This window comes from Phyllobates terribilis, unplaced genomic scaffold, assembly GCF_046119375.1.
Source record: "Phyllobates terribilis strain yellow unplaced genomic scaffold, ASM4611937v1 Scaffold_7__3_contigs__length_470593459, whole genome shotgun sequence".
Taxonomy (NCBI): domain Eukaryota; kingdom Metazoa; phylum Chordata; class Amphibia; order Anura; family Dendrobatidae; genus Phyllobates; species Phyllobates terribilis.
This window is the reverse complement of record NW_027362767.1, coordinates 155,653,517-155,725,605: the sequence shown is the minus strand read 5'-3', so window position 1 is coordinate 155,725,605 and position 72,089 is coordinate 155,653,517. Positions and strand designations below refer to the sequence as shown.

The 72,089-nt window shown below is 46.6% G+C and overlaps 3 protein-coding genes across 3 annotated transcripts; 2 read left to right on the top strand and 1 right to left on the bottom strand.

Moving 5' to 3' along the window:
* Positions 1–22,622: 22,622 nt before the first annotated feature.
* Positions 22,623–35,984, bottom strand: UBQLN4 (ubiquilin 4). The gene is made up of 11 exons (XM_073639489.1): positions 35,745–35,984; positions 30,460–30,611; positions 30,175–30,386; positions 29,833–30,095; positions 29,598–29,756; positions 29,194–29,419; positions 28,380–28,519; positions 25,049–25,132; positions 24,831–24,946; positions 24,582–24,744; positions 22,623–23,231 (listed from the first exon to the last, which is right to left on the bottom strand). The coding sequence occupies exons 1-11, from the start codon at positions 35,880–35,882 to the stop codon at positions 23,079–23,081; spliced, it is 1,806 nt and encodes a 601-aa protein (XP_073495590.1). The 5' UTR covers positions 35,883–35,984; the 3' UTR covers positions 22,623–23,078.
* A 358-nt stretch (positions 35,985–36,342) lies between these two features.
* Positions 36,343–40,166, top strand: LAMTOR2 (late endosomal/lysosomal adaptor, MAPK and MTOR activator 2). The gene is made up of 4 exons (XM_073639488.1): positions 36,343–36,506; positions 37,165–37,327; positions 38,633–38,722; positions 38,953–40,166. Exons 1-4 carry the CDS (start codon positions 36,439–36,441, stop codon positions 39,007–39,009), a joined length of 378 nt encoding a protein of 125 aa, XP_073495589.1. The 5' UTR covers positions 36,343–36,438; the 3' UTR covers positions 39,010–40,166.
* A 2,420-nt stretch (positions 40,167–42,586) lies between these two features.
* RAB25 (RAB25, member RAS oncogene family) lies at positions 42,587–59,410 on the top strand. Its single transcript, XM_073639487.1, has 5 exons — positions 42,587–42,835; positions 55,436–55,631; positions 55,772–55,968; positions 58,395–58,475; positions 58,582–59,410. Exons 1-5 carry the CDS (start codon positions 42,796–42,798, stop codon positions 58,710–58,712), a joined length of 645 nt encoding a protein of 214 aa, XP_073495588.1. The 5' UTR covers positions 42,587–42,795; the 3' UTR covers positions 58,713–59,410.
* The last annotated feature ends 12,679 nt before the right edge of the window (positions 59,411–72,089 follow it).

Genomic DNA, 72,089 nt, shown 5'->3' with positions numbered 1-72,089 from the left:
CACAGTGCCCCTCCGCACACAATGAAGTCCCCACAGTGCCCCTCCACCCACAATGAAGTCCCCACAGTGCCCCTCCACCCACAATGAAGTCCCCACAGTGCCCCTCCACACACAATGAAGTCCCCACAGTGCCCTTACACACACACACATACTCATACACACACACAATGAAATCTCCACAGTGCCCCTCCACACACACAATGAAGTCCCCACAGTGCCCCTTCATACACACAATGAAGTCCCCACAGTGCCCCTTCATACACACAATGAAGTCCCCACAGTGCCCCTTCATACACACAATGAAGTCCCCACAGTGCCCCTCCATACACACAATGAAGTCCCCACAGTGCCCCTCCATACACACAATGAAGTCCCCACAGTGCCCCTCCATACACACAATGAAGTCCCCACGGTGCCCCTCCATACACACAATGAAGTCCCCACGGTGCCCCTCCATACACACAATGAAGTCCCCACGGTGCCCCTCCATACACACAATGAAGTCCCCACGGTGCCCCTCCACACACACAATGAAGTCCCCACGGTGCCCCTCCACACACAATGAAGTCCCCACAGTGCCCTTACACACACACACATACTCATACACACACACAATGAAATCTCCACAGTGACCCTCCACACACAAAGAAGTCCCCACAGTGCCCCTCCACACACACTATGAAGTCCCCACAGTGCCCCTCCACACACAAAGAAGTCCCCACAGTGCCCCTCCACACACAAAGAATTCCCCACAGTGCCCCTCCACACACAATGAAGTCCCCACAGTGCCCCTCCACACACAATGAAGTCCCCACAGTGCCCCTCCACACACAATGAAGCCCCCACAGTGCCCCTCCGCACACAATGAAGCCCCCACAGTGCCCCTCCGCACACAATGAAGCCCCCACAGTGCCCCTCCGCACACAATGAAGCCCCCACAGTGCCCCTCCGCACACAATGAAGCCCCCACAGTGCCCCTCCGCACACAATGAAGCCCCCACAGTGCCCCTCCGCACACAATGAAGCCCCCACAGTGCCCCTCCGCACACAATGAAGTCCCCACAGTGCCCCTCCGCACACAATGAAGTCCCCACAGTGCCCCTCCGCACACAATGAAGTCCCCACAGTGCCCCTCCGCACACAATGAAGTCCCCACAGTGCCCCTCCGCACACAATGAAGTCCCCACAGTGCCCCTCCGCACACAATGAAGTCCCCACAGTGCCCCTCCACACGCGCACAATGAAGTCCCCACAGTGCCCCTCCACACGTGCACAATGAAGTCCCCACAGTGCCCCTTACACCGCATATAGGCACGTGAGTTCCCGTGATTATGTGGCCCAGGGTCCAGGGGCCACTGATGCCAGTGCTTCTTCGCTCTCCTTGGAAACGCATTCATTTGAAATGTATCGCAGCGCAGAGACCAGGTCTCTGTGCTGCAATATCAATAGCAGCCACTGGCCAATCAGAGGCCAGCAGCTGACATCGGCGTGCCGGCAGCGTAAGACGTTACTGCCATGTTTTGTCCCGGCTTTTGAATGAAGAAGAGGATGCAGTTCACTGAGGGGGTGGAGGACAGATGAGAAGGATTTCTTCAATGTATAATGTGAAGAGCGGCGCAAAGGGGATCATGATGGAGGACATTACTGCAACATGGAGACCAGGATGGGGGACGTTACTGCAACATGGAGACCAGGATGGGGGACGTTACTGCAACATGGAGACCAGGATGGGGGACGTTACTGCAACATGGAGACCAGGATGGGGGACGTTACTGCAACATGGAGACCAGGATGGGGGACGTTACTGCAACATGGAGACCAGGATGGGGGACGTTACTGCAACATGGAGACCAGGATGGGGGACGTTACTGCAACATGCGGACCAGGATGGGGGACGTTACTGCAACATGCGGACCAGGATGGGGGACGTTACTGCAACATGCGGACCAGGATGGGGGACGTTACTGCAACATGGGGACCAGGGTGGGGGACGTTACTGCAACATGGAGACCAGGGTGGGGGACGTTACTGCAACATGGGGACCAGGGTGGGGGACGTTACTGCAACATGGGGACCAGGGTGGGGGACGTTACTGCAACATGGGGACCAGGGTGGGGGGACGTTACTGCAACATGGGGACCAGGGTGGGGGACGTTACTGCAACATGGGGACCAGGGTGGGGGACGTTACTGCAACATGGGGACCAGGGTGGGGGGACGTTACTGCAACATGGGGACCAGGGTGGGGGGACGTTACTGCAACATGGGGACCAGGGTGGGGGACGTTACTGCAACATGGGGACCAGGGTGGGGGACGTTACTGCAACATGGGGACCAGGATGGGGGACGTTACTGCAACATGGGGACCAGGATGGGGGACGTTACTGCAACATGGGGACCAGGATGGGGGACGTTACTGCAACATGGGGACCAGGATGGGGGACGTTACTGCAACATGGGGACCAGGATGGGGGACGTTACTGCAACATGGGGACCAGGATGGGGGACGTTACTGCAACATGGGGACCAGGATGGGGGACGTTACTGCAACATGGGGACCAGGATGGGGGACGTTACTGCAACATGGGGACCAGGATGGGGGACGTTACTGCAATATGGAGACCAGGATGGGGGACGTTACTGCAATATGGAGACCAGGATGGGGGCATAACTACAAGATGTTGGCCAGAATTACTATAAGGTGCTAATTGTAAGAGAATATTTATTATATTTGCCTATTGGGTGGGCAAAATTTTTTTTTTAAATAAAGTATGAAAAAATATTTTACCACTAAAATGCTGTTTTATGTACAAAATAAACAAAAAAGTGCACATTTGATATCACTGCATCCGTATTGACCCAAGCTATAAAACTGTACCATAACCCATACAATTAATGCCATTTAAAATAACATGCCAAAAATGTTTTTTTAAAAAAAAATGCTCAAAAAGGTGGATAGAAAAAAAATGTTATCACTAAAAAGATCATCTCATCCTGCAAAGAAGGTGGCCCGTCAAATCAAAATGTTTTCTATGTGCGGCCCATATACCCAGACGAGTTTGAGATCTCTGTACTACCCTCTGATAGATGATAAAAAAATACTAACCTAGCCCCATGCCCATGATGAGCAGATCTCTGTGCTGAGTAGTCAGGTGAGTCAGGCACGAGTGGTGTCACCACCAAGTCTCCTGCGCCGAGGCCCAGACAGCACAGGTGCGTGGGGCGCCTGCTCCACCATTACAGATAGCCAGGGGTGGATTAAGAGTAGCCAGGGCACCCCCCACAGGTACCCGATGTATCACGTGACTTGTCACATGATCCCCTTTGCTAGATCATGTGATAGGCCATGTGACTAACACACAGATGCTTTGGTCACATCTGTAGATGGAAAATGATGGAATTTTTTTCCATCATGTACACAGCCCTATACATAACATAGCGCTATATATAGTAGAGCAGCGGTGGGAGATTAATTTCCTTGAGGGGTCACATGAGAAACCATGACTGTTGTGGAAGGTAAATCAATAGGCTGAAATTAATTCTGCTCAATATTAAGAATATTAACAAAATAATAAAAAAAAAATAATAATTGTATGACTTAATATTGAGCAGAATTAAGTATGCTGACATCCCCCTATATACAGTATCAGCCCCCTAGATACAGTATGAGCCCCCACATAGCTCCCTAGATACAGTATGAGCCCCCACATAGCTCCCTAGACACAGTATGAGCCCCCACATAGCTCCCTATACACAATATGAGCCCCCACATAGCTCCCTAGATACAGTATGAGCCCCACACATAGCTCCTTATGTACAGTATGAGCCCTCACATAGCTCCCTATATACAGTATGAGCCCTCACAGAGCCCCCTATATACAGTATGAGCCCTCACATAGCTCCCTAGATACAGTATGAGCCCTCACATAGCTCTCTATATACAATATGAGCCCGTACATAGCTCCCTATACACAGTATGCGCCCGTACATAGCTCCCTATATACAGTATGAGCCCGTACATAGCTCCCTATATACAATATGAGCACGCACATAGCTCCCTATATACAGTATGAGCACCCACATAGCTCCCTATATACAGTATGAGCACCCACATAGCTCTCTATATACAATATGAGCCCGTACATAGCTCCCTATATACGGTATGAGCCCGTACATAGCTCCCTATATACGGTATGAGCCCGTACATAGCTCCCTATATACAGTATGAGCCCGTACATAGCTCCCTATATACAATATGAGCCCGTACATAGCTCCCTATATACAATATGAGCCCGTACATAGCTCCCTATATACAGTATGAGCCCTCACATAGCCCCCTATATACAATATGAGCCCTCACATAGCTCCCTATACACAGTATGAGCCCTGACATAGCCCCTTTATACAGTATGAGCCCTCACATAGCTCCCTATATACAGTATGAGCCCGTACATAGCTCCCTATATACAGTATGAGCCCGTACATAGCTCCCTATATACAGTATGAGCCCTCACATAGCTCCCTATATACAGTATGAGCCCCGACATAGCTCCCTATATACAGTATGAGCCCTCACATAGCTCCCTATATACAGTATGAGCCCGCACATAGCTCCCTATATACAGTATGAGCCCGTACATAGCTCCCTATATACAGTATGAGCACGTACATAGCTCCCTATATACAATATGAACCCGTACATAGCTCCCTATATACAATATGAGCCCGTACATAGCTCCCTATATACAATATGAGCCCGTACATAGCTCCCTATATACAGTATGAACCCGTACATAGCTCCCTATATACAGTATGAGCCCGTACATAGCTCCCTATATACAGTATGAGCCCGTACATAGCTCCCTATATACAATATGAGCCCGCACATAGCTCCCTATATACAATATGAGCACGCACATAGCTCCCTATATACAATATGAGCCCGCACATAGCTCCCTATATACAATATGAGCCCGTACATAGCTCCCTATATACAGTATGAGCCCGTACATAGCTCCCTATATACAATATGAGCCCGTACATAGCTCCCTATATACAATATGAGCCCGTACATAGCTCCCTATATACAATATGAGCCCGTACATAGCTCCCTATATACAGTATGAACCCGTACATAGCTCCCTATATACAGTATGAGCCCGTACATAGCTCCCTATATACAGTATGAGCCCGTACATAGCTCCCTATATACAATATGAGCCCGCACATAGCTCCCTATATACAATATGAGCCCGCACATAGCTCCCTATATACAATATGAGCCCGTACATAGCTCCCTATATACAGTATGAGCCCTCACATAGCTCCCTATACACAGTATGAGCCCTGACATAGCCCCTTTATACAGTATGAGCCCTCACATAGCTCCCTATATACAGTATGAGCCCACACATAGCTCCCTTTATACAGTATGAGCACCCACATAGCTCCCTATATACAATATAACCCTGTACATAGCTCCCTATATACAATATGAGCTCGTACATAGCTCCCTATATACAATATGAGCCCGTACATAGCTCCCTATATACAGTATGAACCCGTACATAGCTCCCTATATACAGTATGAACCCGCACATAGCTCCCTATATACAATATGAGCCCGTACATAGCTCCCTATATACAGTATGAGCCCTCACATAGCTCCCTATACACAGTATGAGCCCTGACATAGCCCCTTTATACAGTATGAGCCCTCACATAGCTCCCTATATACAGTATGAGCCCACACATAGCTCCCTTTATACAGTATGAGCACCCACATAGCTCCCTATATACAATATAACCCTGTACATAGCTCCCTATATACAATATGAGCTCGTACATAGCTCCCTATATACAATATGAGCCCGTACATAGCTCCCTATATACAGTATGAACCCGTACATAGCTCCCTATATACAGTATGAACCCGCACATAGCTCCCTATATACAATATGAGCCCGTACATAGCTCCCTATATACAGTATGAGCCCTCACATAGCTCCCTATACACAGTATGAGCCCTGACATAGCCCCTTTATACAGTATGAGCCCTCACATAGCTCCCTATATACAGTATGAGCCCACACATAGCTCCCTTTATACAGTATGAGCACCCACATAGCTCCCTATATACAATATAACCCTGTACATAGCTCCCTATATACAATATGAGCTCGTACATAGCTCCCTATATACAATATGAGCCCGTACATAGCTCCCTATATACAGTATGAGCCCGTACATAGCTCCCTATATACAGTATGAGCCCGTACATAGCTCCCTATATACAGTATGAGCCCTCACATAGCCCCCTATATACAATATGAGCTCGTACATAGCTCCCTATATACAATATGAGCCCGTACATAGCTCCCTATATACAATATGAGCCCGTACATAGCTCCCTATACAGTATGAGCCCGTACATAGCTCCCTATATACAGTATGAGCCCTCACATAGCCCCCTATATACAATATGAGCCCTGACATAGCCCCTTTATACAGTATGAGCCCTCACATAGCTCCCTATATACAGTATGAGCCCTCACATAGCTCCCTATATACAGTATGAGCCCTCACATAGCTCCCTATATACAGTATGAGCCCGTACATAGCTCCCTATATACAGTATGAGCCCTCACATAGCTCCCTATATACAGTATGAGCCCTCACATAGCTCCCTATATACAGTATGAGCCCTCACATAGCTCCCTATATACAGTATGAACCCGTACATAGCTCCCTATATACAATATGAGCCCGTACATAGCTCCCTATATACAATATGAGCCCGTACATAGCTCCCTATATACAGTATGAGCCCGTACATAGCTCCCTATATACAGTATGAGCACCCACATAGCTCCCTATATACAATATAACCCCGTACATAGCTCCCTATATACAATATGAGCTCGTACATAGCTCCCTATATACAGTATGAGCCCGTACATAGCTCCCTATATACAGTACGAGCCCATACATAGCTCCCTATATACAGTACGAGCCCATACATAGCCCCCTATATACAGTATGAGCCCGTACATAGCTCCCTATATACAGTATGAGCTCGTACATAGCTCCCTATATACAGTATGAGCCCTCACATAGCTCCCTATATACAATATGAGCCCGTACATAGCTCCCTATATACAGTATGAGCCCTGACATAGCCCCTATATACAGTATGAGCCATGACATAGCTCCCTATATACAGTATGAGCACCCACATAGCTCCCTATATACAGTATGAGCACCCACATAGCTCCCTATATACAATATAACCCCGTACATAGCTCCTTATATACAATATGAGCTCGTGCATAGCTCCCTATATACAGCATGAGCCCGTACATATCTCCCTATATACAGTATGAGCCCGTACATAGCTCCCTATATACAGTATGAGCCCTCACATAGCTCCCTATATACAGTATGAGCCCGTACATAGCTCCCTATATACAATATGAACCCGTACATAGCTCCCTATATACAATATGAGCCCGTACATAGCTCCCTATATACAATATGAGCCCGTACATATCTCCCTATATACAGTATGAGCCCGTACATAGCTCCCTATATACAGTATGAGCCCTCACATAGCTCCCTATATACAGTATGAGCCCGTACATAGCTCCCTATATACAGTATGAGCCCTCACATAGCTCCCTATATACAGTATGAGCCCTCACTTTGCTCCCTAGATACAGTATGAGCACCCACATAGCTCTCTATATACAATATGAGCCCGTACATATAGCTCCCTATATACAGTATGAGCCCGTGCATAGCTCCCTATATACAGTATGAACCCACACAGCTCCCTATATACAGTAGGAGCACCCACATAGCTCCCTATATACAATATGAGCCCGTACATAGCTCCCTATATACAGTATGAGCACCCACATGGCTCCCTATATACAGTATGAGCACCCACATAGCTCCCTATATACAATATGAGCTCGTACATAGCTCCCTATATACAGTATGAGCCCATACATAGCCCCCTATATACAGTATGAGCCCGTACATAGCCCCCTATATACAGTATGAGCCCGTACATAGCTCCCTATATACAGTATGAGCCCGTACATAGCTCCCTATATACAGTATGAGCCCGTACATAGCTCCCTATATACAATATGAGCCCGTACATATAGCTCCCTATATACAGTATGAGCCCGTGCATAGCTCCCTATATACAGTATGAGAACCCACACAGCTCCCTATATACAGTATGAGCACCCACATAGCTCCCTATATACAATATAACCCCGTACATAGCTCCCTATATACAATATGAGCTCGTACATAGCTCCCTATATACAGTATGAGCCCGTACATAGCTCCCTATATACAGTACGAGCCCATACATAGCTCCCTATATACAGTACGAGCCCATACATAGCCCCCTATATACAGTATGAGCCCGTACATAGCTCCCTATATACAGTATGAGCTCGTACATAGCTCCCTATATACAGTATGAGCCCTCACATAGCTCCCTATATACAATATGAGCACCCACATAGCTCCCTATATACAGTATGAGCACCCACATAGCTCCCTATATACAGTATGAGCACCCACATAGCTCCCTATATACAATATAACCCCGTACATAGCTCCCTATATACAGTATGAGCTCATACATAGCTCCCTATATACAGTATGAGCCCGTACATAGCTCCCTATATACAGTATGAGCCCGTACATAGCTCCCTATATACAGTACGAGCCCATACATAGCCCCCTATATACAGTATGAGCCCGTACATAGCTCCCTATATACAGTATGAGCTCGTACATAGCTCCCTATATACAGTATGAGCCCTCACATAGCTCCCTATATACAATATGAGCCCGTACATAGCTCCCTATATACAGTATGAGCCCTGACATAGCCCCTATATACAGTATGAGCCATGACATAGCTCCCTATATACAGTATGAGCACCCACATAGCTCCCTATATACAGTATGAGCACCCACATAGCTCCCTATATACAATATAACCCCGTACATAGCTCCTTATATACAATATGAGCTCGTGCATAGCTCCCTATATACAGCATGAGCCCGTACATATCTCCCTATATACAGTATGAGCCCGTACATAGCTCCCTATATACAGTATGAGCCCGTACATAGCTCCCTATATACAGTATGAGCCCTCACATAGCTCCCTATATACAGTATGAGCCCTCACTTTGCTCCCTAGATACAGTATGAGCACCCACATAGCTCTATATACAATATGAGCCCGTACATATAGCTCCCTATATACAGTATGAGCCCGTGCATAGCTCCCTATATACAGTATGAACCCACACAGCTCCCTATATACAGTAGGAGCACCCACATAGCTCCCTATATACAATATGAGCCCGTACATAGCTCCCTATATACAGTATGAGCACCCACATGGCTCCCTATATACAGTATGAGCACCCACATAGCTCCCTATATACAATATGAGCTCGTACATAGCTCCCTATATACAGTATGAGCTCGTACATAGCTCCCTATATACAGTATGAGCCCATACATAGCCCCCTATATACAGTATGAGCCCGTACATAGCCCCCTATATACAGTATGAGCCCGTACATAGCTCCCTATATACAGTATGAGCCCGTACATAGCTCCCTATATACAATATGAGCCCGTACATATAGCTCCCTATATACAGTATGAGCCCGTGCATAGCTCCCTATATACAATATGAGCCCGTACATAGCTCCCTATATACAATATGAGCCCGTACATAGCTCCCTATATACAATATGAGCCCGTACATAGCTCCCTATATACAGTATGAGCCCGTACATAGCTCCCTATATACAGTATGAGCACCCACATACCTCCCTATATACAGTATGAGCACCCACATAGCTCCCTATATACAATATAACCCCGTACATAGCTCCCTATATACAATATGAGCTCGTACATAGCTCCCTATATACAGTATGAGCCCGTACATAGCTCCCTATATACAGTATGAGCCCGTACATAGCTCCCTATATACAGTATGAGCCCGTACATAGCTCCCTATATACAATATGAGCCCTCACATAGCTCCCTATATACAATATGAGCCCGTACATAGCTCCCTATATACAGTATGAGCCCGTACATAGCTCCCTATATATAGTATGAGCACCCACATAGCTCCCTATATACAGTATGAGCACCCACATAGCTCCCTATATACAGTATGAGCACCCACATAGCTCCCTATATACAATATAACCCCGTACATAGCTCCCTATATACAGTATGAGCTCATACATAGCTCCCTATATACAGTATGAGCCCGTACATAGCTCCCTATATACAGTATGAGCCCGTACATAGCTCCCTATATACAGTATGAGCCCGTACATAGCTCCCTATATACAATATGAGCCCGTACATAGCTCCCTATATACAGTATGAGCCCTGACATAGCCCCCTATATACAGTATGAGCCATGACATAGCTCCCTATATACAGTATGAGCACCCACATAGCTCCCTATATACAGTATGAGCACCCACATAGCTCCCTATATACAATATAACCCCGTACATAGCTCCCTATATACAATATGAGCTCGTGCATAGCTCCCTATATACAGCATGAGCCCGTACATATCTTCCTATATACAGTATGAGCCCGTACATAGCTCCCTATATACAGTATGAGCCCTCACATAGCTCCCTATATACAGTATGAGCCCTCACATAGCTCCCTATATACAGTATGAGCCCCGACATAGCCCCTTCATACAGTATGAGCCCTCACATAGCTCCCTATATACAGTATGAGCCCTCACTTTGCTCCCTAGATACAGTATGAGCACCCACATAGCTCTCTATATACAATATGAGCCCGTGCATAGCTCCCTATATACAGTATGAGAACCCACACAGCTCCCTATATACAGTAGGAGCACCCACATAGCTCCCTATATACAATATGAGCCCGTACATAGCTCCCTATATACAGTATGAGCACCCACATGGCTCCCTATATACAGTATGAGCACCCACATAGCTCCCTATATACAATATGAGCTTGTACATAGCTCCCTATATACAGTATGAGCCCGTACATAGCCCCCTATATACAGTATGAGCCCGTACATAGCTCCCTATATACAGTATGAGCCCGTACATAGCTCCCTATATACAATATGAGCCCGTACATAGCTCCCTATATACAATATGAGCCCGTACATAGCTCCCTATATACAATATGAGCCCGTACATAGCCCCCTATATACAGTATGAGCCCTGACATAGCCCCCTATATACAGTATGAGACCGTACATAGCTCCCTGTATACAATGAGCCCATACATAGCTCCCTATATACAGTATGAGCCCTCACTTTGCTCCCTAGATACAGTATGAACACCCACATAGCTCTCTATATACAGTATGAGCCCGTACATAGCTCCCTATATACAGTATGAGCCCGTACATAGCTCCCTATATACAGTATGAGCCCGTACATAGCTCCCTATATACAATATGAGCCCGTACATAGCCCCCTATATACAATATGAGCTCGTACATAGCTCCCTATATACAGTATGAGCCCGTACATAGCTCCCTATATACAGTATGAGCCCGTACATAGCTCCCTATATACAGTATGAGCCCTCACATAGCCCCCTATATACAGTATGAGCCCTCACATAGCTCCCTATATACAATATGAGCCCGTACATAGCTCCCTATATACAGTATGAGCACCCACATAGCTCCCTATATACAATATGAGCCCGTACATAGCTCCCTATATACAGTATGAGCCCGCACATAGCTCCCTATATACAGTATGAGCCCTCACATAGCCCCCTATATACAGTATGATCCCGTACATAGCTCCCTGTATACAATATGAGCCCATACATAGCTCCCTATATACAGTATGAGCCCGTACATAGCTCCCTATATACAGTATGAGCACCCACATAGCTCCCTATATACAGTATGAGGCCTCACATAGCTCCCTGTATACAGTATGAGCCCTCACATAGCTCCCTATATACAGTATGAGCCCGTACATAGCCCCCTATATACAGTATGAGCCCGTACATAGCTCCCTATATACAATATGAGCCCATACATAGCTCCCTATATACAGTATGAGCACCCACATGGCTCCCTATATACAGTATGAGCACCCACATAGCTCCCTATATACAATATGAGCTCATACATAGCTCCCTATATACAATATGAGCACCCACATAGCTCCCTATATACAATATGAGCTCGTACATAGCCCCCTATATACAGTATGAGCCCTCACATAGCTCCCTATATACAATATGAGCCCTGACATAGCTCCCTATATACAGTATGAGCCCTCACATAGCCCCCTATATACAGTATGAGCCCTCACATAGCTCCCTATATACAATATGAGCCCGTACATAGCTCCCTATATACAGTACGAGCCCGTACATAGCTCCCTATATACAGTATGAGCCCGTACATAGCTCCCTGTATACAATATGAGCCCATACATAGCTCCCTATATACAGTATGAGCACCCACATAGCTCCCTATATACAATATGAGCCCGTACATAGCTCCCTATATACAGTACGAGCCCGTACATAGCTCCCTATATACAGTATGAGCCCGTACATAGCTCCCTGTATACAATATGAGCCCATACATAGCTCCCTATATACAGTATGAGCACCCACATAGCTCCCTATATACAATATGAGCTCGTACATAGCCCCCTATATACAGTATGAGCTCTCACATAGCTCCCTATATACAATATGAGCCCTGACATAGCTCCCTATATACAGTATGAGCCCTCACATAGCCCCCTATATACAGTATGAGCCCTCACATAGCTCCCTATATACAATATGAGCCCGTACATAGCTCCCTATATACAGTATGAACCCGTACATAGCTCCCTGTATACAATGAGCCCGTACATAGCTCCCTATATACAGTATGAGCACCCACATAGCTTCCTATATACAGTATGAGCACCCACATAGCTCCCTATACACAATATAAGCCCGTACATAGCTCCCTATATACAATATGAGCTCGTACATAGCTCCCTATATACAGTATGAGCACCCACATAGCTCCCTATACACAATATAAGCCCGTACATAGCTCCCTATATACAATATGAGCTCGTACATAGCTCCCTATATACAGTATGAACCCGTACATAGCTCCCTGTATACAATGAGCCCGTACATAGCTCCCTATATACAGTATGAGCACCCACATAGCTTCCTATATACAGTATGAGCACCCACATAGCTCCCTATACACAATATAAGCCCGTACATAGCTCCCTATATACAGTATGAGCACCCACATAGCTCCCTATATACAATATGAGCCTGTACATAGCTCCCTATATACAATATGAGCTCGTACATAGCTCCCTATATACAGTATGAGCCCGTACATAGCTCCCTATATACAGTATGAGCACCCACATAGCTCCCTATATACAATATGAGCTCGTACATAGCTCCCTATATACAATATGAGCCCGTACATAGCTCCCTATATACAGTATGAGCCCTCACATAGCTCCCTATATACAGTATGAGCCCTCACATAGCTCCCTATATACAGTACGAGCCCGTACATAGCTCCCTATATACAGTATGAGCCCGTACATAGCTCCCTGTATACAATATGAGCCCATACATAGCTCCCTATATACAGTATGAGCACCCACATAGCTCCCTATATACAATATGAGCTCATACATAGCTCCCTATATACAGTATGAGCACCCACATAGCTCCCTATATACAATATGAGCTCGTACATAGCCACCTATATACAGTATGAGCCCTCACATAGCCCCCTATATACAGTATGAGCCCTCACATAGCTCCCTATATACAATATGAGCCCGTACGTAGCTCCCTATATACAGTATGAACCCGTACATAGCTCCCTGTATACAATGAGCCCGTACATAGCTCCCTATATACAGTATGAGCCCGTACATAGCTCCCTATATACAGTATGAGCACCCACATAGCTCCCTATATACAATATGAGCTCGTACATAGCTCCCTATATACAGTATGAGCACCCACATAGCTCCATATATACAGTATGAGCCTGTACATAGCTCCCTATATACAATATGAGCTCGTACATAGCTCCCTATATACAGTATGAGCCCGTACATAGCTCCCTATATACAGTATGAGCCCGTACATAGCTCCCTATATACAATATGAGCACCCACATAGCTCCCTATATACAATATGAGCTCGTACATAGCTCCCTATATACAGTATGAGCACCCACATAGCTCCCTATATACAGTATGAGCCCGTACATAGCTCCCTATATACAGTATGAGCACCCACATAGCTCCATATATACAGTATGAGCCCGTACATAGCTCCTATATACAATATGAGCCCGTACAAAGCTCCCTATATACAATATGAGCCCTGACATAGCTCCCTATATACAGTATGAGCCCTGACATAGCCCCCTATATACAGTAGGAGCCCTCACATAGCTCCCTACATACAATATGAGCCCGTACATAGCTCCCTTCTCTGATCGATTGTCGGTTCCACAGCCAGCTCAGAGAATCGTCCAATGCAAAATGCAGCTGCCTGGGAGAGACCTCTGACCCCCGCATGAGGGGGCCCGAAGGCACCCCCCTGACGGCTGTACCCCGGTCACATGCCCCCCTGATTCCCCTACGTATGGCCCTGTACAGTCTATATGACAATATATGACTGGTACCTATAGTATAATCAGGGATGTGTCCTTCTGTCAGAAGCCTCTATAGACTGCGCAAGTGCAATACCTGCTCTGTCTGGCCACAGACAGAAAGACACATCCACATCCCAGACAGGGATGAGGAGTGTGGCGCCGGAGATCGCGATATGCAAAGGCACCATAATCACATACCTGTGCGGTCCTGTCATCTCTGGAGAGGCCAGGGGAGGAGTGTATACTGTGATTTCCGGCGCTATTTTAGTGAAGACAAATATGAACAGTGTCTTCAACAAAATGGAAAGAGTGTATGCGCATACTTTGGCGCCATTTTGTTGAATACAGTCTGCACATTTGTATTCATTCAAATGAAACCGGATATCGCGCTATGCGGACATGGGGAGCATGGACCAGGGTGAGGGGGGAGCATATACCAGGATAGGGGAACAGGATGGGGGAGCATATACCAGGATGGGGAAGCATGGACCAGGATGGGGGGAGCATGGACCAGGATGGGGGGAGCATGGACCAGGATGGGGGGAGCATGGACCAGGATGGGGGGAGCATGGACCAGGATGGGGGGGGGAGCATGGACCAGGATGGGGGGGAGCATATACCAGAATGGGGGGAGCATATACCAGGATGGGAGGAAGCATGGACCAGGATGGGGGAGCATACACCAGGATGGGGGACCAGGATGGGGAAGCATACACCAGGATGGGGGAGCATACACCAGGATGGGGGACAAGGATGGGGAAGAATACACCAGGATGGGGGAGCATACACAGGATGGGGAAGAATACACCAGGATGGGGAAGAATACACCAGGATGGGGAAGAATACACAAGGATGGGGGACAAGGATGGGGAAGCAAACACCAGGATGGGGCCGCTGACATGGCACTGACAGCTCGACCGGATTATCATTGGGGAACATTGCAGACCTTCTACCAAGCGTTTCTGCGGCGGAATTGCCGCTGCGGAAACGCTTAAAAAAACGCATAGTGGGCACACAGCCTCATGGTACAGTGCGGCCCCCCTGCCCCTACCTCTGCAGAAAACATTATAATGAGGGTGATCTGGCCATGGGTCCCCACCCCCCGCCCGGAGCCTCAGGCCCCGGGCGGTAGCCCAGATCGTCCTCATTATAATCCGCCTATGCATATAGCTAACTGTGCTCTGAGTGTGTGGACAACATCATGCAACCATTATGAAAGCTACTAAGCCAGTGTATCTAATCCTATCCTGTGTGATACTGTCTGCTGAGCTGTGTATCTAATCCTATCCTGTGTGATACTGTCTGCTGAGCCGTGTATCTAATCCTATCCTGTGTGATACTGTCTGCTGAGCCGTGTATCTAATCCTATCCTGTGTGATACTGTCTGCTGAGCAGTGTATCTAATCCTATCCTGTGCAATACCGTCTGCTGAGCCATGTACCTAACCCTATCCTGTGCGATACCGTCTGCTGAGCCGTGTATCTAACCCTATCCTGTGCGATACCGTCTGCTGAGCCGTGTACCTAACCCTATCCTGTGCGATACCGTCTGCTGAGCCGTGTACCTAACCCTATCCTGTGTGATACTGTCTGCTGAGCTGTGTATCTAATCCTATCCTGTGTGATACTGTCTGCTGAGCCGCGTATCTAACCCTATCCTGCGTGACACCGTCTGCTGAGCCGCGTATCTAACCCTATCCTGCGTGACACCGTCTGCTGAGCCGTGTATCTAACCCTATCTTATGTGATACTGTCTGCTGAGCCGTGTATCTAATCCTATCCTGTGTGATACCGTCTGCTGAGCCGCGTATCTAACCCTATCCTGTGATACCGTCTGCTGAGCCATGTATCTAACCCTATCTTATGTGATACCGCCTGTTGATTAGACACAGGACCCGTCATGGCTGACTTGCCCGTTAACCAGGATACCCGGGGCTGATGAGGTCGTCCTGTCGCGTGCGGACCCTGCATTTCCCCCCCAATAATCCCTATAACAGCTCCTCATTGTCAGTAGGGTGACAATGGCGGCAATTTTCCTGTCCTTGCCTCATCGCGAAAAATGAAAAGAAGTATAAAAAAAAAAAAAACACAAAATGTAGAGGTAAGGCCGAGGTCGTGAAATTGGGAAAACAACAAGATGATGATGCGTTCCCCGCGCCGCTTTTTTTTTTTTTTGTTGGAAACAAAAGACGTTGCCTAATTATCGCCATTTTCAGGCCGGCGAACGGGATTTTTTTTTTTGTAATAATGTCATTTATCGGCGCTCTCGCCTATTGTGAGACATAAGTGTCCCTGATCCATTATCTGAACAATAGGAGCTGTGTTTTTGGCTGATAGGAGAAGAATCGGCCATTTTAAGACTGAAGCGGTGCCTCCTAGCAACATAAAAGACCACGACCTCACACAGCGCCGCGTCCCCCCCAATTATGGAGCATAGGTAGATGACGGGAAGGAATCAAAAATTAAAAAAAAAAAAAAGCCATCGGCTTCTCTTTTCTCGTTATGAGACAATGCGAGTAATTATCTGACTGAAATCTCCACATTAGACCTGAGAAAATGGTTTCCATTTTTTTTTTCAATATTAATAAAGCTTTATTTAGAAAAATAGATTTTTTTTTTTTTTTATTTTTGGCACCGTAAGATTATTTTTTAGGATAATAAAAAGTTAAAATAAAATAAAAATATTTAAAAGATTTTCTTCACTATTAATCCCATGTGCTGATGGAGCCATGTGGTGTATATCGTTTTCATAATGAATTAAATCCCTAAACCGCCACCATACCAGGTATCATGGAAGTTAAAAGATTCCCAGTTATGTTCTGGCAGGTGGAGCCACGTGCTGAAAATTTAGGGGTTTGTTCATTCATTTTCTGTGGGGCTGAAAAATTAATAAGAGCGGTGGTCAAGCAGGGATAAAAGTGTCCCATTCTGCAAAACGCCGCAGGTCCCAGTTGTCGGACCCCCACGGTTCAACAAGTTATCACCTATCCTATGGAATTGTTGGATTGGAGCCTACTTGCGGATACCCTGATGCCCGGCCAACCAGGTACTTATTTCCTCTTGATGTGATTTCCAACTATTGCCTGTTTTTCTCTTCCCTCACCGAGACTGTAGATACTTTCTCTCCTCTCTACACTGTGGAAATCTGTATACAGATACCTCTAAAGTACCTTCCTTGCCTTCTTAGTTGATTTAATAGTGGTGTGAATTTTACATGGTTTAAAACCACCTCTAACAGGATCTGGAGCACCTCGTGAGGAGAATTCTCAAGCCGGTAAGCAGTCACAGGGGAGGAGCCATTTCCCGAGAAGTCAGGGTAACCAGTTCCTAAGGCTGGATTTATCATGACTGTTTACAACACTGAGTGCAACATGTGCTATAACACAACCACCGAGAAAGAAATGTTAGAAAAATATTAAAAATAAAGACTCACATTCCGGTGCAAAACATTAAAGGGACCATGCAGAATTTGACTACTTGTTATTAATATTATTTTAATCATCATCATAGAGCCTGGAGCAACATGAGAATGATCAGAGGCGTTGCCCGAGGATGACAGCCCCACAGCAGGGATATTCCTGCAGGCGTCAGATCAGCGGGCAGGAATACATCAGTCTATAAAGCCAAAAACCGAGCTTTCCTATTTTTCCGTCAGCCCCAACCAATTTTGAAAGTGCTTTAGTGCAAACAGTTATCCGCTGCTCCATACACTATCATTGTGTGAAGAGACAAGGAACCCAGGGCCCTCATTGTAGTCAGTGATCATAAAGTAATGGCATGCTCCTAACAATATGTCACCGCTTTAAGGCATGGGAGACCCCTTTAGAGAGGAGCTGGCACCAAGTCAATAGTGGCTCTCAATCAGAAATAAACTGTTTAGTTTTTTGTTCTTCATGAGGGGGCGCGGCTCAAGGGAATAATGCAGCCAAGATAACCCCCCCGAGGATCCCATGAGCACAGCCTCCCCGAGGATCCCATGAGCACTGCCCCCCCACCCCCTGAGGACCCAGAGCGCCCCACCCCCAAGGATCCAGAGAGCACTGCCCCCGGGGACCCCATGAGCACCGGCCCCCCTGAGGACCCAGAGAGCCCTGCCCCCACCCCCGAGATAACTGCCCAACCTCAGGACCCAGAGCGCCCCACCAAGGATCCAGAGAGCACTGCCCCCGGGGACCCCATGAGCACCGCCCCCCTGAGGACCCAGAGAGCCCTGCCCCCACCCCCGAGGACCCAGAGATAACTGCCCAACCTCAGGACCCAGAGCGCCCCACCAAGGATCCAGAGAGCACTGCCCCCCCGAGGACCCCATGAGCACAGCCCCTGAGGACCCAGAGCGCCCCGCCCCTTAGGTCCCATAAGCACAGCCCCCCCCCGAGGACCCCATGAGAACTGCCCCCCTCCCGGCGGATCCTGTGAGCCCCACCCTCACAGATCCCATCCCCTTGTAAAGACCATAAAATTTAGCCCTGATTTCCGGAACTTTATGAAATACTTAAAAAAAAAAAAATAAATAAATGGCATACTCAGGGGGACAGCGGGAATAAAATAGCAAACACTGGCCATTTTGGACCTGGTGACAGGCAAGAGCCCCACTCCTAACTTCAATGGCCAACTCAGGTCCTCCATAACACTTGGGAGGGTATGTTGACCAGGGGGTGGGGGGTCATAATATAGTCAGGACTAGATGGATGGAGGTCTATGCTTAATAACTATGTTCTGTACATTTTCAGGGAAGCGGCAGCCATTGGCTTCTTGGTCGGTGTGGAAGACTAGTGATTTTGTTGTTTCTAGTTTAAGAGAAAAAAACAGCAAATCTTAGTCTCCATACTGCCCCGGAAAAAAAAAATCTCTTCAGAGAACACAAGATGGCGGACAGACTACGCAAAACCTCCAGACTAAGCTACAGCGATGGTGGAAATTTTGTGTGAGCATGTGACATTGAGGATGAAAAGCTCTTTCCACTTGGATCCCCAACACCGGAGGTCTGTGCCCTCATGCTAAGGCAGCTGGCGGCCATTTTGAAGGCAACGCCAGTTTTTACTACGAGTTGCTGCCTCAGGTTTCTCACACAGTCTCCATTTACTAGGCCCTATAAACAGCGATGTGGCCATGTTGACCATACCAGCCAATCAAGAGCTCAGCTTTCATTTTGTACCCGGCCCTAGAAAGAAGAAGGATTGGATGCTATGTGCGACAAGGCCACATCTACTCTACAGCGGTCTCGCTACATCTGAGGCCTAGTGACCGGACTAGATTTACTGACACAGACTAATGGTATTAAAAATAAAATTGGTACGCCATGGAGAGGGGGCATGTTACGTGCCTCCATTATAGCCACAAAGCTCAAACCTTCATTTTTCCAGTCAGGAAAACGCCATTGTGTCCTTCATTGGTTGTATATATGTGCTCTATAGCAATAAATGTATATTATTATTGTTGGCTAATTTATGGAATGCATCAAAGGGCTGAAAAAACTAATAAAAAATATAAATCTGTAAATTTTGGCTCATGTCATTTTTGTGACTTTTTACTATTTTAGGTGGGTGTGATTATAAGGTCACAGCTAGATTAAGCAAAGAGAAAGGCCAAAGACCAAAAGAGATGAACCAGAGGCATACACACATTATAAACAATGACTTAATAATACAAGACACATGCACCAATATTGTGAAAAAAAAATGAAGTGCCTGGCAGGACTTAACACATTCATAGGCACCAAACAAGCTCTCTATAATGAGGGTGTAAGTAATAAGTTGAGCCACTAATGTATATCTATGTGCAAATGGTAACTAAGATATATCAAAGGGCAATCAGCAGGAAAAAAGACCTATGCAGATTCACCATATAGTCGTATATATACTACATGAGTGTATTACCTGATATGTACCAGCCACTGACACATTACCACCGTCTGCGCTTCAACCCCGACGCACGTTTCGGCAAAAAGTCTTTGTCGAGGGGCATGACAAAGGTTTTTTGCCGAAACGCGCGTCGGGGTTGAAGCGCAGACAGTGATAATGTGTTAGTGGCTGGTACATATCAAGTAATTCACCATATAGTACTATATATATATATTACATGAGTATCTGCATAGGTAGTTTTTCCTGCTGATTGCCCTTTGATATATCTTAGTTACCTTTTGCACATAGATATACATTAGTGGCTCAACTTATTACTTACACCCGCATTATAGAGAGCTTGTTTGGTGCCTATGAATGTGTTAAGTCCTGCCAGGCACTTCATTTTTTTCACAATTGTATTGGTGTAGGTGTCTTGTATCCCACACACCTGTTAATGATTTAATAATAAAACTTCTTATGTTTATAATATCTGCATGCCTCTGGTTCATCTCTTTTGGCCTTTCTCTTTGCTTATTGTGATATGATGATCCGGCTACCTTAGTCCTAGGTGGGCAGTATTAAATATGGGCTACATCAACGTGCATATATAGTTTATATACTGCTTTTTTTCTGGAAGTTACCCTCACAGCTAGATTAAGAAACTGTCACTGTTTAACCCCTTCCTATTGCAGACAATTATTATTTTTTTCTTTTCACTTTCGTCTTTTCTTTTTTTTTGGGTCAATACGGCCGTATGAGGGCTTGTGTTTTGCGGGACAAGTTTTGAAAGACATTCATTTTATCATACAATGTAATGGAAAAAATAAAATCCAAGTGGAGTGAAAAAACTTTTTATATATATATATATATATATATATATATATATATATATATATATATATATATATATATATATATATATATATTTTAGTGGTTAAAATTCAGACTTTTGTATATAAAAACAAAATAAATATTTTTAAAGTTGACTTCTGAATTTGAAAGCCTTTATGGATGTCATTTTGGGGCACATTTTAATTGCATTTTTGGGGGACACGCAACCACAAATTTTTTTTTTAGACATTTTGATTTTCTTATTTTGCGGCTTTTAGCATATGGAATAAATAATTTTATATCTTCATAGATCAGACTTTTGGGGAAGCTGCAAAACCATGCTTGTTTTTTCTTATGTGAAGAGGGACAATTCCAATATATAGTTTTTTTTTTTTTTTTACATTTTTTGTAGCCCGCTCAGGGGACTTGTCTGTCGTTATTACGTTATACTGCGTTACTTCATTGTATAGTGAATTTGACACTCTCTTATGAAGTCACAAAAATCCACTCTACATATCTCAAATTAATCCAAATTTTGGAACAAATTCTGGAAACGAAATTCATATTTTATACTGCATCTAATTAATACCAAAGCCGAGGCCTTCCCCTGGAGGACTGTCGTGCAAGCAATGAGTCGTGGAGTTAAATCCCCGTCCTCCTTTCTTTAGGTCTGTGACAGCTGAGGTTTTACTCCCCCCATGATCCCGACGACTATTAGGATGGCTGCAAGTAGCTGCTCACATTCTAAAACAGCGCTCCTCCTGTCCACTGGTTGGGTGCGGTATTACACCTCAGGGACAACAGGGAGGGGGCAGCCATAGTTTTATAAAGCTATATCTATATAAAATTATATTATAGCTAGACTAGATTTAAGTGTAGCTGTGAGAAGAGTTTTCAAAATCTGGATGTTTCCATTCACTGACCGGATGCACAGATGTTGAAAATTAAACTTGGAGACCTTGTTTGGACTCTGAAAGGCCCCCCCTGGAATGGGGCGGTGGGCTCCAAAATTCGCTAGCCCCCACAGGGAGCAGCACTGCCACAGCTTCCACTATAACGAGGCACATCAGAACCCCAATTTTTGGGAAACCGTGCGCCTGTAACCATTACCTATCCTCCATAGACACACATGCCCAAACCTCCCCTCCTTCCTCTTATGCCAGGGGTCCGAGCCCGACCACCATCACCAGTCTTGTGCGTAAGATCAGGAAAAATAAAACATTTGGTTTTATTGTTAAAATTAAATCTAATGAAAATAAGACTCCACATCGTTAGGGGTGATGGAGGGGTTAAACTTTAAAATATATCAGTGGGGTGGGGGCAAAAAAAAAAAAAAAAAAAATCCTAGGTGGTCAGAGAATTCATGATATCCGCTGAGCAAAGTCACGTGTAGATTAGCGAGTTAAATAATTATGAGCAGTCGGCTATGAGCGAGCTTTGCGGGTTATGGCTGTCCTGTATGGAAGATGTAGCCCTCGTGATGGGGGAGATGAGACATGTACAGCACCACAGAGCGCCTCCTATGGTCAGGAGACCGGAACTGTCCAGTGTCAATATAGCATGTAGGCCACTTCCAATGATGCTCGGCGGTCAGGACTAAGTACTAAAGGGCCCGGATGGTTCTGGCAGGGTTTGCGCATTTGTGGCTTTTCGCTCGTTATTAGGAGGGCTGAGACCCCAACAGTCTTTCGATGGCCGCGTTGATGTCCCCACCCGTCGCTATCAGCGCCTGTAGGTTGGCTTCGCGGTTAATAAAACCCATTGCATTTAACTGGTCCAGTTGGGACTGGAAGCGCACTTCTGGGGTCTGTCCCTGCAACAGAAATTACAAGTCAGCTCAAAGTATTTTCTTATCAAAAGACCCCTTTAAGGGGTTATTCCCATCTTTATACCTAGAGTTTGTAGAAACAAGCATTTTTGCAATTTAGTACTTTTTAAAATGTTCAGCTGTTCTTAAGCCATCAGCCCTTTTGTTTTTGTTTGCAGCTTGTTGCCTTGGAGACCAACCACCGCTGCTAAACCGAAAAACACGTGCAGTGCTTACAAGCTGTATTCTATTGAGCTTGTAAGCGCAGTTTTGAAGATGACCAGGATCGCGCTGTCATCTCCTAATCACACCCAGCTTCAGTGCAGTGCTCACAAGTCAGACAGCAGCGGTGGTCGGTCTCCTAGGCAATGAATTGTAAAGAAAAGTGTTAATATCTCAAAAATGCATGCAAATTTCATTAAGCAGTAAATTGCAAAAATGCTTGTTTCTCCAAGCACTACCCGACAATATCCATCTTTAAAGAATGGAAAAACCCCTTTAACTACTTCCTGCTCCGGTTTACACAGCACTAGCACCAAATGCAAGCAGATTATGCCTAAACGCAGGGGTGGTCTATTCAGAGGCACAGCGGTCCTCTTCATGCTAATGGTACCGTCATGGCAGCCCGAGGATTACTGCAGACACTCGCTGCAATCTTACCATGGAGGTGGGAAAAAAGGAACCTAGGATACATATTATATTGCGGTGTCCGAAAAAGCATAGTAAAAATGTATACCACATGAAAAATACATAGGCCAAACATGGGATAAAAATTTATTGAAATTCCTGATGTACGAAAAATAGTACCAACACCAAACTATGGCTTATCCACTGAAAAACAAGCCCTGGCACGGCTCTAGAAATGGGGAAAAAATAGGGATCTTGAAAAATGGTGACAAAAGATAAAAAAAAAAATAAATAAATAAATAATATATATATATATATATTTTAAACGCTGTAAACCATAACAATACAAGTTTGGGATCGCCATCACAATACTGACCTGAAGCATCATAGTAACAAATAGTAACAACAGGAAACAAACTTTTTACAATTCCACCTCATTTTGAATTATTTTCCCCAACTCTCAGAGCATTATGTGCAAATGTGAATGGTGGCATTCAAAACTTCAACTCGTCCAACAAAAAACGAGCCTTCATTTCGGAAACAAATACAAAAAATACACACTGGTAGGAAGGAGTTAATTCACAAACCAGGGGGGCCGCCATGACACTTACTAAATAGCCCACAGGAGTGCAAAACAGGCCTTGTGATTGCTAATAGTGGAGACTGTTAAAGGGGTCATGTTAAAAAGGGGCCTGTCCGCATTTCTGCCCACCCCTCCCGCTCTCATACCGGGGCGCTTCCTCCTGCTAGAAGCTGGATCATCTGCTGCATCATCTGTTGCTGAGCACTGCTGGTGCCCCCTGCTGGAGAGGCACTGGCCGGTGTGGGGGGGTTGGGATTGTCAGGGACTGTGCTTCCGCTGGATGTAGGGGGAATCCCGAAAGTACCGAGACTGGAAGAGAGAAAATGTGAAGTTCAGGGGGGAGGGGATAATTGAGAAGAAAGGTCCCGGCAGGGCACTAGATAGGAAAACCTTACCCGGAGATCAGGCTGGGGGCCTCAGTCTGGAGAGTTTGCAGCCCCTGCTGTATCTGGAGGAGGGCCTGCATGGCTCGGGGATTGGTCATTACAGAGAGAGAGTCCGGATTCTGCATCTATGGGCCACAACAAGGGTGTAAGGTTAGCCCCAGCTACTCGGGCTGGCCACCCTGGGCCGTTTACCATCTTGGACAGTGCTAATATTCCGCCAATCTCACCTGCTGTAGGAAGACAGGCAGCTGGAGCCGGAGCTGTTCCTGTAGCTGGGGGTTACCCGAAAATATTGGAATGTTTCCCATCATCTAGAAAGAAAACACAGAGAAGGTCACATCAGTCACTAAGGGGGCGTCCCCATCTCAAAGTGAGGGCTTATCGCCACCATAGAGGGGATCTGAGACCACCACTGATCCTAACAAAGCTTTCCCTGCCCCCATTCACTTCAATAGGGAATACCTGAAGTTTCCTGCTGAGGAGCCGCAGCTACATAGGAAAGGACAGAAAGGAGAAAAAAAAAAAACAAAACCAGAGAGCAAAACAGAAAAACACAAAACTAAAGAAAAAAAAAGAAAAACAGGAAACTAAAACCTGCGGCCCCATAATTTTCAGGATTGTTTACGGTCCTCCTCCAATCAGTGATGGCGTTTACTAGTGGTATTCCCCTTTAAATGTCTGAATGTCCAAGGACCACACACTGATGAAGGGCTGGTTTTAGACAAAGTAGGGCCCTGGGCAAAAGTTTAAAGTGGGGCCCCTAATGCTGCCATATTGCCCCAACAACAGAAACATTTACATGTGCTGAGTTCAGGCCATTAAACGAGCGGTCGACAATATTGAAATCGTTCGGCGATTGTTTCCCGGCCTCGTTACACCAACTGAGGAAGAATGATGGCGACAGAATGATCAATAATAGATCAATCTGTCCCCATACACATCATGTTATCAGCAGTAAATCTGCAGATTACACTGGGCGATGTGCTGCCGAGAACAATGGATTGTTTATGCCGCAACAAAAATCACCTGACAAATAGGCAACATTTTGCTCGTTCAATGGGCGATTGATATTTACACCTATGGACTCCCATCCCATAAATGTGGATGCTAAACATACGCACGCACAAGTATACAGAGCACATGAATACAGATGAATGCATACACAGAGCACATACATACCGACGTGCCTAGACGGAGCACATACAGAACAGACCAAAAGTTTGGACACACCTTCTCATTTAAAGATTTTTCTGTATTTTCATGACTATGAAAATTGTACATTCACACTGAAGGCATCAAAACTATGAATTAACACATGTGGAATTATATACTTAACAAAAAAGTGTGAAACAACTGAAAATATGTCTTATATTCTAGGTTCTTCAAAGTAGCCACCTTTTGCTTTGATGACTGCTTTGCACACTCTTGGCATTCTCTTGATGAGCTTCAAGAGGTAGTCACCAGAAATGGTGTTCACTTCACAGGTGTGACCTGTCAGGTTTAATAAGTGGGATTTCTTGCTTTATAAATGGGGTTGGGACCATCAGTTGTGTTGTGCAGAAGTCTGGTGGATACACAGCTGATAGTAAAGAAAAACGAGTGGCCATCATTACTTTAAGAAATGAAGGTCAGTCAGTCCGAAAAATTGGGAAAACTTTGAAAGTGTCCCCAAGTACAGTTGCAAAAACCATCAAGAGCTACAAAGAAACTGGCTCACATGAGGACCGCCGCAGGAAAGGAAGACGAAGAGTCACCTCTGCTTCTGAGGATAAGTTTATCCGAGTCACCAGCCTCAGAAATCGCAGGTTAACAGCAGCTCAGATTAGAGACCAGGTCAATGCCACACAGAGTTCTAGCAGCAGACACATCTCTACAACAACTGTTAAGAGGAGACTTTGTGCAGCAGGCCTTCATGGTAAAATAGCTGCTAGGAAACCACTGCTAAGGACAGGCAACAAGCAGAAGAGACTTGTTTGGGCTAAAGAACACAAGGAATGGACATTAGACCAGTGGAAATCTGTGCTTTGGTCTGATGAGTCCAAATTTGAGATCTTTGGTTCCAACCACCGTGTCTTTGTGCGACGCAGAAAAGGTGAACGGATGGACTCTACATGCCTGGTTCCCACCGTGAAGCATGGAGGAGGAGGTGTGATGGTGTGGGGGTGCTCTGCTGGTGACACTGTTGGGGATTTATTCAAAATTGAAGGCATTCTGAACCAGCATGGCTACCACAGCATCTTGCAGCGGCATGCTATTCCATCCGGTTTGAGTTTAGTTGGACCATCATTTATTTTTCAACAGGACAATGACCCCAAACACCTCCAGGCTGTGTAAGGGCTATTTGACCAAGAAGGAGACCTGGCCTCCACAGTCACCAGACCTGAACCCAATCGAGATGGTTTGGGTGAGCTGGACCGCAGAGTGAAGGCAAAAGGGCCAACAAGTGCTAAGCATCTCTGGGAACTCCTTCAAGATTGTTGGAAGACCATTTCCGGTGACTACCTCTTGAAGCTCATCAAGAGATTGCCAAGAGTGTGCAAAGCAGTCATCAAAGCAAAAGGTGGCTACTTTGAAGAACCTAGAATATAAGACATATTTTCAGTTGTTTCACACTTTTTTGTTAAGTATATAATTCCACATGTGGTAATTCATAGTTTTGATGCCTTCAGTGTGAATGTACAATTTTCATAGTCATGAAAATACAGAAAAATCTTTAAATGAGAAGGTGTGTCCAAACTTTATCTGTACTGTACATACCGGCACATGCATGGACAGCACATAGGACCCAACACATCCCTACAAACAGTATAATGGCCCCCACATAGTATGATGGACCCCACAGAAACATTCACATTGTTTAATTGCTTGCATACAGTATAATGGCTCCCACACAACTCTCCATATAGTATTATGACCTTCCGCATAGTCCAACGCACTCCCCATGGTCCTCCATACAGCATAATTCACGCCCCATAGTCCTCCATATAGTATAATGCACCCCCATACACCTCCGCATGGTATAATGCGCTCCTCATAGTCCTCCATACAGTATTATGGCCACCAGAATGTACTCACCTCTCCCCTGCTGCTCGGGTCTCCGCAGCTTCACTGCCCGGCACAGGTTGGCGAGATGAAGTGACTCTCGGGCCCTATAGCGGCTGCATGGTCTGCCGCTATTAGCAGCACATCACTGGTAGGGGCCCCTTGGGTGAGTGGGGGCCCTGGGCAATTGCCTAGGTTGGCTCTACCCCTACCCAACACCGGCCCAGCACTGATGGAATCGCTAATCAATGCTTATAAGACACATGTTTACCCCCATTCTTATGGTATTAAAGGTGTTCTTCAAGATAGTTAAAAAAAGCAGTTACTTTATCATAAGAACAGCGCCACTCCTGTCTACACGTTTTGTGTGGTACTGCAGCTCAGGCTTAGTGGAATAGAGCTGAAGGGCAATCTCTATGGATAGTGGTGACGTTGTTATTGGAAGAAAGCAGGCATGTTTTTTTTTTCTAATAATGGAAACCCCTTTAAAGAAGAGTGTGATAGAAGTAGACCAACCTGAGCTGCAAAGTCTGGATTTTGGGAGAGCGTCTGCATCATGGTGCGCATGTAGGGGGCAGATATCATGCTCTGTATTAGCTGGGGGTTCTCGGATATCTGCTGTAACAACCCTTGCATCTCGGGGCTGTTGTACATGCCTAAACCAAGAAAGGAAATACATAACAGCATTTACACAATAAAGTCACCTACAAGGGTTATGTGGTGCCTGCTACGGCTGCGTCGGGGGTGGGAGACGCAGTTTGTCAGCATTTTTGAAAACCAGTACCTTTTTTTCATTTTACCACTTAGGATGCAGCTGTCAGTTTGTCAGCGGCATCTAAACGGTACAAAGATGGCAACCCCAGCTGGAGCCTGCTACGTGGCCAGGAGATGAGCCCCACCATCAAAGCACACCACTTAGATGCCGCTGCCAGTCACTGATCGATGCATCCTATCAGTACAAAGATGGCAACCCCAGCGGGGGACTGCTACGTGGCCAGGAGAGGAGCCCCACCATCAAAGCACACCACTTAGGATGCATCGATCAGTGCTTGGCAGCGGCATCTAAGCGGTACAAAGATTGCGACCCCAGCGGGGGACTGCTACGTGGCCAGGAAGGGAGCCCCACCATCAAAGCACACCACTTAGGATGCATCGATCAGTGATTGGCAGCAGCATCTAGCGGTTAAGCAAGTGGAAACAGAGTTAGCTCCAATAATACAGCCGGCTCCAGACACCACGACGTGTCAAGTACATGTCAGGAAGGGGTTAACTTTAAGCCATCTATGAATAGTCAGCCATGGAGGGGAGCCAAATGTCTCGGAGCTCATACCTGTCCCCAGGCTGGCAGCGTTGATACCAAATGGGTTGGATACAGTCGGGGCGCTCTGGCTGGTGGTGGAGCCGCCGGTGGTGCCGCCGCCCTCGCCGGTGGGGGGTTGACTCTGAGGAGATGACGGGTTCCAGGGGTTTGGAAGAGGCTCGCGGTTCTCTGTGCGTAACGGCTGTGAGGCAGAACCATCCGAGACCCCCGCCGACGAGAAGGGGTTGTTGCCAAACTGGGGAAAGAAGAGGAGAAACAGACGCCATAAGCAAATATCATACAGACCCCGCACCCCTCCCCCCATTACCAGCAAATATACAGGGGACGAAGCATCATGGGAAATGATTACACCCCTTGATGGAAATGACTGGATGCCCTCTGCTGGCAGGCTGGTGAAGTGCGCCCTGCCTTACCTGCTCCCGGGCCGCGCTGAACATGGGCTCCTGGATATCGGTGTACATGCGCCGTAAGGCATTGTACCCCCCGGGGATGCTTTCCAGGTTACTGAGGGCACGGTCCTGGTTCCTCATCATTTCCTGCATCATGGCGGGGTTGCGTGCCAGCTCCATGGTCTGAAATACAGGAAGCAATCAATGGAGGCACACGGGCAAAAGTCCACGACGCAAGATGGTGCCCAGCGACACCCACCTGTCTCATCAGCTCCGGGTTGTTCAGCATGTGGCTTATTTCGGGGTTCCTCTCCATCAGCTGCTGCATCTGTGGGTTGGCCATGATCATTTGCCTCATGAGGTCGGGGTTGGACATCATGTTCTGCACCAGCGGGTTCTCCATGATCTGGGACAACATCTCCGGGTTGGACATAAGCTGGCGCTGCATCTGTTGCTGAAGCTCCATGAAGTTGGCAGAGCCCATGCCCAGGTTGCCCAAGCCGGACAGGCCCCCAAACCCAGCTGAGGACAGAACATTCACAAGTAACACGCCTGTGGCAGGAGAAACCCCTGCAAGTCAACCATGGAGGGTCATACTCACAAAGGATGCTGGGAGAAGAGGACCTCTCAGGCGGGCTGGTGGCGGACCCCCTGGCGGTACCACCAGGGCTCTCAGGGGAGGCGGCGGCTGACGAGTTGGACTGAGAAGGGGGGGCAGCAGTGTTTCCTGTGGGTGAGGAGGATGCGGTAGAGGCAGCAACGGCAGCAGCGGTGGCAGCAGCAGAGGGGGACAAAGCGGACGGATCCTGCGACCTGAAGCCAGAAAGTGCATGAGAAATATAGGCTGTTAGATGCCCCCTTCCCGTGTCCTGAGAACAGCGCTCACTTCTGTGCCGTCTTGATGACTAGATGGACGGTTAGGCCGTCTTTGATGCCATGTTGGTTCAGCGTGTCGCCATCTTTCAAGATCTTCCCGGCAAAGATCAGTACCAGCTGATCCTTCTTGGCTTTAAACCGCCGGGAAATCTCCTCTTTGAACTGCGGAGGGGGAAAATAAAAAGTCAAATCGGGGGGGGGGGGGGGGGCGACACCTGAAAATACATGAACACGACAGAGCCCATTCTGAAAAAGGGGTACACCGACCTGTACTGATACTAAACGTGGAGGAGACGGTCCCCCTTCATTCTCACGATTGGTCAGGATGGCATATGTGCAATGTGTCTCCGCTTCCTACATCTAGTGATAGCAGGGGGCGCTGCACACCAAGCATCCCCTACACACAGACTTAGAGGGGATTTTCCCACCTTCCTAGATTATATTGCTGGATAGTATTTCTAAATACAAGCACTTTAGTAGTTTGCCGCTTTCTAAACTTTGCAGCCATTCTTGAGATATTAACACTTTTGTTTCAAGCTTGTTGCCTAGGAGACCGACCACTGCTGTTGTCTAGATTGTAAGCCCTGCAATGAAGCTGGCCAGGATTAGGATCTAGCTGTGCGCTCCAGGTTCAAAACAGAGCTTACAAGCTCAACAGAAAAGAGCTTGTAAGCACTGCACATGTTCTGCTGTCTAGCAGCGGTGATTGGTCTCCAAGGCAAAGAGCTGTAAACAAAACAAAAGTGTTAATATCTCAAGAACGGATGAAAGTTTTAACCAGCAGTAAATTGCAAAAGTGCTTGTATTAACAAGTTCTATCTGAATATATTCATTTATGAAGATGGGAATACCCCTTTAAAGGATGACTCCATTCACAGCAAGGGCTGCATCTAGAATGGTGTACTGGGCAGACTCGGTTTACACTGTGCAATCAGTGCCCTCGCTATCCACAGACCCCAAAGCCTTAGAGGAACCTGGAACTGATGCATTGCAAGCTGCAGCTCTGGGTGTGACTGGAGTGTCAGGCAGCATGCCGTAGATCTGTAGCCTGTGAGAAGATTGGACATCTCTTTTTACTTTGAAGGGGTTAATAAACACTAAATTCCCAGAACCCCAGCTCTGGAAACACAGCAAACAAACGCGTCAGCTGCTGCGAGGGGAGGGGACGGCTGTGTCAGAGGACGACTGGCGAACTCCACAGAGACTGGCGCTGACATCCTGGCACAGAGGCAGCTCTGACTACAGAGGCGCCATTATACATGCTGGGATGGAGTGGTACATGCCTCTGAAGAGTGGGGATGCCAGCTCCTACAGGAAAGCTGGACAGTGGGGCATCAGCAGTAAGCGCTATTCTGCTTGCTGTCAGTGACTGGAACCGTCTTAGGCTGTGTGCCCACGATGCGTTTTTTAAGCGTTTCCGCAGCTGCAAAAACGCTTAAAAAACGCTTGGTAGAAGGTCTGCAATGTCCCCCAATGATAATCCGCATGTGCTGTGCCCATGCTGCGGAAATTACCGCTGCGGATTATCATTGCGGAAAAAAAACGCAGCACTACCAATTATTTTGCGGAAGCGCGGCGTTTTCGCCGCCATTGACTTGCATTAGAACGCGTGTAATCCACATCCCTGCATCTGTACATGCAGAATCCATGAGTTTCAATGCGCGGATGGTACCCGGGTGTGGAGGACAGGAGACTCTCCTCCGGACCCAGGTACCATAGAACCTGTTAAAAAAAGAATTTTAAATAAAAAATAAAGATTATATTTACCTTCTGATGGCCCCCGGTGAACTCGTCCTCCCTTGCCGGCGGATCACGGTGGACTGAAGGACCGGCGCTGACGTCATAGTCATGTGACGGCAGGTCCTTCACTGCAGTGTACTGCAAGCTGCCGGCAGCCAGGAAGGAGCAAAGCAAGACTCCGGGGGCCATCAGAAGGTAAGTATAGATTTATTTATTTATTTTTTACCATTCTTTCGGTCACACTATATAAATCCATGCCGTTTCCACGGATTTATATAGTGTGACCAAGATGACAAGCACTTTCCAAGTGATGGTAAAATCGCTAGGAAAAGCGCTTGTCAACCCGCATGCGGAAATGCAAGTGAAGAACGCTTCACATCCGCATGTCCCTGGCAGGAAAAATGCATGCACAATCCGCATGCACAATCCGCATGCACAATCCACATGTACAATCCACATGCGTTTTTTCTGCCAGGGAGATGCAGAAACGCTCAGGAAAAAATCCGGAGCATTTCCGCATCGTGGGCACATAGCCCCAGGTGATCAGGCTGCTGGTGTAAGGCTAATACTCCTGGCAGCTACAATCGCCTCCATTCTGACACAATGTAACAAACCGCCTAGGAATCAGCAGGTCTGAGCTGCTGCACAGGACAAGACAGGATACAACTGCCGCAAACCCTCAGAAGGGAGAAGGGCAGAAAGGAAATCTCTGGCTGTAAGGCTATGTGCCCACGTTGCGGAACTGAAGCATATTTTTTACGGTTCTCCCTGGCAGCAAAATCGCATGCGCATTGTACATGCGTTTTTCCCACCAGGTAGAAGCGTTTGTGAAGCGTTCTTCACTTGCATTTCTGCATGCGGGTTATCAAGCGCTTTCCAGGCGATTTTAGCATCACTTGGAAAGTGCTTGACAGCTTGGTCACACTATATAAATCCATGCAACCGGCATATATAGTGTGACCAAGTAATAGTTGAAAGAAAAGAATCAGAATGGTAAAAAATAAACTTTATACTCACCTTCTGATGCATTCTCTGCCCCATCCGGAGTCTTGAGCGGCTCACGCTGTTGTGTGCAGGACCTGCGGTGAAGTCATTGAGTCATGTGATGGGTCACATGACTCAATGACGTGGCAGGTCCTTCAGACAACAGCGCGACGGAGGGAAAACATCAGAAGATAAGTATAAACTTTATTTTTTCTTTTTTTTACAGGTTCTTTGGTACCCAGGTCTGGAGGAGAGTCTCCTCTTCTCCAGACCCGGGTACCATCCGCACATTGATTCCGCATGCGGAAACGCAAAATTAATGAACATGCTGCGGATTTTTGACCGCAGCATATACGCTGCAGAAAAATCCGCAGCATTGACATTGCGGAGTGCCATTGGGGACCATGGGGTGCGGATATACATGCGTTTTACAAGCGTTTACGCTGAGGAAATTCCACAGCATATACGCTAGTAATACGCAACGTGGGCACACAGCCTAAACCGCACAGTACAAATTCACTGACAGCAAGCAGAGATCTCCAGAATGCTGCAGACTCAATGCCTAAAGATTAGGCCGTAATACAGCAGCCTGGACGACGAGGCGGGTACAACGGGCGCCGCAGTGTTAGGTAATCAGACACTTACGCCATGGTCACACAGATTAGAGGGGGCACAACCAGCAGCAGGGGATCAAACATTACTCAACCAGCGCTGAACACCAACCAGGCCCACACCAACAGTATCACAACGTGTGGTCTACACACTGATGAGGCCCTATGTACATTATACCCCAGAGCTGAACTCACTATTCTGCTGGTGCAGTCACTGTGTACATACATTACATTACTGATCCTGAGTTACATCCTGCATTATACTCCAGAGCTGCACTCACTATTCTGCTGGTGCAGTCACTGTGTACATACATTACATTACTGATCCAGAGTTACCTCCTGTATTATACCCCAGAGCTGCACTCACTATTCTGCTGGTGCAGTCACTGTGTACATACATTACATTACTGATCCTGAGTTACCTCCTGTATTATACCCCAGAGCTGCACTCACTATTCTGCTGGTGCAGTCACTGTGTACATACATTACATTACTGATCATGTACTGATCCTGAGTTACCTCCTGTATTATACTCCAGAGCTGCACTCACTATTCTGCTGGTGCAGTCACTGTGTACATACATTACATTACTGATCCTGAGTTACATCCTGTATTATACCCCAGAGCTGCACTCACTATTCTGCTGGTGCAGTCACTGTGTACATTCATTACATTACTGATCCTGAGTTACATCCTGTATTATACTCCAGAGCTGCACTCACTATTCTGCTGGTGCAGTCACTGTGTACATACATTACATTACTGATCCTGAGTTACATCCTGTATTATACTCCAGAGCTGCACTCACTATTCTGCTGGTGCAGTCACTGTGTACACACATTACATTACTGACCCCGAGTTACATCCTGTATTATACGCCAGAGCTGCCCTCACTATTCTGCTGGTGCAGTCACTGTGTATATACATTACATTACTGATCCTGTACTGATCCTGAGTTACATCCTGTATTATACTCCAGAGCTGCACTCACTATTCTGCTGGTGCAGTCACTGTGTGCATACATTGCATTACTGATCCTGTAATGATCCTGAGTTACATCCTGTATTATACTCCAGAGCTGCACTCACTATTCTGCTGGTGCAGTCACTGTGTACATACATTACATTACTGATCCTGAGCTACATCCTGTATTATACTCCAGAGCTGCACTCACTATTCTGCTGGTGCAGTCACTGTGTACATATATTACATTACTGATCCTGAGTTACCTCCTGTATTATACCCCAGAGCTGCACTCACTATTCTGCTGGTGCAGTCACTGAGTACATACATTACATTACTGATCCTGAGTTACATCCTGTATTATACTCCAGAGCTGCACTCACTATTCTGCTGGTGCAGTCACTGTTACATACATTACATTACTGATCCTGAGTTACATCATGTATTATACTCCAGAGCTGCACTCACTATTCTGCTGGTGCAGTCACTGTTACATACATTACATTACTGATCCTGAGTTACATCCTGTATTATACTCCAGAGCTGCACTCACTATTCTGCTGGTGCAGTCACTGTGTACATACATTACTGACCCTGAGTTACATCCTGTATTATACTCCAGAGCTGCACTCACTATTCTGCTGGTGCAGTCACTGTGTACATACATTACATTACTGATCCTGAGTTACAGCATGTATTATACTCCAGAGCTGCACTCACTATTCTGCTGGTGCAGTCACTGTGTACATACATTACATTACTGACCCTGAGTTACATCCTGTATTATACTCCAGAGCTGCACTCACTATTCTGCTGGTGCAGTCACTGTGTACATACATTACATTACTGATCCTGAGTTACATCCTGTATTATACTCCAGAGCTGCACTCACTATTCCGCTCGTTCCTCCCCTCCTCCATGCACATAATAACGGGGCAGTCCCGCACATGTGACCTGTGCTGTGTGAGCGCCATCTCCCACAATGCAGCCCGCTCACCTCCCGCACACACGCCGTCTCTCCGATCACGATCTCCTCCTTGTCCTTGGGCGTTTTCACTGTGACCCGAATAAAGCCTTTACCCGGCGCCTGTCCGGGGTTACCGGAGGCCGCACCGTCAGCGCCGCTCTCCGCCATCTTGTGTGCACCCGCCCACCCCGAGGAGGAGCAGAAAAAAAGTGGGGGAGTGTAGCCGGCAGCCGCGAGACAGACAACTCCGTGCTTTGTTTTACTTGCCAGACTCTTCATCGCCATCCGGCGGTGTGGGGGACCCAGCGCAGACGAATGGTGCTGCGTCATTCCACGCGACCAGCTGATTCAATTTGTCCAATCAAGACGCAGCTCTTTGGAAGGCAGTCAATACACGAACCAATCAGAAAGTAATTTTAAAACATTAAAACGCAAACGAGGCCTGACACGCAGGGCCCGAACCGTTACCAAGGAAACCCAACTTTCTACCAGTTTATTACAATCCCTAAGTTTAAAAATAACTTTATTTTAATGGCTGAATTAATATTTCTAGAGTTATTGTTTTATAAACTAATACTTGAGCTACTTTAATGTTCAAAAAAAATTATCTGAATTTCGGACTGCATTTCCCTGCATGCATTGCGCGGCTGTGGGTTTTGTCTGATCACATGACCAGGTACTTGTGAGGCTGCTCGTCGTGTGGATCTGCTGCAGGAAGATTATTATGTTGCGGCCCAAAGCTCTGACCCAGGTGCTGAGCCAGGCGAACACCGGGGGCGTGCAGAGCACTCTGTGAGTATGAGCGCCACTGCTCTCTGTTATCAGCCACTGCACTAGGTCCCCCCGCCACCACTGATCTCTCCTAGTGTCACCCTGACGGATCCCACCAGGAGCGCCCCCTGTGCCCCCGACCTATCCAGGAGCGCCCCCTGTGCCCCCGACCTATCCAGGAGCGCCCCCTGTGCCCCCGACCTATCCAAGAGCGCCCCCTGTGCCCCCGACCTATCCAGGAGCGCCCCCCGTACCCCCGACCTATCCAGGAGCGCCCCCCGTACCCCCGACCTATCCGGATCCCACCAGGAGCGCCCTCTGTACCCCCGACCTATCCGGATCCCACCAGGTACCCCCCTATACCCCCGACCTATCCTGATCTCACCAGGAGCGCCCCCTATACCCCCGACCTATCCGGATCCCACCAGGTGCCCCCCTTGGCATAACAATTGGTTGATTCCCCCTGACTTAAGTGACTGAGGCTTTCCCTGAATATTGAGTGGCCTTTAGGGGGCAGGATCAGAGAGCGAGACACCTAGAGAGTGAGGACAGGAAGTGCGCTGTGCGCAGGAGATTATCTTCCCCTCCTGGTGATTTATTGTTATTTTCCCGTCGCTGTTCCTCTCCGGTCCGGTGTTCTTGTTGGATGTTAGTATTTTGTGGTCTTCTTTCCCCGCAGGCTCCTGAATAATGAAGGCTCTCTACTGGCGTATTCTGGCTATGGTGACACAGACGCCCGAGTTACAGCTGCTATTGCTAGTAACATTTGGGCTGCCTATGATAAAAACGGACATCAGGCATTCAACGAGGACAATCTTAAATTCATCCTTATGGACTGTATGGTGGGTATTGCTTAAGGCGGCGCCGCCAGGTGTGACCGCTTTAACCCCTTCACCCCCAGGCCATTTTCCTTTTTTCATCCCCTTCTTCCAGAAGCCATAACCTTTTTATCTTTCTGTCGCCATGGCTGTATGAGGGCTTGTGTTTTTTGCTGGATGAGTTGTACTTTTGAATGACACCATTTATTTTACCACACAGTGCACTGGAAAACGGGGAAAAAAATTTCCAAGTGCGGTGAAATTCCACAATTGTTTTTTTATTTACCATGTTCATTATATAGTAAAACTGAGCTGCCATTATGATTCCCCAGGTCCGTACGGGTACACAGATACCAAACATGTATACCTTATTTTTATTTAAGTGGTGAAAAGAAATTCGGAAAATTGAAAAATAAAAATATATACATTTTTTGCTTGTGTCGCCATTTTACCAAGACCCATAAGGTTTCAATTTTGGGAATATGGGGCCTGGGTGAGGGCTTATTTTTTGCGCCCTGAGCGGACTTTTTTTTATTTTATTTTTCTCGTATGCCATTTGCCGATCGGGTTTATTTCATATTTTGATAGATCGGACGATTCTGAATGCAGCGATACCAAACATGTATTTTATATAGTTTTATTTTGAATGGGGCAAAAGGGGGGTGATCTGCACTTTTGTGTTTTTTATCAAACACAGTTTTTTTTGTTTTTTGTATTTACAGCTTACAATGGCGGATTCCTTTTTTTTTATCGCTCATCATTTCCCCCCATTTGGATTTTTTTTCAGTGCATTATATGGTAAAATGAATGGTGTCATTCAAAACTACAACTCCTCCTACATAGACAAGCCATCTTACGGCCATATTGCCAGAAAAATAGAAAAGTTGTGGCAAACTTGCAGAAGGGGGAGGGGATGACATGATAACAAAAAAGGCCTGGTCGTGAAGGGGTTAGTTTAAGTAGACTGACGGCCTCTTGTTTTATAGATGAAGGAGACTTCTGATTATGAGCCCCCCCATTCTGCTCTTTTAAGCACTGATTGGGTGGGATGCCCCCACTAGAGGGTCACGTATAGAGACCTGCCTAGTGCAATGGGGTGGTTCAAAGAGGACCCTTTAAGTAGGACCTGTTAGCTTGTCACAAGAAATGGCCACTATCTCACAGGATCCTCAGGGGCGTGCCTTTAGGCTGCTTTGCATAATGACCTTTTAGCCACGTCCCCTAGGTATAGACCATACAAAGGCTCTGTTCACTAGTTAAGAGACTGGTTTTCTTCATAATGGTCCCCGCACTCGGTTCTACCCTCGAGTTTTGCTGTTTCGCCCCCAGGAAGGTCGCGTTGCGATTACAAGAGTGTCCAACCTGCTGCTGTGCATGTATGCCAAGGAGACTGTCGGATTTGGCATGTTGAAAGCCAAGGTGAGTGACCGTCCATACTTCTGCCCCTGGCTCCAGTCACTGCAGGTCCTGGACCCCATCCATGACTGATATATATGTTATGGAGTGTGAAAGCGCTCCCATACTTTACACTGCAGCTCTGTTTGTTCGACATCAGTATGTAAAACTGGGTGAGCAGGTCCCTGCAGCGCATAGAGGGGCAGGGGCATTAATAAAGGGGCTGTCCATTGACCACTGTGTTGCTTTCGCAGGCCCAGGCTCTGGTGCAGTACCTCGAGGAGCCCCTGAACCAGGTTTCTGCTTGCTGAGCAGCTCTGGATCCACATGGACTGTTATCCCCCCAGTGATACATATGAAGGCCGATCTCCATCCCCAATGCCGTGTTGTGCAGGTCTACCCCTGATCCTCCCGTGTTATTGTTTTTTGTGTTGTCCAATGTCTGGATTTCAATGGAAGCCGAATGCGGCCAATTACAGGATGCCCAGACCTTACCGGGTGGAGGAACCCTGCCTATAAATAGTTAGTTCTTCTTTTACAATGTTTTTTTTTTTTTAGTAACTAAGGAATAGCACCGTGGCATATAAGGTCCTAAATGTGGGATAAAATAGGCTAACACCTGTTTTTAGGGTTAATGTGATGAGAAATGAAGATTCCAGCAGTATTATTATTGGCCACAAGGTGGCAGCAGACACGTGCATAATATTCATAGGGGCCACTATGCAGCCTGTGTTCCCCCATCATTGATCCCCTGATTTAAGCTGCCTGCATCCACGTAAAAGGGGTGGTTTTTTTAGAAAATCGGTGTCCGTGATGTCACTAAATCAGTACTGTTGTCGGATGCAGCCATAACTTTTATATATTTGTCCTTGGGTTACGACAGAGGAAGTTTAAAGGTCGCACAAAATCCCAGTAATGTTATAGTCAGAGCAGTGTTTTATTTGCTGCTTGCAGTACGCCTGCCCCGCCACTAGGGGGGTCCCTTATGAATCAGAACTAATGATGTACAGCTAGGAGTATTGGCTCTCCTGCTCTGGGGGTCTCAGATGTCAGACCCCCAACAATCTAGATGTTATGTCTTATCCTAAGAATAGGTTATCAGTTATTATTAAATGAACACCCCTTTAATAGTAGTTCCGCCTTCTTAAAGATATATTCTTTAAGAAATGACAGCCAAGGTGAGACATATCTGATTGGTGGGGGTCTGACCTTTAAGACCTCCAATGAAGACACTGATAAGCAGGGAATGCTGGGAGATTTCTGCTCTGATGGATGCAGAATTGTGAATACAGCTCTGAAGCACGGGATCAGCAATGATGAGACTTTGTTCTGTATGTAAAATGGACACTCCCTTTAAGACCCTCAGTATCTGGTCCTGGTCGCGGTCTGGAGCCGTCACTTGTTGCCCCTCCTGTATCTGTGCGCTCCTTGCTTCTGCTGAACCAAATAAAGTTTACACCGTCCTCCATATTGTGTGCTTCATTGTGGCCAAAGGAAGACTGGACTGTTCAAATCCATTAGTTCGGCGTCTGATAGTCCGGACCCTCAGGATTATTCAGGAGAGATTGGGAATGTGGGATCAGTGTACAACCTTCAAAGCCAATAAACCATATTGGAGTTGGCACTGGTTGTACCACTATACCACCAGGGACTAAGTCTTGTACAGTGGTTTGCAAAAGTATTCACTCCCCTTTGGCACTTTACCTATTTTGTTACATTACAACCTGTGTATAAATATTTTGGTAATCCGATTTGTGTGTGAAATAGCCTAAGTTGGTGAAGTGAGAAAAATGTCAGCAATTTAAATTACATTTATGGGATCACATAACTAACAATTGGCATGTGCATATGTATTCACCCCTTTTGTGATGAACCCCCGAAAATTTCTGGTGCAAGCAATTCCCTTTATAAGTCCCATGCTTAGTGACAGGACGTCCTCCTGTGTGCAATCTAATGTCACATGTCTGTCAGTATATATACTTTACCTCTTCTGAAAGGCCACAGAGGCTGCAACACTATTAACAAGAGGCACCACTAACCAAACACCATGAAGACCAAGGTGATCTCCAAACAAGACCACGAAGACCAAGGAGATCTCCAAACAACACCAAGAAGACCAAGGAGATCTCCAAACAACACCAAGAAGACCAAGGAGATCTCCAAACAACACCAAGAAGACCAAGGAGATCTCCAAACAACACCAAGGAGATCTCCAAAGAACACCATGAAGACCAAGGAGATCTCCAAAGAACACCATGAAGACCAAGGAGATCTCCAAAGAGCACCAAGAAGACCAAGGAGATCTCCAAACAGCACCATGAAGAGCAAGGAGATCTCCAAACAACACCAAGAAGACCAAGGAGATCTCCAAACAGCACCATGAAGAGCAAGGAGATCTCCAACCAAGTCGGGGACAGAGTTGTTGAGAAGTACAAGTCAGGTTTGGGTTATTAAAAAAAAAAAAAAAATCTCCCAAACTCTGATGATCCCCGGAGCTCCATCAAATCCATTATCATCAAATGGAAAGAACATGGTACCACAGCAAACCTGCCAAGAGAGGGCGCTCACCAAAACTGTAAGCCCGGGCAAGGAGGGCATTAATCAGAGAGGCAGCACAGAGACCAAAGGTAACCCTGAAAGAGCTGCAGAGTTCCCAAGCAGAGACTGGAGTATCTGTCCATACAACCACAATAAGCCGTACACTCCATAAAGGTGGCCTTTATGGAAGAGTGGCCAGAAAAAAAAGCCTTTACTTACAAAAATTGTAAGGCTTGTTTTGAGTTTGCCAAAAGACTTTTGGGAGACTACCCAAATGTATGGAGGAAGTTGCTGTGGTCAGATGAGACCAAAATTGAACTTTTTGGCCACCAAGGTAAATGCTATGTCTGGTGACAAACCAACACAGCTCATCACCCCAAGAACATCATCCCCACAGTGAAACATGGTGGTGGCAGCATCATGCTGTAGGGATGTTTTTTGGCAGCAGGGACAGGGACAATGGATGGTGCGAAATACAGGGATATTGTTGAGCAAAATCTGTTTAGGTCAGTGATTTGACACTGGGGTGGAGGTTCACCTTCCAACAAGACAATGACCCAAAGCATACTGCTAAAGCAACACTCGAGTGGCCTAAGGGGAAACGTGTAAATGTTTTGCAGGGGCCGAGTCACAGCCCAGACCTTAATCCAATGGAGAATCTGTGATCAGACTTGAAGATTGCTGTTCACCTGAGGAACTTGGAGGAGTTTTGCCTTGAGGAATGAGCAAAAATCCTAATGGAAAGTGAATAGAGACTTGCCGCTGTAATTGCCACAAAAGGAGGCTCTACAAAGTACTAACTTTAGGGGGGTGAATAGTTATGCACACTGAAGTTTTGTTATTTTGTCCTATTTGTTGTTGTTATTTCGGAGAGATGGCACTGCTTGTTCCACTATACCACCAGGTATAATATTGGCACCTACCATTGGTGTTGTATATGCCAATAAACTATATGACACTTGGTACTGGTTGTACCACTATACCACCAGGGAATAGACATTGTGTAGAAAATGCAAGGAGGCCGTCACTACGAGGTGATACTTATTATTATACCATTTTATTCTGGGCCACTTGCCCACCAGGAGACGTTAACCTCTGGCTTCTTACAGACTAGGTGAGAATTTATGGCTTGAATGATTCCAATTTCTGCTCCTGAGTATCTAAGCCTGTGCCATGTGATTATGATCTGGCGAGGCTGGCGTATCTAAGCCTATTTGTGATCCTGCCTCCTGGGGCAAGGTATCTAAGCTTTATGTGTGCAGCAGGGACGTGGTTAATAATCAGTTGGTAGCTATTGCTTCACCGCGGTAATTAAAGGGCCGGAGATCTGCATTACCTGTTAGTCCTGAAAGGTGACACCTAATCAAACAGAACGCCCACTGAGTCACTGCACTACACCTGGCTCCACCTGTCTGCCGGAAGCCGCAGGTATGCGAGGAATCCCCTCCGCCAGCTGCAGATCAGCCAGGGGCTCGGGTCACTAGGGCCACACCGCGCAACCAGGGGTGCAGAACCGGTACCTGGAGGGCGACGCAGGCAGCCGATGCCCAGGACCAGCCATGAAATCTGAAGAGGAGGAATATAACTTTGTGTTCAAAGGTGAGTCTGTCCGACCGTCCCTGCACCCAACACTCCCGCTGCCACCCACCGCCATAAACGCACCATCCCTGGTGCCCGAGCAAAGTCCTGCAATCTCACCTTATCATTACAGCAGTTCCCTTTTCAGAAAAATACCTTCTGGGCATGAAGACTGTGCTGGTATCACCTAGACACTATATGGCGGCTTTATTTATGCATGGCGGTATTATAGCTGCTAGTTTGCATGGTTTGGCCATTTTCTAGTGGTATTATTAAAGAACTGGCACTAAATGGTGCGATTATTAGAGCTCTATGGCATTATTTAGGGACTATATGGCGGTATAATAAAGCACGGTATGCACTATTGTTTGTTTAGGAACAGCGAGGAGATGATATTTAGGTATTAAAGGGCACCCACTTTGACCACAGCATGGCACCAAATGGTGAAATTATTTTAGCACTGTATGGCGCTATTATTTCCCCATCACAGATTGCTCTGCCCACTATGGTAATATTATTTTGGCATGGCATAGCACAATTAATTGGTTGTTACATGCTGTTGTTGGCCCTGTATTGTGCTGGTGTTTAGACATTTTATGGCAGTATTATATGAGCACTGTATGGCACTATTATTTGACCGCTGTATGTTGCTGCAGCTCTTTTATATTGGTATTATTTATATACTCTAAGGTGATAATATTTAATGTCACTTTATGATAGTATAATTCACTGGCACTGTATGGTACTATTATTTGACCAGTATATGTTGCTGTGGCCCTGTGTGTATTTATGCTCGGTATGGTGGTAATATTTCGGCACTATTATTTGATCATTAGGATTATTTTTGCACTGTAAGGTGTTAATAATTACTCTGTACAACACTGTTATTTTCTGTATGGCGACATTATTTCTGCACTGTAGTATTACATGTTGCTGCAGGCCGTGTAGGGAACTGTTATGTGCCCGCAGTATGCTGCTGCAGCTCCTGTATATCAGTACTATTTATGCACTGTAAGGTGATAATATTTAGATGCCACTCTATGCCTGTATAATATAACCATTATATGGCACTATTATTTGTCCATGATATGTTGCTTCAGGCCTGTATGTTAGTATCATTTGTATACTGTATTTTGTTAATACTTGGATAGTGTATGGTACTCTTGGTCACTATATAATAGCATTATTATTTAAGCTCTGTATGGCACTATTATTTGACTATTTTATTTTGCTGCGCGCCATGTATTTTTATGGTGGTAATACACAGGCACTATTTTTTGATTGTGTCTATATGTTTTTAGGCACTGTATGGTGGTAATATTTAGATGTATACTGGCGGTTATATTTAGGCCCAGTCCGGTGCTGTTATTTAACCCTTCTCTGTTGTTACAGGCGCTGTACGTTGGCCTTCTTTATGCACTGTAAGGTGTTAATATTTGGATACCGTATGGCAGTATTATTTCAGCACTGTATGGCACACTTGTTAAATGTTATATCTTGTTGTGAGCCCCGTATCCAGGTATTTTTTCAGCACTGTATGGTGGTATTATTAATGCATGCTTTCGATGACCGTGCCTTCTTCTCTACTCACATCCAAAGCTGAATCCAGAAATGTGCCAGTTTCCTATCACCCCGGAGGAAGACGTTGGGGCCCTACGATACCTCAACACTCCTGGGCATATCGAGGCCTATGTATCCATGCCGTCCCTCCAGGCGGAGGCCTAACCTTTCCTCCCAGCACCATGGTTATCACACGGAGTATTTACCTACAAACATGACCTGACCCATAAAACATGTCCTGATAGTAAAACTCCAGATAAAAGTTTCTGCCGTCTAACGACCTCGTCCTGGAGAATAAAAGGTCGCATAAAGGCGTGGAGCTCTGACTTGTACTTTTCATCCTGATCTTCCTGGTTCTTGAATGTAATACTAGAATGACAGTGAAGACTGACACACTTGTCTGCAGATCCAGGTTAAAACAAGTTACTTTTCATTTATTATGCTGAGGCTTGTAGTGCCATAGATCAGTCTTGTCCTTGTAATCTGTGACTAATAATAGCTAGAAATATCCCGCCATATATCAGAGTAATTGTCTCCAGGAGGAAAAGGTCTCATGAGGAACTGTCTGCACGTGATCCGTACACGGAGATAAAAAATACACAGCAGATTGGGAAATAATGCAGCTGTATCTAATCCTGTCGTGTGATACTATCTGCTGTATCTAGTTGTATTCATAAAAATTTGTCTGAAAGAAAAAAATAATAGCAACCAATCACAGTGCAGCTTTAATTTTTAAACAGCAGAATTTCAAATGAAAGCTGCGCTCTGATTGGTTGCTATAGGCAACAACAGTTTTGATCCATAGCAGCTCCATAAACATCCCTCCATTATGTGCGATTCTGCCTGCTGAACCACGTGATCGGCTGAGATACACTGCTCACCAGCCTGGAGCACATAATGGGCTGAGATACACTGCTCGCCAGCCTGGAGCACGTAATGGGCTGAGATACACTGCTCGCCAGCCTGGAGCACGTAATGGGCTGAGATACACTGCTCGCCAGCCTGGAGCACATAATGGGCTGAGATACACTGCTCGCCAGCCTGGAGCACATAATGGGCTGAGATACACTGCTCGCCAGCCTGGCGCACGTAATGGGCTGAGATACACTGCTCGCCAGCCTGGCGCACGTAATGGGCTGAGATACACTGCTCGCCAGCCTGGGGCACATAATGGGCTGAGATACACTGCTCGCCAGCCTGGAGAACATAATGGGCTGAGATACTCTGCTCGCCAGCCTGGAGCACATAATGGGCTGAGATACTCTGCTCGCCAGCCTGGAGCACATAATGGGCTGAGATACTCTGCTCGCCAGCCTGGAGCACATAATGGGCTGAGATACACTGCTCGCCAGCCTGGGGCACATAATGGGCTGAGATACACTGCTCGCCAGCCTGGAGCACATAATGGGCTGAGATACACTGCTCGCCAGCCTGGAGCACATAATGGGCTGAGATACACTGCTCGCCAGCCTGGAGCACATAATGGGCTGAGATACACTGCTCGCCAGCCTGGAGCACATAATGGGCTGAGATACACTGCTCGCCAGCCTGGAGCACATAATGGGCTGAGATACACTGCTCGCCAGCCTGGCGCACATAATGGGCTGAGATACACTGCTCGCCAGCCTGGAGCACATAATGGGCTGAGATACTCTGCTCGCAAGCCTGGAGCACATAATGGGCTGAGATACACTGCTCGCCAGCCTGGAGCACATAATGGGCTGAGATACACTGCTCGCCAGCCTGGAGCACATAATGGGCTGAGATACACTGCTCGCCAGCCTGGAGCACATAATGGGCTGAGATACACTGCTCGCCAGCCTGGAGAACATAATGGGCTGAGATACACTGCTCGCCAGCCTGGAGAACATAATGGGCTGAGATACACTGCTCGCCAGCCTGGCTCACATAATGGGCTGAGATACACTGCTCGCCAGCCTGGAGAACATAATGGGCTGAGATACACTGCTCGCCAGCCTGGAGAACATAATGGGCTGAGATACACTGCTCGCCAGCCTGGAGAACATAATGGGCTGAGATACACTGCTCGCCAGCCTGGAGCACATAATGGGCTGATATACACTGCTCGCCAGCCTGGAGCACATAATGGGCTGAGATACACTGCTCGCCAGCCTGGAGCACATAATGGGCTGAGATACACTGCTCGCCAGCCTGGGGCACATAATGGGCTGAGATACACTGCTCGCCAGCCTGGAGCACATAATGGGCTGAGATACACTGCTCGCCAGCCTGGAGCACATAATGGGCTGAGATACACTGCTCGCCAGCCTGGGGCACATAATGGGCTGAGATACACTGCTCGCCAGCCTGGAGCACATAATGGGCTGAGATACACTGCTCGCCAGCCTGGGGCACATAATGGGCTGAGATACACTGCTCGCCAGCCTGGGGCACATAATGGGCTGAGATACACTGCTCGCCAGCCTGGGGCACATAATGGGCTGAGATACACTGCTCGCCAGCCTGGAGCACATAATGGGCTGAGATACACTGCTCGCCAGCCTGGAGCACATAATGGGCTGAGATACACTGCTCGCCAGCCTGGGGCACATAATGGGCTGAGATACACTGCTCGCCAGCCTGGAGCACATAATGGGCTGAGATACACTGCTCGCCAGCCTGGGGCACATAATGGGCTGAGATACACTGCTCGCCAGCCTGGGGCACATAATGGGCTGAGATACACTGCTCGCCAGCCTGGGGCACATAATGGGCTGAGATACATTGGCTCTGCAAACTCTCACACATGATATTGTGCTGCTACACAATTGTATCTAACCCTATCATTTGAGTTTGAACCAGTGTATCTAAGCCTGTGATGTGACCCCAGACGTGGGAAGTGGTATATACTGGGAGTGTATAGTCTGACAGATGCCGGCACGCTGTGTACGAGCCCAGGCCTTCATGTGTGATACCTTATAGGAGGACTCCATGATTGGCCGCACCCGGGCGTTACGGCTTGTGGAGCCTCTGGGAGGAGGCCGAGCTTTCATGTCACATAAGAAATAGTCGGGTGTGTGATACAACAAGTCCCAACATAACTGATGAGTGGGAGAGGACGAGACGCCATCACATCACCCACTGCTGAGAGGATTCCCACACACTGCTCAGCCGTGTGTCTAATCCTCTCCTGTGTGATACTGTCTGCTGAGCCGTGTATCTAATCCTCTCCTGTGTGATACTGTCTGCTGAGCCGTGTATCTAATCCTATCCTGTGTGATACTGTCTGCTGAGCCGTGTATCTAATCCTATCCTGTGTGATACTGTCTGCTGAGCCATGTATCTAATCCTATCCTGTGTGATACTGTCTGCTGAGCCGTGTATCTAATCCTCTCCTGTGTGATACTGTCTGCTGAGTCGTGTATCTAATACTATCCTGTGTGATACTGTCTGCTGAGCCGTGTATCTAATCCTATCCTGTGTGATACTGTCTGCTGAGCCGTGTATCTAATCCTATCCTGTGTGATACTGTCTGCTGAGCCATGTATCTAATGCTATCCTGTGTGATACTGTCTGCTGAGCCATGTATCTAATGCTATCCTGTGTGATACTGTCTGCTGAGCCATGTATCTAATCCTATCCTGTGTGATACTGTCTGGTGAGCCGTGTATCTAATCCTGTCCTGTGTGATACTGTCTGCTGAGCCGTGTATCTAATCCTATCCTGTGTGATACTGTCTGCTGAGACGTGTATCTAATCCTCTCCTGTGTGATACTGTCTGCTGAGCCGTGTATCTAATCCTATCCTGTGTGATACTGTCTGCTGAGCCATGTATCTAATGCTATCCTGTGTGATACTGTCTGCTGAGCCGTGTATCTAATCCTATCCTGTGTGATACTGTCTGCTGAGCCGTGTATCTAATCCTACCCTGTGTGATACTGTCTGCTGAGCCGTGTATCTAATCCTATCCTGTGTGATACTGTCTGCTGAGCTGTGTATCTAATCCTATCCTGTGATACTGTCTGCTGAGCCGTGTATCTAATCCTCTCCTGTGTGATACTGTCTGCTCAGCCGTGTATCTAATCCTATCCTGTGTGATACTGTCTGCTGAGCTGTGTATCTAATCCTATCCTGTGTGATACTCTCCTGAGCCGTGTATCTCATCCTATCCTGTGTGATACTGTCTGCTGAGCAGCATATCTAATCCTCTCCTGTGTGATACTGTCTGCTGAGCTGTGTATCTAATCCTCTCCTGTGTGATACTGTCTGCTCAGCCGTGTATCTAATCCTGTCCTGTGTGATACTGTCTGCTGAGCCGTGTATCTAATCCTATCCTGTGTGATACTGTCTGCTGAGCCGTGTATCTAATCCTCTCCTGTGTGATACTGTCTGCTGAGCCGTGTATCTAATCCTATCCTGTGTGATACTGTGTGCTGAACCATGTATCTAATCCTCTCCTGTGTGATACTGTCTGCTGAGCCGTGTACCTAATCCTATCCTGTGTGATACTGTGTGCTGAACCATGTATCTAATCCTATCCTGTGTGATACGGTCTGCTGAGCTGTGTATCTAATCCTATCCTGTGTGATACTGTCTGCTGAGCCGTGTATCTAATCCTCTCCTGTGTGATACTGTCTGCTGAGCCGTGTATCTAATCCTATCCTGTGTGACACTGTCTGCTGAGCCGTGTATCTAATCCTATCCTGTGTGATACAGTCTGCTGAGCCGTGTATCTAATCCTATCCTGTGTGATACTGTCTGCTGAGCCGTGTATCTAATCCTCTCCTGTGTGATACTGTCTGCTGAGCCGTGTATCTAATCTTATCCTGTGTGATACTGTCTGCTGAGCCGTGTATCTAATCCTATCCTGTGTGATACTGTCTGCTGAGCCGTGTATCTAATCCTATCCTGTGTGATACTGTCTGCTGAGCCGTGTATCTAATCCTATCCTGTGTGATACTGTCTGCTGAGCCGTGTATCTAATCCTATCCTGTGTGATACTGTCTGCTGAGCCGTGTATCTAATCCTCTCCTGTGTGATACTGTCTGCTGAGCCGTGTATCTAATCCTATCCTGTGTGATACTGTCTGCTGAGCCTGTATCTAATCCTATCCTGTGTGATACTGTCTGCTGAGCCGTGTATCTCATCCTATCCTGTGTGATACTGTCTGCTCAGCCGTGTATCTAATCCTATCCTGTGTGATACTGTGTGCTGAACCATGTATCTAATCCTATCCTGTGTGATACGGTCTGCTGAGCCGTGTATCTAATCCTATCCTGTGTGATACTGTCTGCGGAGCCGTGTATCTCACCCTATCCTGTGTGATACTGTCTGCTGAGCTGTGTATCTAATCCTATCCTGTGTGATACTGTCTGCTGAGCCGTGTATCTAATCCTATCCTGTGATACTGTCTGCTGAGCCGTGTATCTACTCCTATCCTGTGTGATACTGTCTGCTCAGCCGTGTATCTAATCCTATCATGTGTGATACTGTGTGCTGAGCCGTGTATCTAATCCTGTCCTGTGTGATACTGTCTGCTGAGACGTGTATCTAATCCTATCCTGTGTGATACTGTCTGCTGAGCTGTGTATCTAATCCTATCCTGTGTGATACTGTCTGCTGAGCTGTGTATCTAATCCTATCCTGTGTGATACTGTCTGCTGAGCCGTGTATCTAATCCTATCCTGTGTGATACTGTCTGCTGAGCCGTGTATCTAATCCTATCCTGTGTGATACAGTCTGCTGAGCCGTGTATCTAATCCTATCCTGTGTGATACTGTGTGCTGAACCATGTATCTAATCCTATCCTGTGTGATACGGTCTGCTGAGCCGTGTATCTAATCCTATCCTGTGTGATACTGTCTGCGGAGCCGTGTATCTCACCCTATCCTGTGTGATACTGTCTGCTGAGCTGTGTATCTAATCCTATCCTGTGTGATACAGTCTGCTGAGCCGTGTATCTAATCCTATCCTGTGATACTGTCTGCTGAGCCGTGTATCTACTCCTATCCTGTGTGATACTGTCTGCTGAGCCGTGTATCTAATCCTATCATGTGTGATACTGTGTGCTGAGCCGTGTATCTAATCCTGTCCTGTGTGATACTGTCTGCTGAGACGTGTATCTAATCCTATCCTGTGTGATACTGTCTGCTGAGCTGTGTATCTAATCCTATCCTGTGTGATACTGTCTGCTGAGCTGTGTATCTAATCCTATCCTGTGTGATACTGTCTGCTGAGCTGTGTATCTAATCCTATCCTGTGTGATACTGTCTGCTGAGCCGTGTATCTAATCCTCTCCTGTGTGATACTGTCTGCTGAGCCTGTATCTAATCCTATCCTGTGTGATACTGTCTGCTGTGCCGTGTATCTAATCCTATCCTGTGTGATACGGTCTGCTGAGCCGTGTATCTAATCCTATCCTGTGTGATACTGTCTGCGGAGCCGTGTATCTCACCCTATCCTGTGTGATACTGTCTGCTGAGCCGTGTATCTAATCCTATCCTGTGTGATACTGTCTGCTGAGCCGTGTATCTAATCCTCTCCTGTGTGATACTGTCTGCTGAGCTGTGTATCTAATCCTATCCTGTGTGATACTCTCCTGAGCCGTGTATCTCATCCTATCCTGTGTGATACTGTCTGCTGAGCCATGTATCTAATCCTATCCTGTGTGATACTGTCTGCTGAGCTGTGTATCTAATCCTCTCCTGTGTGATACTGTCTGCTGAGCCGTGTATCTAATCCTCTCCTGTGTGATACTGTCTGCTGAGCAGTGTACCTAATCCTCTCCTGTGTGATACTGTCTGCTGAGCTGTGTATCTAAGCCTATCCTGTGTGATACGGTCTGCTGAGCTGTGTATCTAATCCTATCCTGTGTGATACTGTCTGCTGAGCTGTGTATCTAATCCTATCCTGTGTGATACTGTCTGCTGAGCCATGTATCTAATCCTATCCTGTGTGATACTGTCTGCTGAGCTGTGTATCTAATCCTCTCCTGTGTGATACTGTCTGCTGAGCCGTGTATCTAATCCTCTCCTATGTGATACTGTCTGCTGAGCAGTGTACCTAATCCTCTCCTGTGTGATACTGTCTGCTGAGCCGTGTATCTAATCCTATCCTGTGTGATACGGTCTGCTGAGCTGTGTATCTAATCCTATCCTGTGTGATACTGTCTGCTGAGCTGTGTATCTAATCCTGTCCTGTGTGATACTGTCTGCTGAGCCGTGTATCTAATCTTATCCTGTGTGATACTGTCTGCTAAGCTGTGTATCTAATCCTATCCTGTGTGATACTGTCTGCTGAGCCGTGTATCTAATCCTATCCTCTGTGATACTGTCTGGTGAGCCGTGTATCTAATCCTGTCCTGTGTGATATTGTCTGCTGAGCCGTGTATCTAATCCTATCCTGTGTGATACTGTCTGCTGAGCCGTGTATCTAATCCTATCCTGTGTGATACTGTCTGCTGAGCCGTGTATCTCATCCTATCCTGTGTGATACTGTCTGCTGAGCCGTGTATCTCATCCTATCCTGTGTGATACTGTCTGCTCAGCCGTGTATCTAATCCTATCCTGTGTGATACTGTCTGCTGAGCCGTGTATCTAATCCTATCCTGTGTGATACAGTCTGCTGAGCGGTGCATCTAATCCTATCCTGTGTGATACAGTCTGCTGAGCCGTGTATCTAATCTTATCCTGTGTGATACTGTCTGCTGAGCTGTGTATCTAATCCTATCCTGTGTGATACGGTCTGCTGAGCCGTGTATCTACTCCTATCCTGTATGATACTGTCTGCTGAGCCGTGTATCTAATCCTATCATGTGTGATACTGTGTGCTGAGCCGTGTATCTAATCCTATCCTGTGTGATACTGTCTGCTGAGCTGTGTATCTAATCCTATCCTGTGTGACTCTGTCTGCTGAGCTGTGTATCTAATCCTATCCTGTGTGATACTGCCTGCTGAGCCGTGTATCTAATCCTATCCTGTGTGATACTGTCTGCTGAGCCATGTATCTAATCCTATCCTGTGTGATACTGTCTGCTGAGCTGTGTATCTAATCCTCTCCTGTGTGATACTGTCTGCTGAGCCGTGTATCTAATCCTCTCCTATGTGATACTGTCTGCTGAGCAGTGTACCTAATCCTCTCCTGTGTGATACTGTCTGCTGAGCCGTGTATCTAATCCTATCCTGTGTGATACGGTCTGCTGAGCTGTGTATCTAATCCTATCCTGTGTGATACTGTCTGCTGAGCTGTGTATCTAATCCTGTCCTGTGTGATACTGTCTGCTGAGCCGTGTATCTAATCTTATCCTGTGTGATACTGTCTGCTGAGCTGTGTATCTAATCCTATCCTGTGTGATACTGCCTGCTGAGCTGTGTATCTAATCCTATCCTGTGTGACTCTGTCTGCTGAGCTGTGTATCTAATCCTATCCTGTGTGATACTGCCTGCTGAGCGGTGCATCTAATCCTATCCTGTGTGATACAGTCTGCTGAGCCGTGTATCTAATCTTATCCTGTGTGACCCTGTCTGCTGAGCTGTGTATCTAATCCTATCCTGTGTGATACGGTCTGCTGAGCCGTGTATCTACTCCTATCCTGTATGATACTGTCTGCTGAGCCGTGTATCTAATCCTATCATGTGTGATACTGTGTGCTGAGCCGTGTATCTAATCCTATCCTGTGTGATACTGTCTGCTGAGCTGTGTATCTAATCCTATCCTGTGTGACTCTGTCTGCTGAGCTGTGTATCTAATCCTATCCTGTGTGATACTGCCTGCTGAGCCGTGTATCTAATCCTATCCTGTGTGATACTGTCTGCTGAGCCGTGTATCTAATCCTATCCTGTGTGATACCGTCTGCTGAGCCGTGTATCTAATCCTGTCCTGTGTGATACTGTCTGCTGAGACGTGTATCTAATCCTATCCTGTGTGATACTGTCTGCTCAGCCGTGTATCTAATCCTATCCTGTGTGATACTGTGTGCTGAGCTGTGTATCTAATCCTATCCTGTGTGATACTGTGTGCTGAGCCGTGTATCTAATCCTACATTATAATCGGTGTGTAAATATTTTTGTAATCCGATTTGTGTGTGATGCATCAGCACTAAATAGTCTAAATTAGTGAAGTGAGAACAATATAGTCATAGATTAAATTTATGGGATCACATAACTAACAATTCGCATGTGCATATGTATTCACCCCTTTTGCTATGAAGCCCCTAAAAGTTTCTGGTGCAAGCAATTCCCTTCATAAGTCCCATGCTTAGTGACAGGACGTCCCCCTGTGTGCAATCTAATGTCACATGTCTGTCAGTATATATACTTTACCTTTTCTGAAAGGCCACAGAGGCTGCAACACCATTAACAAGAGGCACCACTAACCAAACACCATGAAGACCAAGGGGATCTCCAAACACCACCATGAAGACCAAGGAGATCTCCAAACAACATCATGAAGACCAAGGAGATCTCCAAACAACATCATGAAGACCAAGGAGATCTCCAAACAACACCATGAAGACCAAGGAGATCTCCAAACAACACCATGAAGACCAAGGAGATCTCCAAACAACACCATGAAGACAAAGGAGATCTCCAAACAACACCATGAAGACCAAGGAGATCTCCAAACAACACCATGAAGACCAAGGAGATCTCCAAACAACATCATGAAGACCAAGGAGATCTCCAAACAACATCATGAAGACCAAGGAGATCTCCAAACAGCACCATGAAGACCAAGGAGATCTCCAAACAACACCAAGAAGACCAAGGAGATCTCCAAACAAGTCAGGGACAAAGTTGTTAAGAAGTACAAGTCAGGGTTGGGTTATAAAAAAGTATCCCAATCTCTGATGATCCCCCGGAGCACCATCAAATCCATTATCATCAAATGGAAAGAACATGGTACCACAACAAACCTGCCAAGAGAGGGCGCTCACCAAAGTTCTCAGCCCGAGTGCATTAATCAGAGACACAGCACATAGATCAAGGGTAACCCTGAAGGAGCTGCAGAGTTCCAAAGCAGAGACTGGAGCATCCGTCCACACGACGACAATAAGCCATACACTCAGTAGTGATGGCCTTTATGGAAGAGTGGGCAGAAAAAAAACTTTTACTTACACACAAAAATTGAACGATTCGTTTTGAGTTTGCCAAAAGACATGTGGGAGACTCCCCAAATGTATGGAGGAAGGTATTGTGGTCAGATGAGACCAAAATTGGACCAAAATTTAACTTTTTGGCCACCAAGGTAAACGCTATGTCTGGCTCCAAACCAAAACAGCTCATCACTTCAAGAACAACATTCCCACAGTGAAGCATGGTGGTATCAGCATCATGCCGTGGGGATGTTTTTCTGCAGCAGGGACAGGGAAAATGGTCCGAGTGGAGGGGAAGATGGATGGTGCAAAATACAGGGATATTCTTGATCAAACCCTGGTTCAGTCTGTCTGTGATTTGAGACTGGGACGGAGGTTCACCTTCCAACAAGACAATGACAAAAAGCATACTGCTAAAGAAACACTCGGGTGGGTTAAGGGGAAACGTGTAAATGTTCTGGAGTGGCCGAGTCACAGCCCAGACCTTAATCCAATGGAGAATCTGTGGTCAGACCTGAAGATCGCTGTTCACCAGAGGACACCATCTAACTTGGAGGAGCTGGAACAGTTTTGCCTTCAGGAATGGGCAAAAATCCCAGGGGCAAGACATGGGAAAACTCATAGAGACTTATCCATAGTGACTTGCAGCTGTAATTGCCACAAAAGGAGGCTCTACAAAGTACGGACTTTAGGGGGTGAATAGTTATGCACACTGAAGTTTTCAGTTATTTTGTCCTATTTGTTGTTTGCTTCACATTAAAAAGAGAAAAACAAATGTTCACAGATGTAGGTATGTTCTTTACATGAACCCTCAAAAATATAGTGAAATTCCAGGTTGTGAGGTAGCAAAACACAAAAAATGACAAAAGGCGTGAATACTTTCGCAAGCCACTGCATCTAATCCTATCCTGTGTGATATTGTCTGCTGAGCCGTGTATCTAACCCTATCCTGTGTGATGCTGTGTATCGCCCCCTGCTGGCCTGACCTATCATCTCTCCCCCTGCAGTGGTACTGATTGGAGAGTCCGGGGTGGGTAAGACCAATCTTCTGTCCAGATTCACCAGGAATGAGTTTAACCACGACAGCCGCACCACGATCGGCGTGGAGTTCTCCACCCGGACTCTGACCCTGGACGGTCATCTGGTGAAGGCTCAGATCTGGGACACGGCCGGACTGGAGCGTTATAGAGCCATTACGTCTGCGTAAGTTACATATCCCCTCCCCTCCTAACAAGCAATGCCCCCAATCATAGAAACGCCCCTTTCCATGTAAATTTAAAGGTTTGTTCCACAATCACAACTTCTCACCTCCCCCCTGGTGGGCTCATTTCCTCCTCCTCCAGTTATTACAGGGGGGCTGTCGGGGCGCTCCTGGTGTACGACATCACCAAGCATCAGTCGTACGAAAGTGTGGACCGGTGGCTCAAGGAGCTGTATGACCACGCGGACGCCAGTATCCTTGTGATGCTGGTCGGAAACAAGTCTGACCTGGCAGATGAGGCCCGGGAGGTGCCGATAGAGGAGGCCAAGATGTATGCAGGTAATATAGACCACTAGGGGGGCTATTATGTATGTGTATGGAGTGGTCAGGAGAAATACCGGGGGGCATCTATTTCCAAACTACAAAAACTCCCCTCTCTGTCCTGTACCTGCAAAGTGGGACAGGAACCCCAATACTCCACAAACTGTCATTACTGGGATCACCCCTCCCCCCAAAAATGCTAAACAGACTGTGCCAGGTATAGTGTGACCCCCAAAATGGTATTGTCCCATAGAGAGTATTAATTCCCCTACCATGCAACCTAGAAAGTAATAAGGCCCCGTATGGTCATATGAAGGTTATAATAGCCCTTTGGGCAATTAATACCCTTGAGTGTCCTCTTATAGTAACCATGCTCCCTGAGTGCCCCAATAAAAAACAGTAATGCCCTTATTTAAAACAAATAATGTAAGCTGAGTGCCCCCGTAGCTACCTATATACAGTATGATGGTCCCCACAATTCACTATATTCCATGTACTGCCCCAGCAGCCCCCTATATACAATATGATGTCCCCACAGCTGCCATATATAGTATGATGTCCCCCATAGGCTAACTATATATAGTATGATGTTCCCACAGCCTCCCTATATTATTATTATTATTATTATAGTGCCATTTCTTCCATGGCACTTTACATGTGAAGAAGGGGTATACATACAACAACAATTACAATGATCTTAGACAATACAAGTCGGCAACTGGTACAGGAGAAGCGAGGACCCTGCCCACGAGGGCTCACAGTCTACAAGGGGTGGGTGAGGATACAGTAGGTGAGGGTAGAGCTGGTCGTTCAGCGATATGGTGGAGCGGTGGTTACTGCAGGTTGTAGGCTTGTAGGAAGAGGTAGGTCTTCAGGTTCCTTTTGAAGGTTTCCACGGTCGGCGAGAGTCTGATATGTTGGGGTAGAGAGATCCAGAGTAAGGGGGAAGCACGGGAGAAATCTTGTATGCGATTGTGGCAAGAGGAGATAAGAGGGGAGTAGAGCAGGAGATCTTGTGAGGATCGGAGGTTGCGTGCAGGTAAGTACCGGGAGACTAGGTCACAAATGTATGGAGGAGACAGGTTGTGGATGGCTTTGTGTGCCAAGATTAGGGTTTTGAGCTCGAGTCTCTGGGCAATGGGGAGCCAGTGAAGAGATTGACAGAGGGGGGAGGCCGGGGAATAGCGGGGGGGGGGGGGGGGGGACAGGTGGATTAGTTGAGCAGCAGAGTTTAGGATAGATTGGAGGGGTGCGAGAGTGTTAGAGGGGAGGCCACAGAGCAGGAGGTTGCAGTAGTCGAGGTGGGAGATGATGAGGGCGTGCACTAGTGTTTTTGCAGATTCATGGCTGAGGAATGTGCGGATCCGGGAGATATTTTTGAGTTGGAGTCAGCAGGAAGTGGAAAGGGCTTGGATATGTGGTTTGAAGGAGAGTTCAGAGTCCAGGGTTACCCCAAGGCAGCGAGCTTGAGGGACTGGGGAGAGTGAGCAGCCATTGACGTTGATAGATAGGTCAGTTGGGGGGGTTTAGTGAGACGGTGGAAAGATGATGAATTCAGTTTTATCCATGTTAAGTTTTAGGAATCTATCAGAGAAGAAGGATGAGATAGCAGACAGACATTGTGGGATTTTGGTTAGTAGGGAGGAGATATCGGGTCCAGAGAGGTAGATCTGTGTGTCATCAGCATAGAGGTGATACTGAAAGGTGATATATACAGTATGAGGTCCCCACAACCCCCTTTATACTGCATTATGCCCCCCACAGCCTCCCTATATATAGTATGAGGCCCGATAGGTCCCCTATATACAGTATAATGTCCCCCATCCCCCTATTTACAGTATGATGCTCCAAAGCCTCCTGTATATATAATATGATGGCCTCCACAGCCCCCTACATACTATATAGTGTCTCTTATATATAGTATGATGGCCCCACAACCCTATACCTGGCTCCACAATCTTTCTACTCTTCTGACGTCTACAACGAGCCTGCATGGGTACGCTAACATCCCAAAAGCGGTTTGAGGTTTACAAGCCGCACCGCGATAGAGCCTGGAGCCAGAACTCCTCGCTATATCACGGGATTGAACTGTGTCGGCTTCCTGCGCCTGGGTGGAGCTTCCTGCGCCTGGGTGGAGCTTCCTGCGCCTGGGTGGAGCTTCCTGCGCCTGGGTGGAGCTTCCTGCGCCTGGGTGGAGCTTCCTGCGCCTGGGTGGAGCTTCCTGCGCCTGGGTGGAGCTTCCTGCACCTGGGTGGAGCTTCCTGCGCCTGGGTGGAGTCTGGATAGAATATTTGAGTAAAGCCTGATATATGTATAATTAAAAGGGCTATCCAGTAAAAAAAATGTTCAAATGACAAAAAAGGTGCCCTATGGTCCTCTGCTGATCCCACCACCAAGTTTCCTTCAATGTCCCTCACCCCATCTCTGGTTCTTCGTCCCTATAGACAGTAACGGCTTGTCATTTATGGAAACATCAGCGCTGGACTCCACCAACGTCGAACTGGCCTTCGAAACCATCCTTAGGGGTGAGTGTCCCGTCCTCTTATTTTACGGGGTCTCCTGGTTTTCTAGGGTGTGGTTCTGAGGACATTCTAGATATCACAGTACACATCTGACCTTCTTATCTTCTAGAGATCTACAAGAGGGTCCTGAAGAGCAAAGGAGAAGCGCCCAAAGAAAACATTGTGGTTTTATCTAACGACGCTCCCGACTCCCAGGGTCAAGATGCCGAAACCAAGAAGGCTTGTTGCCGAAACATCTAGGCATGACCAGTCCATCCCAGATCTTAGGAGAAGCTCCAGAGCCTTCCGGGTCACCTGGAAGGAAGACTGAAGACGGAGAACTCACGGAGGAGGTGACTGATCGGAAATATGGAGGACTGGGCTGATGGACCCTGTCCAGATTTGGTCCTCACCGCCTAAGAGCAGCAAGAACTTTGTAAAGTTTTATCTTTGATCACAAGTTTGGTTTTGATCTTTTCCAAGATGTTCCAGAATTTTATTCTAGAAGCTTCCAAATTTGCTCTCCTCCAGAAGAAAGAAAAAACTATCTCTAGCGCCACCTAGAGAAAAAAAAAATTATCAGGCGCCACCTATAGGAAGAAAACTGTATCTAGTACAACCTACAGGTGGCACTGGAGAAAAAGTTTTACCTATCTGGAGGTGAGCTAATTTTTCTCAGGGAGCATTGCTTGGAAGACCCCTACCCCAGATTGATCTCTTCTAGGAGAACCAGGACCCCTAGAGCTGAAAAAACAATTTAAGGTGGATATAAGCGAAGTTTGGAGATCCAGGCCCCATTGGTTAACGTGTACCATTCTGATATGGTTGTTGCCATGTGTTTAATCTGGTTTTATCAATAAGTATTTTGGAAAATTTATGAAAATATGATTTATAAGTGAAAACCTGCTATTCACTGCTTACTATTTGTACAAAAATACATCTTTTTTTTTTTTCCTTAATATTCGTATTGGAGTGGTCAATCATGTAGAAAAAAAACACCTATACATTTTGTTCAGAAAGTGCTTGTAGCAGTGACTGCAGTGTAAATATATAACGGGGAGGTTGAGGAAATTTTGCCAAAAATTTAATTAAAATGCAATTTAATTTTACGTCCAGTAGATGTCCCTGTTTCCATTGGTTTATAAGCAGAGATCTAGCCAGGATTTTTATAGTAAACAGTGACATCTACTGGTAAAATGTGAATATTGTAAATGAGTGAAAATCTACCAGTCTTATTCTGTAAATATTTCCAAAATGGAATCGCAACCACACCAGAAAGCTGTCAGGGAGCAGGGAGCATCGCGTTTGTGTCTGAAAGGTGTCAGAGCACGCAGAGCTATGCCAGAAAGGTGTCAGGACGGGCAGCACTAGGTCAGAAAGGTGTCAGGGTGGGCAGAAGGCGGTCAGAAAGATGTCTGGACTGGGAAAATGAGGTCAGAAAGGTGTCAGGGCATGCAGGGCGCCACCAGAAAGGTGTCAGGGCACACAGGGTGCCACCAGAAAGGTGTCAGCGCACACAGGGCGCCACCAGAAAGATGTCAGGGCACACAGGGCGCCACCAGAAAGGTGTCAGGGCACACAGGGCGCCACCAGAAAGGTGTCAGGGCACACAGGGCGCCACCAGAAAGGTGTCAGGGCATGCACAGTGTCGCCAGAAAGGTGTCAGGGCATGCACAGTGTCGCCAGAAAGGTGTCAGGGCACGCAGAGTGTCGCCAGAAAGGTGTCAGGGCATGCAGGGCGTCACCAGAAAGGTGTCAGGGCATGCAGAGTGTCGCCAGAAAGGTGTCAGGGCACACAGGGCGCCACCAGAAAGGTGTCAGGGCACGCAGAGTGTCACCAGAAAGGTGTCAGGGCACGCAGAGTGTCACCAGAAAGGTGTCAGGGCACGCAGAGTGTCACCAGAAAGGTGTCAGGGCACACAGGGCGCCACCAGAAAGGTGTCAGGGCACGCAGAGTGTCACCAGAAAGGTGTCAGGGCACGCAGAGTGTCACCAGAAAGGTGTCAGGGCACGCAGAGTGTCACCAGAAAGGTTATTACTTATTAAACTCGGATGCCCAGGGGTTATTACTGTTCTCCTGCGCTCACGAGGCTCAGGAAGGTAAACCGCAGGGCACGGTCGCCACGCCTCAGCTCCACCCGCACTCATGACCTTATGTTCTGGCTGCCAGCACATGCAGAGGAAGCACTGTAGAGAGCACGTAACCACAGGAGCAGCAGGGGTGTCTGGAGCCCACAGGAGGTGCTGACTCTAGGGGCCACCCAACAGCCATATGCAATTATTTGTTAGCCGTTATCCCTGTTATAGTGGAGCGTCGACTGTACATTACAGGCGGCTCCTGCACATCTACTGTGCACCACTATAACTGGAATGTACAAATATAGTAGTTTGCGTTAAAGGGGTTCTTTGGTGAAAACAAGTTATTACCGATCCTCAGGTTAGGTAGGTGACAACTTATTGATCGATTGGAATCTGACCATTAGAAATCGCACTGATCAGAAGAATGGGGAACTTTTATCCTCATTTTAAAATGCAGCGGCAGGTGGGATGTCTGACCACAGCTCCATTTATCCTCTTTGGGGCTGCCAGGAAAAGCCAAGTGCAGCACTCGGCGGCCACTAGAGAATGAATGGATCAGTAGTTGAGGCAGACATGCCGCTGCATGGGGTTAAACTTCTAAGTATTTATATACCACATAACAGGGACAAATTTAGCCACACCATGACCAGACCACATATTACCACCACATAGTGACCGAATAATACTACATAGAAGGGACAAATACCACCACACCATGGCCAGACCACATATTACCACCACCTAGTGACCAAATAATACCACATACAAGGGAGAAATCCCGTCACACCATGGCCAGACCACATATTACCACCACATAGTGACTAAATAATACCACATACAAGGGAGAAATCCCGTCACACCATGGCCAGACCACATATTACCACCACATAGTGACTAAATAATACCACAAACAAGGGAGAAATACTGCCACACCATGGCCAGACCACATATTACCATCATGTATGTGGTATCATTCGGTCACCATATGATGGTAATATGTGGTCTGGCAATGGTGTGACGGTATTTCTCCCTTGTATGTGGTATCATTCGGTCACCATAAGGGAGAAATACCGTCACACCATTGCCAGACCACATATTACCATCATATGGTGACTGAATGATACCATCATATACAAGGAAGAAATACCATCACACCATGGCCAGACCACATATTACCATCATACGGTGACCGAATGATACCATATACAAGGGAGAAATACCGTCACACCATGGCCAGACCACATATTAACATCATACGGTGACTGAATGATACCATATACAAGGGAGAAATACCGTCACACCATGGCCAGACCACATATTATCACCACATAGTGACCGAATAATATCACATACAAGGGAGAAATACCACCATACCATGACCAGACTACATATTGCCACCACAAAGTGACCAAATAATACCACAATACTACTAATTGTGGTATTACTACTACTACCACAATACTGAATAAAAACACAAAACTAATAACACTAATATTACCACTGGTGACATTATACACAGGAGCTCTGTATACAGTGTCTGTGTACAGGTATCACCAGTGACATTATACACAGGAGCTCTGTATATAGTGTACAGGTTATACAGTCATCACCAGTGACATTATACACAGTACCTATGTATATAGTGTCAGTGTACAGGTAATACAGGGATCACCAGTGGCATTATACACAGGAGCTCTGTATATAGTGTACAGGTAATACTGTGATCACCAGTGACATTATACACAGGAGCTCTGTATATAGTGTCAGTGTACAGGTAATACAGTGATCACCAGTGATATTATACACAAGAGCTCTGTATATAGTGTCAGTGTACAGGTAATACAGGGATCACCAGTGGCATTATACACAGGAGCTCTGTATATAGTGTCAGTGTACAGGTAATACAGTGATCACTGGTGACATTATACACAGGGGCTCTGTATATAGTGTCAGAGTACAGGTAATACAGGGATCACCAGTGACGTTATACACGAGCTCTGTATATAGTGTCAGAGTACAGGTAATACAGTGATCACCATTGATGTCTGTAGTTGAAGCCCTTTATCTTCGCTTTTCTTCTTCATCTGGTGTAGACCGCCATCACTTCTTCCAGCTAGGACTCGCCTCTGCAGAAAATAACACACAGACACCTGTAGGTGATCACTTCTCTAACACATTCCTCACTTTTTCCCAACTTCTACACTGCACCAGATGAAGGAAAAAGCAACATAGTGTAGCCCTGTACAGTAACAGGACCTCCCTTTAGTTCCCCCTGAAAAATAGTATCTTCAATAGTAAATGATATTACAGCAGTAATGTCCCCCACTTGTCACCGTAAACTAATAATCTATGTTCCTCATTCTGGCCCTCATCCTGGGTCCCTATGTTCCCCCATCTTGGTTCCCTGTGTCATTTGTCCTGAACCCTTATGTTCCTCTTCCTGGGCCTTTATGTTCCCCCATCTTGGACCCCTATGTCCCCCATCCTAGGTCCCAATGTTTCCCTATCTTTCATCACTATGTCCCTTGGCCTGGGCCCCTATGTTCCCCCATATTGGGCTCATATGTCCCTCGTCCTGGGCCCCTATGTTCCACCCCATTCTAGGCTCCTACGTTCCTCCATCCTGGGCCCCTATGTCTCTCATCCTGCTTCTTCCGCAGAGGAAGGGGGAGATTCTTCTTACCCGCCTGCACTCCTGTGCCGAACAGCGTCCTTTTACTGCTTCATATCCGACGCAGTCATTAAAATGTCCGTTGGCCTATCAGAGACCTGCAGCTGACATCAGCGCACATGTCGCGGGCAGCGTATGACGTCACTGCCATGCGCTGCCTGCAACGGGCGCACTGACGTCAGCTGCAGGTCTCTGATAGGCCGGCGGCAATTTTAGCTATTGCGGTGCAGGAAGCCGGTGGCTTTCTGCACTCCAATACATTTTTCACGTCCTGCTCGGAGGCCCGTCAAGAACACGGGGCCCACCGAAGAATCGTCTGGTGTCCCGCCGGGCCAGTCTGACCCTGTGCACACCTAGGGTATGTTCACACTTGGCATTTTTGCAACAGGTTTTTTTTTTTCTGCATCAAAACCCAGAGTGTTGGCAGGAAAAAACGCTGTGTAAAATATTCACATTTTTGCAGCGTTTTTTTTTCATTTCTCCCATTCATTTGAATGAGTTAAAAACTCTGCAAAAACGAAGAAAGAATTGATTTACTGAAGAATTCCAAAAACAGGAGCTCAAAAACACAAGGAAAAAAAACACAAGTGCGTGCAGGAGATTTTGGGAATGTCATTCACTTTGCTGGTACTGGAAAACGCTGCTGCAGTAAAAAATAGCAGCCAAAAAACAACCCACCAGGTGTGAACACAGCTTTAGGCTCTTGCATTCTTCCATCGCTTCTTTTATCCACTTCAGGCTTCAAAAGCCATGAAGTAGCTAAAATAAGTGACCCCTCCATTCTCACGCCATTATGTTACAGTGCTCAGCATAAATGAGTACACCCCAGCAGATCTGTCAGAAAACCTTCAGTTTTCGCTCAGATTCCGCACTTTCTATAGGACACCAGACTACAGAATCCGCACACAGGGGTTTGTATGAGATTTGTTATTTTGCACACCCCAAAAAAGGAATTTTCCTCACAAATCCAGTCAGGACCGAGTTGTCCTCCTAATGAAAGTCTGAGGTGCAAAGAGAAAGTTTAGACTACAGAATTCTCATTGACAAGAAGTCACCACGGGTGAGGCTAATCCTCCATCACGCGGGAGGAGAGGCCGATCCTCCATCACGCGGGAGGGCGAGGACGATCCTCCATCACGCGGGAGGACGAGGACGATCCTCCATCACGCGGGAGGGCGAGGCCGATCCTCCATCACACGGGAGGAGAGGCCGATCCGCCGTCACACGGGAGGAGAGGCCGATCCTGCGTCACACGGGAGGAGAGGCCGATCTTCCGTCACACGGAAGGCGAGGGTGATCCTCCATCACGCGGGAGGAGAGGCCGATCTTCCGTCACACGGGAGGAGAGGCCGATCTTCCGTCACACGGGAGGAGAGGCTGATCCGCCGTCACACGGGAGGAGAGGCTGATCCGCCGTCACACGGGAGGAGAGGCTGATCCGCCGTCACACGGGAGGAGAGGCCGATCCTCCGTCACACGGGAGGAGAGGCCGATCTTCCGTCACACGGAAGGCGAGGGTGATCCTCCATCACGCGGGAGGAGAGGCCGATCTTCCGTCACACGGGAGGAGAGGCCGATCTTCCGTCACACGGGAGGCGAGGGTGATCCTCCATCACGCGGGAGGAGAGGCCGATCTTCCGTCACACGGGAGGAGAGGCCGATCTTCCGTCACACGAAAGGCGAGGGTGATCCTCCATCACGCGGGAGGGCGAGGCCGATCCTCCATCACGCGGGAGGGCGAGGCCGATCCTCCATCACGCGGGAGGGCGAGGCCGATCCTCCATCACGCGGGAGGGCGAGGCCGATCCTCCATCACGCGGGAGGGCGAGGCCGATCCTCCATCATGCGGGAGGGCGAGGCCGATCCTCCATCACGCGGGAGGGCGAGGCCGATCCTCCATCACGCGGGAGGGCGAGGCCGATCCTCCATCACGCGGGAGGCGTGAAAGTACGGCTCCCGCTTTGGCCCATGCGTTCTGTTCGTGTGGGGGGCCTGGGTCTAGAAGACCTGCAGTAGTTTAGGATCAGCGCCCGCTAGGCCAGTGCGGTGACAAGTCTCCTTTAGTTGAAAGGAGCGTCTCGCACTTCCGGTGACTGAGTCTCCTAAGGTTTCTGCATCTGCTATGGCCGGTAATCCTGTCAGAGGTAGTCATGCTGCTTCCTTAGCTGTCTGGTTGGCCAAGACATTCCCCACTGTAAAGGGGAGTTTGTTCCCGTGCTTGTGCTGATACTTTGACAATGGCGGCCCTTCAAGGAAGGGTGAGTGCTGCGAGTAGTTGCTCTACCGCCTCATAGGTTTGCCAGCAGAGGTCAGGAAATTACAGCTCCGCCAAATGGTGCCAAAGTCATGGGCAACCATGAAAACATATCTTGATTCCGAAAATATTTGACTCTCTTCACCTTCTCCTGGATTACACACTGCAGCGAGCGCCGTCAGCTCAGCCTCTGCGCAGTGCAAATGGAGGGGAGTTGTTCTTGTATTATTGCTTTACCATTGTAGACTGCTGCATACCCAGTGATGAACTGTCGTTGATCGTGGTCCCAAGCCTGGAACCATCTACAAAATACTCAGCAGAGGGGTTAGTCAGTGGTACGTCAGTGATATTTGCGAAGCCCAATGTTTCTGCTTCCATTACTGCCGGAGTCATGTTCATGTGTCGTGTCAAATTGATCGTCTTCATTTGCGAACTGAAAAATCCAGGCATATTATATTGGACCCTCCTCCTCCTCCTTTTCCTAAATTCACAGGCAACGAGGTGGCTGGATTTAACACAGTAAAATGCTAGATACTTACGTGGGGACGTGTAAGGAGGGAAATTTCATATATAGTTAGCCTGGTTTCCTATGGTGGGTAATGGTAATTTTTGGGGGCATTTGGCTGAAAAAAATGCCCCTTCTGCCCACAAGACCAACAATCTACATTACTGTAGTTTCTATTTGCTCCTTTGCTGCCATTTACCCCACCCCCTCCCTTTTTGGGCGTGCCATGGAGCCAAGTTAACCCTTTTCTTTGTCATGGTCTCTAATTCAGCTCCCTGAACGATCTCCTTCAGGTCAACCATTGCATATTACGCCACTCAGGATGACTGATGTGCACAGCGGTCTGGACTACGGGTCCAAGTCCATTCATAAAACGTTGCAACAAAAGTCTATGATTCTTATAGTCATTATGTTCACACCAGAAATCCCAGCATGCTTGCGCTAACACAAAAGCATATTCTGAGACTTAGTTTTGCCCTGTACTACAGTCTGTAATAGGTCTTATTTTTTTCCTTTTTTTTGCCCAAGCCCAGCATTGCAGCCTCTGTATAAACTCTTGACCTGTATCTGATATATTTTTAATGTCCGGTGTCTGCCCTGCCATCTACTCAGTGACTTTCATAAGTAAAGGGTCACTCCCTTTTCTGTAAAATGACCAAGACTAGGTCATCCCATGTGGCCCAAAATGCCTTCTGGATGCGCTGGAGGCCCATTCCAAATGTTAGGGGGGCTTTCAGGTATCCGGGTAGTGAAGGCAATGACCTCACTGGTGGGACCAGGGCCGATATGTTTATGTTGCGATTGGCCACATATTGGCAGGTCATTTTCTAACCTAGGAGGTAGAAACTGTACATGACTTGTGGTCCTCATGGGGAGCACAGGTACTTTGGGCGATATCCCTGGGCATCGGGACCCACAGAATTCACAATAATTAATCCCAGTGGTTTCCACTGGCCACATTGACTGCAGGTCCATCCCATCCGTCCTGCATAAGGTGGAGGTGCCAAAGTGGGTGTAGACTTTACATCAAGTACAGAGACTACAGGGGTTTATAGTATCATAGATTACATACACAGTGCCATGCCTGGTTTCTTCTGATTTATGGAGAGTGACACACCAGCTCTGGCACGTCAAGATAAGGAGGCTTATTCGCCGTGCAATGCTCCTCTGGGAAATTTAATATGCAAATTGCCTCTTCAGAGAAAAAGAGGACTTGTACTCTATAGCGCCACCTACTGGAAGCAGCAATGCTACAAGTCACAATTGACCCTTTAACGAGTCGTGCAATATGACTTAGGATAAAAGCCAAATCAGAATCTCAATTTGCAGACACGGTGTTTCGGGCTGTTGGCCCTCGTCAGTGCAAAGTATGAGAACTGGTTTGGCTAGAGGAGGGACTCTGGACTGAGGTCTAAAGGGTAACGTTTCTCCTTGTGGAGAGTGACACAGCAGCTCTGGCACGTCAAGGTAAGGAGGCTTATTCGCCGTGCAATGCTCCTCTGGGAAACTTAATATGCAAATTGCCTCCTCAGAGAAAGGCTATGTGCCCACGATGCAGAAATGCTGCATATTTTTTACGCTTCTCCTTGGCAGGAAAAACGCATGTGTTTTTTACATGCGTTTTTCCCACCAGGTAGAAGCGTCTTTGCATGCATTTCCGCATGCGGGTCATCAAGCGCTTTTCCTAGCGATTTTAGCATCACTTGGAAAGTGCTTGACAACTTGTTCACACTATATAAATCCATGCAACCGGCATATATAGTGTGACCAAGTTAGTTAAAAAAAAGAATAAGAATAGTAAAATATAAAAAAATAAAGATTATACTTACCTTCCGGTGTCCTCCTGGTGTTATCTCCGCTGCGTCCGGTGTGTTGGGTGGCTCGCGGTGGTGTGAAGGACCTGCGGTGACGTCATTGAGCCATGTGATGGGTCACATGACTCAGTGACGTCATGGCAGGTCCTTCACAACAGTGTGCGCATTGCAAGAGACCGGACGGAGTGGAGAAAACACCGGGAAGACATCGGAAGGTAAGTATAATCTTTATTTTTTATTTTAAATTCTTTTTTTCACAGGTTCTATGGTACCCAGGTCTGGATGACAGTCTCCTCTCCTCCAGACTTGGGTACCATCCGCACATAGAAACGCATAATATCCGTGTGTACAAATGTACTGACACAGATATTATGCGTTTCAATGCAAGTCAATGGCGGCGATTACGCTGCGTGTCCGCAAAATTAATGGACATGCTGCAGATTTTTGAGCGCAGCATAAATGCTGTGGAAAAATCCGCAACATGGACATTGACATTGCGGCTTGTCATTGGGGACCATGGGGGGCGGATTACCAAGCGTTTCCCAAGCATTTATGCTGCGGAAATTCCGCAGCATAAACGCTTGGAAAACGCATAGTGGGCACACAGCTGAAAAGAGGACTTGTACTCTATAGTGCCACCTATTGGAAGCAGCAATCCTACAAGTCACAATCAACCGGCGCTATAGAGTACAAGTCCTCTTTTTCTCTGAAGAGGCAATTTGCATATTTCTGATTTATGTTCACTCATTGAGAGAGATGCTCGGCTACTTTCAAGAGGCTGCCCTTATCAATTTACAGGGGATTTTTATACTCTCAGAGTACTAATTTACCTTGAAGGATTCCTCTGCTATAGACAGTCACACTTTCCTGATCCCATTAAAGGGAATCTGTCACCCCCCAGGCGATATCAGACCTCTACTATGGGCATACAGGGTATAGAAAAGTAAATCTATACTTACCTGTATGGCCCATGGTAGAGGTCTGATTGCAGAGAAAAGTAGTTTTGGCAAGGCACATCAGCTCTATGTTCACAGATGGAAAAATGAAGCATATCAAGAAAAGAACACTGTCCCTACTGTGAAACATGGTGGAGGCTCTGTTATGTTCTAGGGCTGCTTTGCTGCATCTGGCACAGGGTGTCTTGAATCTGTGCAGGGTACAATGAAATTTTCAAGACTATCAAGGGATTCTAGAGAGAAATGTGCTGCCCAGTGTCAGAAAGCTTGGTCTCAGTCGCAGCTCATGGGTCTTGCAACAGGATAATGACCCAAAACACACAGCTAAAAACACCCAAGAATGGCTATGAGGAAAACATTGGACTATTCTGAAGTGGCTTCTATGAGCCCTGACCTAAATCCTATTGAGCGTCTTTGGAAACAGCTGAAACATGCCATCTGGAAAAGGCAACCTTCAAACACGAGACAGCTGGAGCAGTTTGCTCATGAGGAGTGGGCCAAAATACCTGTCGAGAGGTGCAGAAGTCTCACTGATAGTTACAGGAATCGTTTGATTGCAGTGATTGCCTCAAAAGGTTGTTCAACAAAATATTAAGAAGAACCATCATTTCTGTCCAGGCCGATTTCATGAGGTTAATTTTTTTAAAAATTCCATGGAAGCAGAAAAGCAATGTCTGACTTTCATTTGTTCATTTTCATAGATTTTTAATTTATTATTACTTTTGTCAGATTCAAGCGATTTCTGTGACCATTGTGGGTTTTCCTTTCATTAAACGAGGGGTATCAACAATTTTGACCACATGTGTAAAATTCAGCCGAAACATGAGACTCGGACCCCCTGCTCTAGTCGTCATCCATGACGGATGTCCCGCTACACCTGCTTGGAGTTACATGGAGCTCACTGACATGAATCTGTTGCCTCCTGAGTCCTCAGTCTTTGCATGGTTTCCTCTCACAAGTGATCCAGACCAAACTGCAGCACCAGAGTCCCCTCTCCTCTCAGCCCTCTTAGTCTACGTTCACACTTATTCTTTCTGCTGAGTTTTCAGAGCAGAAACTGAGTTTTTAAGATTTGGAGAGTTTCAGTTTCTGCTCCAAAAACCTCTATAAAAAAAACTCTGTGTGCACATAACCCAAGATTACATTCACATTCAGTTTTTTTTTTCAGAAGTTTTTGGAGCAGATTCTCCCCAAAAAAGGCTTCTAATTCACTTGCATGGGAAATCCACTTTGCTGTTCATATGAATTTATTTTAGCTTTTTATTTTTTTTCCTGAAGAGATTGTAAGAAAAAAAACTTAGTGGAAAAAAAATAAAGTACATGAGACCGTAAGGAAAACTCTCCAAACCAGGCACTGTTCAATCAAAAGTTTGCAAAAATTTTAGTAAAAGAAGCCTCCCAGAACAGGTATAAGGCAAAGTGCACACTTAGCGTATATGTGGCGTTATGGCAGTTTTTTTTTCCAGGAGCGAAAACGAAAGTGTTGGCAGGTTGGTTTCTGACGCATTTTTCACTTGAGTTTTTGATGCTTTTTCACGCACGTTTTCTTTCCATTCATTATAAAGGGTGAAAAACGCTACAAAAACGCTGAAAGAAATGACAATGCTGCAGATTTACAAAAATAGAAAAACCTTTCCCAGGGTAAAATAACCCCCAGAAAAAAAGAGTTCCATACAATATAAACTAAAAGAATAAAAATTTTATTAAAAAAATCTACTCATAGATTTACAAAAATGACTTTAAAATGCACCAAAGAAATGCTGCAAAAACGCCACGTGTGAACATATCCTCAGCGTGTATTCACATGTTGCGTTTTGTACTCAGCATTTTTTCTGCTCTGATTTGGTGCAGAAAAAAAAAAGGTTACAAAAATGAACAAACCCACAGTCTGTGTGCACACATCTTTTCTGGGGCGTAATCCGCCACAGAAACCTCTTGAAAAACCTATAAAAACATTCAAAAGAATTAACATATGTAAAATGACTTCTTTAAAGGTGAGAACAGTGACCAAACATCTGACAAATGCAGGTGACATTTCTACCCATTTACACAGAGAGGTCCCATAGTTTGAGAATCGCTTCCACATAAAACCTTCTTTGTACTGACTGCAGAGTCCATCATACAAGTGCTAGGACCTTGTGCACATTGTGCACAGCAGAACATATATATTACAGATATAGGGTGACGGTGACACCAAAAGTAGTAGTGTCCCATATAAAGTAGTAATGGCCCCACTGTGCAGTCTAGAAAGTAATAAGGTCCTGCATGCCCATGTCAATACTTTTGAGTGTCTATTTAAAGTATAATCCCACAACCTCCTATATACAGTATGATGACCCCACAGCCTGCTATATACAGTATGATGACCCCACAGCCTCCTATATACAGTATGATGACCCCACAGCCACCTATATACAGTATGATGACCCCACAGCCTGCTATATACAGTATGATGACCCCACAGCCTCCTATATACAGTATGATGACCCCACAGCCTGCTATATACAGTATGATGACCCCACAGCCACCTATATACGGTATGATGACCCCACAGCCACCTATATACAGTATGATGTCTCCAACCTCCTATATACAGTATGATGACCCCACAGCCTCCTATATACAGTATGATGTCCCCACAGCCACCTATATACAGTATGATGCCCCCACAGCCACCTATATACAGTATGATGTCCCCACAGCCACCTATATACAGTATGACTCCACAGCCTCCTATATACAGTATGATGTCCCCACAGCCACCTATATACAGTATGATGACCCCACAGCCTCCTATATACAGTATGATGACCCCACAGCCTGCTATATACAGTATGACCCCGCAGCCACCTATATACAGTATATCCCCACAGCCACCTATATACAGTATATCCCCACAGCCACCTATATACAGTATGATGTCTCCACAACCTACTATATACAGTATGTCCCCACAGCCACCTATATACAGTATGATGACTCCACAGCCTCCTATATACAGTATGTCTCCACAACCTACTATATACAGTATGATGTCTCCACAACCTCCTATATACAGTATGATGTCCCCACAGCCACCTATATACAGTATGACTGCACAACCTCCTATATACAGTATGATGTGCTCACAGCCTCCTATATACATTATGACCCCCACAGCCTCCTATATACAGTATGATGACCGCACAGCCTCCTATACACAGTATGATGACCCCACAACCTCCTATATACAGTATGATGTCCCCACAGCCATCTATATACAGTATGATGACTCCACAACCTACTATATACAGTATGACTCCACAACCTACTATATACAGTATGATGTCCCTGCAGCCTATATACAGTATAACCACACA

Bases quoted from the DNA above. Each gene is read 5' to 3' on its own strand.
- UBQLN4 (XM_073639489.1), bottom strand. From the start codon at position 35,882: ATGGCGGAGAGCGGCGCTGACGGTGCGGCCTCCGGTAACCCCGGACAG. The intron at 30,612-35,744 runs GTGAGCGGGCTG...CCCCCTCCGCAG, and splicing joins AGACGGCGTGTGTGCGGGAG to TTCAAAGAGGAGATTTCCCG. The intron at 24,947-25,048 runs GTGAGATTGGCG...TGTGGCCCATAG, and splicing joins TGCCTGTCTTCCTACAGCAG to ATGCAGAATCCGGACTCTCT.
- LAMTOR2 (XM_073639488.1), top strand. From the start codon at position 36,439: ATGTTGCGGCCCAAAGCTCTGACCCAGGTGCTGAGCCAGGCGAACACC. The intron at 37,328-38,632 runs GTGGGTATTGCT...TTTCGCCCCCAG, and splicing joins TCATCCTTATGGACTGTATG to GAAGGTCGCGTTGCGATTAC. The intron at 38,723-38,952 runs GTGAGTGACCGT...TTGCTTTCGCAG, and splicing joins TTGGCATGTTGAAAGCCAAG to GCCCAGGCTCTGGTGCAGTA.
- RAB25 (XM_073639487.1), top strand. From the start codon at position 42,796: ATGAAATCTGAAGAGGAGGAATATAACTTTGTGTTCAAAG. The intron at 42,836-55,435 runs GTGAGTCTGTCC...CTCCCCCTGCAG, and splicing joins ATATAACTTTGTGTTCAAAG to TGGTACTGATTGGAGAGTCC. The intron at 55,969-58,394 runs GTAATATAGACC...TCGTCCCTATAG, and splicing joins GGAGGCCAAGATGTATGCAG to ACAGTAACGGCTTGTCATTT.